Source organism: Bos taurus, chromosome 26, assembly GCF_002263795.3.
Source record: "Bos taurus isolate L1 Dominette 01449 registration number 42190680 breed Hereford chromosome 26, ARS-UCD2.0, whole genome shotgun sequence".
Lineage (NCBI taxonomy): Eukaryota > Metazoa > Chordata > Mammalia > Artiodactyla > Bovidae > Bos > Bos taurus.
This window is the reverse complement of record NC_037353.1, coordinates 34,196,274-34,252,413: the sequence shown is the minus strand read 5'-3', so window position 1 is coordinate 34,252,413 and position 56,140 is coordinate 34,196,274. Positions and strand designations below refer to the sequence as shown.

The window sequence follows — 56,140 nt, the reverse complement described above, 5'->3', positions numbered from 1 at the left end:
TAACATTTGGCACTCTTAAATGAAATTAAAAGAAATTTGGACTACAAAGATCTCAAAGAACTATTTCCTCCTAGAGAACCCTTGGGAAATGTGTCTCTGTAAAGAGTTTCATCTGGTTACCATCTATCAGATGGAATTAAAGAAAGAAATCTGCTTATTCATTGCCAACCTCTCCCTGTTGTTTTTCGACATGGGATAATAGACCAGTTATTAAGTAAAAAAGTTACTAGATATTAATTTTGAAAAGAGGAAGAAAGGTTAATTTTCAAAAGGGAAGAAAAGTAGGTAACAGAAACCACCTTGATTTTATAATGACATCAGAATATAACAAACAAAAACGAAATCTATTGACATGACAAAAATACAATGATGCAATGAATATCCAGAAAAGTCCAAATCAAATAAGTTGAGTTTGTTGGTTCATCAAAGGGTAGGACAAATTACAGGAATTAGGGAAGATATCTTTAGGGTGTCACAGTTCTTAATATTTTGTGGGGAAAATTAATCCACATAGACTGATAATCTCAGTGACTACAGAAACCATATGATATTCCAGACGCTTCTGAATAACTTCTCTTTAACACATTGTCATCTTGCCTGGTTAGTCAAGAGCATGGAATCAGAATTCTGGTTCTACCACTTAGAAACTGTGTCACCCTGGGAAAATCACTTCACCTCTCTGATCCTTAGTTTTCCATCAGTAAAATGGGGTTTCTCAAACAGCTAACCTCACAAGATTAGCGTGAGGATTAAATAAAGTAATGCTTACAAATTGCTTGGCGCACTTCTTGTTATATATCAATAATAAACACACAGTAAATGGAAGTTTTCTTTATCATAATGTGGAATGCTCTTTTCCTTAACATGCTCATTTCAAATTCATTTTTCTTCCTTTGTTCAATCTGCTCTCTCCTTTGTCTTTCCAAATCTCATTCATCCTTTTAGTTCCAGTTTATTGCACGTCTCTTCCAAGCGGCCTTCTCAGAGATCATTAGCTTACATGCACGTGATCTTCCTGTGAATTCCTGCATTACTCCTTGTGTGGATGGTAGATTTTAGCACTTTGAAACATTCTTTCTTGTGTTACACAATGCTTGTTTCATGATAGTCACATGTCCTCTAATGGATTTAGTATGACAGGCCTGATAGGGTTACAAGCGTTTCTTACAATGTTAGGCTGTCGTTTGTCCACAAAGGTTGTATCATTCCCATTTTACAGATGGAGTAATTGAGGCCTGGGAGATGAATTGAATGTTCCAGGCCCAAGGTCAAATGGCACTTAGGTGATAGATCAGTGGGACCCCAAAGCCTTATAAGGAAGTGCATGGGTTTTCAAGCCACGCCACCTAGGTTTAAATCTGTGACCTTGAGACAATTACTTAACCTCTCTGAGCTTCATTTTTCCTCATCTGTAAAATGAGGTTGGTAGTAATTACCTTGGAAAGTTGTCGAGAAGTTGAAAAGGAATAATGCACAGAAAACAGTGCCTAGTGTTATTGAATAGATGCTAAAAAAAAAAAAAAAGACCACTTTTCATTCCTTTCTACATCTTAAAGAGCATCTTCTATAATTTCTAAGCTCCACTTACTCCACTAAGTCTTACTAAGCACCACTGAATAAATACTCTTATTGACTTAAGATAAAAGTAGAGTTTTGCTGATGACAAATGTTAGAACTCTATCATCCTAGCATCTCTGAAGTATACAGCTTTAAGAACTTATCTTCATTATTAAAACCAAGTGGAGACTTGGTGTGCAATGGGCATTGTAGCTGCACTTTGAGGAAGGCTCCATATTGTGAGATTGTAACCTCACATTTCACTTTAATTCATCATGCATTTGTTATTCTGAACATTCTTACAGATCCTAATAATATAAAAGTGACAAAGATATAGCCTTGCTTGCAAAGAATCCACAGACTTGTATGGAATAACAGACATATTAACAAAAAAAATGAATCGATCTACATACTACAGAGGAAATGAATACAAATTGATGTGGAAACATGGATGGGCAATTCATTCTACTTGAGAAAGAGAGGCAAAGAGATAAAGAAGGATGACATTTGAGATGGACCTTAGGGGTCAAGTTTGCTTTTAAATATGAGCATTTAAAAATGTTCACAGTGCTGTGATTAGCATTTAACTTTTTGTTTAACTCCTGCCTCGTAGAGAGTTAACCAGGCAATCCTGATATGGTTTAAATGATCTGAATTGTCACCTGTATTCTCAAATTCAGCAAGTTAGGAGAGAAAGATGGCAAGGCGGAAGGGAGGGTGGAAGATACTTTGAAGATAATGAATAATGTGCAGATATCTTACAGCCAACATGTGAAGAGGAGCATCTTTCCTAAACTGAGGATGGCACTCGTATCGAGCCTATTTATACAGCTCAGTAAATAAACACTGCATTAACAATGTTCACAGCAGCGCCTAATAAACCCACAGCCCAGCTCAAGTTGGGCTTATGTAAGCTGAGAGGAATCTTGGCACAGCACTTGTGATCTCACCCACTTTGTTTGGAAGTGTGAGATATTAATTAAAGAAAAGCTGGATTATAGCATCCAGGCTGAGCTGAGCTGGCAGCATCTTGCTAGCCATCTGTAATTGGTTAAGACCAATTTCTTCCTAAATCTCCCTCTTCTTGAACTAAGTCCTACTCTTCCTCCTCTAGCTCGTTGCTAGAGCTTCTGACCTCCTAGCTGGATCCTCTTGATTTGGGCTTTGAGAAGGCCTTTCTTTTACAGTGTTAAATTCTGGGGGGCTTTGGGAAGACTTTTTTTTTTTACTACAGTGTTAAATTTTGTGTGTGTGTGGTTTTTTTTTTTTTTTTGGTGGCAAGAAAGTAATTGCAAAGCAGTTTATGAGATAGTGGGACTGGATTTGCATAGAAGGCAGAAAACATTTGATCAAGGAGCACTTTCTTTGGAGCACAAGAAAATCCTGCCAGTATATATGACTCTGAACTAAAAATAACAATTATGTTTACTCAGCAATTCCTAGAAGAAGGCTTCAGAGGAAGGAATATAATTTCTGGCCACTTTAGCCAGTGTCGATAGCTACTTTGACAAGTTAATAATGTTATTTGTTCTGGATCTTATTTGTCTTGGTATGTTTATTGGTATATTTCATCTTTTTTTTTTTTTGTCGTCTAGCTCTGCACATCCTGCCCTTCGAGGCACTGAGTACATTCTCGTCCTCTCTCACCATCCTCTGCCCTAAGATTTGTAGTCATTTATACCTTAGTCTAAATGAGATTTTAAATGGGATCCCATGTCCTTGAGGTACTTCTATCTTAAGATTTGATGGTAATAAGAATTACCCCTATAAAAGAGTTATTGTTGTTAATCAGGTGATCAACTGTTTCTTACAATGGGATATTCTTATCATCTTCACACGAAGAAATGTTTTAGAAAAGACGGCTTCATCAGCCACAGGAAAGGCTGCTCCTGCCTTTTTGCTTCATCAACTGTAAATGAACCCAAGGTTCAAGTTTGGGGAGATAACTTTGATATCCAGTTTTCCTACCCCAGGTTAGAGTCTGTGAGGGAAATTTTTATCTTATATTTTAAAAATTGACATATAACTTACACACCATAAATTCAGCTTTTTAAAGCGTACAGTTCAGTGTGTTTTAGGATATCCACAGAGTTGTACAACAGTCACCACTATCTAATTTCACAACATTCTCACCTCATACCCATTAGCAGTCACTCCCCATTATCCCCTCCTCCCATCTGTTGGCAACCATTAATCTACTTTCTGTCTATGGATTTGTACATTGTAGACAATTCATTTAAATAGAATCATATAATATGTGACTTTTTGTTCTTCACTTAGCATCTTTGCAAGGATCATCTATGTTGTTGCAAATCTCAGTACTTCATTTCTTTTTATGACTAGATAATATTCCATTCTGGAGAAGGGCATGGCTACCCACTCCAGTATTCTTGCCTGGACAGAGGAGCCTGGCGGGCTACAGTCCACGGGGTCACAATGAGTCGGACATGACCGAGAGACTAGCACTTTCACTTTCTATATTGTATGGATATATCACATTTTATTTATTCATACATCAACTGATGGACATTTTCACTTTTTGACTATTAGGGATAATGCTGCTATGAACATTCATGTGCAAGTTTTTGTGTGAACATATATATTTAATTCTATCTGCAAAAATTTTATGCCTAAGCAATTTTTATACCCATATCCTTAATTAGGCTATCACATCCCTAAGAGAAAGTATTTTATTTCTGTTGATGTCACCAGTGTTTGGTATCATTTTCTGAACCCAAGATGTGCTTAAAAGGTGCATAAGGTGACAATTCAAAGGGCTTGGGTGGTTTAAGGGCCTAGAGGATTTCTTTGGTCCTTCCAGTCAGGTTCTGACGTCAGTGCACTGGTGGTTTGGCCTGTTCTAGAAAATACACTAAATGTTATGCATTCTTCCATAGGTAAAATTTCACCCCTCAAAATAGATGAATAATATAAAAATGAATAAATAAAAATCACCCTTCCGATGAGGCTCTCCCCAAACCAACCAAATATGATTAATCCTTAAGACTTTTACTCATTTAACGCTGAATTTAATTTAATAAGGATTCAGAGCTATTGGATTTGTCTTGCAGTTATCTATGCATGCTTTTCTGTTTCCCCCACTTGATGAAAAGGTTTACAGAGTCAAAGATGCTTTATCGCTCTTCTCCTGCCCACAGTTCTAGCCTCATGCCTTTGTGCCACTGAGATGTGCATTGCTTATTAACTTGTCCTGTGGAGGCAGATGGCCATCTAAAAGGAGGGGTGTAAAACATGCTAACCAGTCATAACAGGAGCCTCCGTAGAATCCCCCTGGTTCCTGGAACAGAAGGTGTCGACTTTTATGGTTCTCCTGGGCAAGAGGCCCAGTCAATGAGTGGATATCATTGCAATCAGAGATGTATGAAAAATCTGAGTCATTCCACGCAGCTCTTGCTGCACTTGGAAAGTATGCGCTGTGCTCGCTTCTGTCTGTGCCGCTGTTGCCTGTGGACTACTTGCCGAGCTCGAGTCCTCTCCTTCTCCAAGAAGCTTTCAGTGTGATGTAGAGTTAGACTTGTGGCCTCCAAAGTCAACCGGTCTGATATACATTCTGGCTCTGTCATGGATAGGGGCTCCCCTGGTGGCTCAGATGGTAAAGAATCTGCCTGCAATGCAGGAGACCTGGGTTCAATCCCTGGGTCAGGAAAATCCCCTGGAGAAGGGAATGGTTACCCACTCCAGTATGTTTGCCTGGGAAATGCTATGGACAGAGGAACCTGGTGGGCTACAGTCTCTGGGGCTGCAAAGAGTTGGACACAACTGAGCGACTATCACTCTCGCTTTCTGGCATGTATCAGCCATCAAGTTCAGTTCGGTTCAGTCGCTCAGTCTTGTCCGACTCATTGCAACCCATGGACTGTAGCAGCCATAGCCTTGAGCAGATTATTTAGCGCTGATGTGCTTTGGTTTCCCATCCAAAACGTGGGGGTAGTGACAGTCCTGGTTTTACAAAGCTGTTGTTGGTTCACTAGTGTGTGTGAGCTCACTGAACATTAGTCATGATTGGCACTCCCTTCCACCACCACCTCTTCCTCTATCACATACAGTTTGGTATGTGATAATTGTCCTCTAACTTTTATTATAATTTTACTTAGTCCCTCAGTCTTTTTCCCAGAACACACTTGAGAGCCAAGAGGCAGGCAAATAACAATAGCTCCGCTACCACCATCAAGATAACTGTGCACCCCAAATTAATGTCACAGAACCCCTATACTAAAAATGAATGGGCTCCTTTGCTGCTCACCTGAAACGGCTAAGCATTGTTAATTGGCTATACCCCAACGCAGAATAAAAAGTTTAAAGCTTGAAAATAATATAAAATAAAATAAAAATGAATGGGCTCTACTCATGGAACATCTTATACCCACACTCATAGCCTGTTAACTCTTACTGTATATATAGTGAGAACACGAGGCACCATCTGCCTCCCCAGCCTACAGCATAAACAAAAGCAGTCCAAGATCATTTGGTATAAGAAAAAAAAAGGCTTCCATGTCCCAGTACTTATTAGAAAATACTTAAGAGTGTGGTAAAATAAAGCCCATTACCATGGTTCTGAGTAAGAGGAGTTTAAGATGGTGAGAGAACATTATCAAATTTCAGAAAGATTGTGACGAGCATAATTTAAAATTTAAACTATAGATGAGTGACTTTGCAAATGACATCAGGTAAACAGGAGATCACAGTCTGGTCACCTTCCTCTTTTATACCATGTCATAAACTCTTTTTTAAAGAATTTTAGATCTTGTATATTGTTTGTGTCCTCACGAACGCTCCCAAGATAACACTGAGTAGTCCATAGAAACCTGTGAATTGTTGAGAAAATAGCTTATATTAAAAAGGTCTGCAGGTGGGCTTTTAAGTTAATTGGATCTGACCCCACACCAAAAAAAAAAAAAAGGTTATAAAAATCATTAAGAATATTTTATTTGAAAGCATTATCAAAAGAGAATAATGCTAAAGAAAAGGTATATAACCCCCTATTTAGTGATTCCTTCTGTCAACATATTTTTATAACATCATTTATTTGTGCTAAATTTTTATTTGGCTGGGTCAGGTCTCAGTTGCGGCGTGCGGGCTCCAGGGCTAGGGGCCCAATGGTTGCAGCCTGTGACTTAGTTGCCCCAGAATGTGGGATCTTAGTTCCCTGACTAGGGATTGAACCTGCATCTTCTGCACTGGAAGCATAGTCTTAACGACTGGACCACCAGGGAAGTCCCTTAATATAAATGTATTAACACTGGTTGTGCACAGTGCACTGTATTTATGTGCTAGAAATATGGTACTGAGCAAGGCAAATATGTTTGTTCCCCCCTGAGGGGTTTAACATACATTCTAGATCAGGGCTGTCCACTAGAACTTTCTGCAGTGATGGAAATACTCTGTATCTGTTTGTAGCCACTTGCCACACAGAGCTACTGAATAATTCCAGTGTAGCGAGTACAACTGAAAAACCAAATTTTAAATTTTATTTCGCTTTGCTGCTGCTGCTGCTAAGTCGCTTCAGTCGTGTCCGACTCTGTGCGACCCCATGGACTGCAGCCTACCAGGCTCCCCCGTCCCTGGGATTCTCCAGGCAAGAACACTGGAGTGGGTTGCCATTTCCTTCTCCAATGCATGAAAGTGAAAAGTGAAAGTGAAGTCACTCAGTCGTGTCCGACTCTTAGCCACCCCATGGACTGCAGCCCACCAGGCTCCTCCGTCCATGGGATTTTCCAGGCAAAAGTACTGGAGTGGGGTGCCATTGCCTTTTCCGTTATTTCGCTTTAGTTAGTTTAAAAATTTAAAGTCACACGTGGCTAGCAGCTACTGAATCGGGCAGCCTAGCTCCAAGTTCAGTACTGTGAGTGCAAAATTCACTTAAACCCTTAGATTTCCAGAACCATCTAGCCAGAGTTGATATTGAGAATGGCTCCCAAGGTCTTTCCAGATCTTTGCTCATTAGACAAATACTTCATCAACAAAAACATGCTATCTGTAAATTCAGCTTCACCAAAGAACCCTGAGTTAATCCAGCTTCTGAATCTGAAAGCCCTCTCCCTTGGGCCTGTTTATGATACTTTAAATTCTCTTTATTATCCCAATTAAAGTATTTGACACAAGTCTTGAAGAGATAGAGGAGGGGTGGGGCTATTGTAGTGCTTTAGCTTCTCAGCTGATTAAAGAATTATTATTGTCCTCTCCTTGTCGACTCCATCCCTGCCATCTACCTGCACACACACACACACACACACGTACACACACACACGCACATCTATTGAAGAGCAAACCGGTTCACTCTCTACGTAACGATGAACGCCTTTCTGGAATCCATGCTCACGTGTCAGCAGCTTTGTGTCGGAATGGATGCCTTTGACCCTGTACGCTCATTGCATATCTTACCAGCTGCTGTTTAGATTTCACTCTGAATAGTTTGTGTCCTCAGCAGAAAGAACAAAGTGGAAAGAGACAGGCGTCCTCTGGGGCTTGTTCTAGAGACATGAGGCAACCATTAGCAAAATGGAGTGGCCAAGAGATGGCAGCTCCAAATGCCCTGCTGGAAAGTTGAACAAGCACAGAAAAGATGTTGCCCTGGGAGCTGGAGGCACTGCACAGAGCTTGGGAGCTCAGGTAAGTCTCTTTGCATGGCCAGGTCTGGTTTCTTCCCCAGCAAGACTGCACCAGATTTGGGCCTAGATTGTATGATGGCCAGGACTAACTTTACACACACACACACACACACACACACACACACACACAGTTGCACCAAGCCTTAGTTTTGGCATCTGGGATCTAGTTCCCTGCCCAGGGATCAAACCCATGCCCCCTGCATTGGCAGTGGAGAGTCTTAGTCACTGGACCACCAGCAAAGTCTCCAAGGCTAGCTTATAATCCATTCTTGTTACCACCTCTCCTCCAGAAACACACCCAGAACAGGGCTCTCCCTTGCAGGGACAGTTGGCTCCATCACTTTGCAGCCCTCCGCTCCACCTTCACTCTGGTCTTCCACCTGAATCGGGTGGCATGAACACCACCTGGAATCGGGTGGCAGGTCTGGAAGGGGAAGGTAGCAGAGGGCTCTGTGTACCCAGGATGGCTGTGGACGTGGCTGGGGACGCACAGCGGGAGGAGGGTCTGTCCCACCCTCTCTGCTCTCATGAATTATATTTCTCGGAGGCACGTGTCCTTTCAGCCTTGGCCTCAGACCTGCCCCCCACCCATCCGCAAGCTGTCGTACAGCTCTTTGTTGAGTCACAGAAGGCTCCAAAAGCTGGGCGCTGGGACAAAAGCCTCAATTAGCAGACTTTTGGGTCAGTTCAGCCACCAGCTTTCCTTGGGACCACTACCACTGTTAGGAGGAAGAAGACCTATGTTTGGACCTAGATTAAGTCCTGGGAAAGAGTAGCTGGCTTCCCACACTGGGAAGGAATGAGACTGGATGAGGAGCAGCCTGCAGCCCCGTGCCACATTCCTCTCCATCCTAAAGCTTCCGCACCTCACCCTCCTCCCAGTGGCGTACAGGGACCCAGAGTCAGGACAGGCTGCTTCTTCCAGGCCTTGGCTGACACTCCCCAGTGGCAGAGAGCCAAGAGTGGAAACCAGGCTTCTCTGCTCGGGAACAGGTTCTTTTCTGGAGGGGAAGAGATGGGGGATTATCAGCAGCCTCTTCCAGAGCTATCGAAAGTGAAGGACTTTTTCCCTTTAATGTCGTTCATGTGCAGGTTCCGTGTTCTGCAGCCTCTCAGAAGAAACACGGGCCTCTCCCTGTGACCCAGGGGAGCGATGCTCCCTCAACATGCTCCCCCTGGCCCACCGGCCATCTGGTCACCCGAGAATGGCAGATTCCAGGACCCCACACCAGAACTGCTGCATCAGAATCTTTGGGTTGGGGGACACCTTGAAATCTGCCCTGAGACTTCCTTTGGGGGAACAAACCCATTCATGTGGGAGAAGCCCCTAGAGCAGAATCTTCATGACAAGTACCCCAGCTGGGTCAGCTTCAGGTGGAATGTTTTGGGAGGAAGAGAGGGCTGGGAGTAGGCTCGCCTCCTTCATGGTACAGGGAAGAGCGTGGACCGGGAGCCAGGAGTGCTGTGATCTCCAGCACTTCTGGGAGCCATATAGACGCTTTAGTGTCTAAGTCTTCAGGCTCTTCTTCCCCCCAGTGCGGGGAGGCTGAAGGGCCTGTGAGCTAACGCTTGACCATCCATCCCATCTTAGTTTAAATGTCTGGGCAAAACAGAAGAAGGACTTCTGGGCTTCAAAGCAGTGTGTACACCCCTACTGTTGATTCCCAGACAGTTTCACCTTGATGGCTTTTTAATTCCTTCAATAAGATGGCTTGATTTCTACTTATAAAGGTTTAATACATAAATATATTTAAATACACATATTATTTATTTACTACACCTGTATTTATTTTTCATTATAAACATGACATATGCTCACAGTAAAAAAGAGAGCAATTCAAACATTACAGAAATGCCTCCCCCCGAAGGCCAACTGTGATCATACTTCTCGGAGATGATTCTTATTGACAATTAGATGTATGTTCTTCTAAGAAGACCAAAAAAAAAAACAAAAGATTGAGCAGCAGTGGCAGGGCTAATCCTTACTAAGTGCTCACTCCCCGTCAGGCAATGTGTCAGGTGATGTATGCAGACCGTCCATTTCAACCTCACAGCAACCCCCACGAGGCAAGAATTTCTTTCCCTAATTAGGGTTGGGGAAATTTTATACACACCAACCCCAGCCATTTTTGTAAAAGTGTGATGACGCTCCACTTACTGTACTGCAACCTGCTCCTTTCTTTCTTAAGGCATCGTGAGCATCTTTCCTAATCATGAATGTGAAGCTTCGAACATCCACAGAGTGATCACTTACATGAAGTCATTATAATTAAGCAATTCCCAAAGGATTTCTGTTGTGTTGTAACAAACAATGCTACTGTGAACAACTTTTTAACGGATATCTTTGTGTATTTGTGTGACTATTTCCATAGGATAAATTTCTAGAAGTGGAAACAGTAGGTCAATATACACATATCAAATTATTATACAGTACACCTTAAACCAATACAATGTTATATGTCCACTACATCTCAGTAAAACTAGAAAAAATGTAGAGTCTTAATTCCAATAGAGCTTTACAAAAATAGAGAAAGAAACAGATCCAATAGGGCATATGAATAAAAATTTTAATACTTTTCTGTACAATCTAGATGACAGAAAATAAACTGTCTTTGAGTGTCTCATCTATATGCTGGAAGTGCTAGTTGCTCAGTTGTGTCTGACTCTTTGGGACCTCATGGACAGCAGCCCACCAGGCTCCTCTTCCATGGGATTCTCCAGGCAAGAATACTGGAATGGGTTGCCATTCCCTTCTCCAGGGGATCCTCCCAACCCAGGAATCAAACCCGGGTCTCCCGAATTGCAGGCAGATTCTTTACTGTCTGAGCCACCAGCGCTTTCTATCCATACGCAGAAGGCCTTTTCAAATCTAAATCCCAATCCAAAGAGAGGATCAGGACATCTGCCATATCTGCTTTTAGATTCTTGCTTCTGCCCCTAAATAGCTATGAAACCAGGAGCCACAAAAAAATACATCAGTAAACATCAGAGGCCTTATTTCTTCCTGTGTAAAATGGCAACCCAGTACCATCTATTTTCCAAAGCCCTCTTTTGCTCTACCATTCCTTGCTTTGATTCATCCTTTTTAGTCCTCTGAATTTGTTTTCTTATTTATGAGAAAAAATACTTCCCACCTTTCAGGATCAGTGAGTTTAATGCATCAATTACTTGCGTGTGTGCTAAGTCACTTCAGTCATGTCTGACTCTTTGAGACCCTATAAACTGTACCCCGCTAGGCTCCTCTGTCCATGAGATTCTCCACGCAAGAATACTGGAGTGAGTTGCCATGCCCTCCTCTAGGGAATCTTCCTGACCCAGGGATTGAACTCGAGTCTCTTATGTCTCCTGCATTGGCAGGTGGGTTCTTGACCACTAGCACCACCTAGGAAGCCCATCAATTAGTTTAGACTCTTCAAACTTTCAAGTGCTACGCAGTTCTCTTGGTACTGGTAGAACAAGCAAACTTGCTGGATATAACCTTCAAACTGCTTTGACTTCTAAAATTCTTCCTGAGTCTTTAAGGAAACAAGAGGATCATGGAATCCAAGAGGCCACTGATGTCTCAACATTCTGGACATGATGAGTAACAGGAGGTGTTTGGGAAGGCCGATACGGTATCACATCTCCCTGGGGAATCTTGGCTTCCCGGAATGAGTATTTCCAACTGTCCATTCCCTAACAAAGAAGAGATTGTGTGGACCATGACCTCACAGAACACACAGCGCATTTTAGATGAGAAACTTACCCACTCTCTGTCCGTGGTGTTTGGGACAAAGTCTAAGATAATAAGGCCTCGCATGCTCACTGGGTTCCATAGACGTTATTCCCTTTGGACCTCTCCAGCATCCCTGATGCTAAAGCCAGGGAGGGGAGGGTTGTTCCATTGTTACGATGCAGATGGAGAAATTCAGAGAGGTGTGCTGGCTGCCTGGTGTCACACAGAGATGAGGGCCAGAGACCAGCACAGAGTCCAAAGCCCGTCCTGGCTTGGTGGAGGTGGGCCCCAGCACGCTACTCTCCAGATCTTTTCCGCTGACCCCTTTTAATGGCTCGAGTCCTTTTCAGCGTACTCTCCAGTACAGATGTAACCAGTTGAGAAGGTTTAACACCTTGGTCTTGTAAGGAGCACGTACAGGCTATTGTGTGAAATTTCTCTGAATTTGGGATACGACCGATGGTGAGTTTTACTTTCTAAAACACAAGAGAGAAGAACATTAAATGGCTAAAGATTATCCTTAGGACTGTTGATTCTCAATTTCAGTCTGTCCTCATTCACACCCTGTGAAGCTGGTTTTGAAGAAAATCTGGGCAGGAAAAAGCCAGGATGACCTTATATATTCAGGGGGAAGATGGGTTTTTATTCTCTGGCCTCCACTGGCCTGAGACTTCAGGGCAGATTCCAGAGTACACTGGGGTTTCCTGGGTGGTGCTAGTGGTAAAGAATCTGCCTGCCAATGCAGGAGATGCAAGAGATGCGTGTTCGATCCCTGGGTCGGGAAGATGCCCTGGAGGAGGAAAATGGCAACCCATTACAGTATTATTGCCTGAAAAATTCCATCCACAAGAGGAGCCTGGTGGCTACAGTCCATGGGCTCGCAAAGGGTCAGACATGACTGAGCAACTGAACACGCACACACAATCAGAATACATTAATCCTGTCCAGAAAGGCCTATTTGTACCAAGAATTAAAAAGCCTCTTGAAACCGGAGCACTAGACAGGACCAGACTCTGACAAAATTGAGAGGAAACTTAAGCTCTCTCTGTTTTTCCTGCAATCTAGCATCTCCTCCCCTTCTACACTCACATTCTCTCCCCTCCCCAACCCCAGCCCCTGCTCACCCCAAATTCCTATTTCCATCAACTTCATGTCTCAAGGATGGAATATGCGTCTGCTTGGTTCAACTATTCTAAGACATTATCAGTCTTTGACTACCCTCTCTAGGCTCCCCTTGTGGTCCAGAGGGTAAAGAATCTGCCTGCCAATGGAGGAGACCCAGATTTGATCCCTGTTGAGAAGATCCCCTGGAGAAGGGAATGGCTACCCACTCCAGTATTTTTGCCTGGAGATTTCCAAGGACAGAGGAGCCTGGTGGGCTACAGTCCATGGGGCTCCAAAGAGTTAGACACTACTGAGAGACTAACACACACACACACACACACACACACACACTTTTGGTTCCACATTTCCCCTCTTCCAACATTATTTTCCTTCCAGGGACCAGCTATTTGAATTTTTAAAAGGACCAGGTATTCATTTTTAACATAAAGGAATAGATCAAGAATGGTGGGGTAAGCAAGTTGGGGGATTTTTTGACCTTCCAATAATCATGTCAGTGAACACCCCGTATTTCTCAATAGCACACAGGAGAAAGTGAAGAGGCAGAAAGGGCCCAAAACAAACGTTGTCCGCCACTCTCTGCAAGTGAGTGCACAGTGTAGAAGGCAGTCTTGATAAACTGCAGTCAGCGATGCCCAGGTGGAGTTCCTGGATCTGCTCCCAGGAAAAAACCCTTTTCTTGGCTTCAGAGTTGATGCCTGGGTCTCTGGATCAGAGTGTTGTTTGGTAACTTTCAGAAGATTATATTAAACATGTGGCCTCAGTGTGGGTTTTTGGCAGAGGAAATATATCACAGTTACTAGATTGTTGAGCTGGACTCCTGAAAGCTCCCTCTTTTTCCACCACACAAACTCCTATCCTAGGCTTCAAAACCCAAGCCAAGCATCCTTTTCTCTGAGACACCTTTCTGGCCTCCCTCAAATAGATTAACTTCATTTTTCCTCTGTGATCCCATGGCCCTCTGCTCATATCTCAAGGCACACACTGTACCTGTAACATATTTGTTTTATCCACTAATCTGCAAGCTCTTTAAACTCAAAGATCATTTTTGTAGCTCTAGGACCTAGCAGAGAATCCAGCATACAATAGATGTTTGATAAATGGCGAGTGAGCAAATGAATAAAGGAATGAATGAGTCCTTGCTCTAAAACTATTTATGTATCATAAACAACTCACTCATTCTTCCTAAGTTTCCCCATTTAGACAGTAGGGGCAGAACAATTTGTCTAACCAACCAGGTTATTGTGTGATGTAGATGAGATAAGACATATTTAATCATAAACTCTCAGAGCTGGAAGAAATTTGAGAGATCTTCCAATAGAGCAGTTTTTAGAAATTTTAAGCCAAGTCACTATTTCCTCAAGGTAAGATAACAGGAAATTCAAACGTGAAAAAATAATGAAAAATATACCCTACTCTCTATAGTTGAGGCCCTGAACACTGTCCCTTTCCTCTCCTCTCCTCCTGTCTTTGTCTCAGGGGTCCAAGAAGTACAGTTTGAAAATCAACCCTCTCTCACTTTAGAGAGAAGAAACTCAAATTCACTTGTCAGAGAAGGAAGTGACCTTCCCAAGGTCATGTGGCTCATCAGAAATAAAATAAGACCAGGAAAGGGATAACGACTCTGGGACTTACAAACAGGCAGAAACATGACGAGCCTTTTAAGGGCATGTGTACATGTGACCCCATGGACTGTAGTCCGCCAGGCTCTTCTATCCCATGGTATTTTCCAGACAAGAACACTGGAGAGGGTTGTCATTTCCTACTCCAGGGGATCATCCCGATCCAGGGCTTGAACCTGCGTTTCCTGCATCTCCTGCATTGGCAGGTGGGTTCTTTACCACTAGCGCCACCTGGGAAGCCCAATTAGTCATTATCCCTAATTTCACAGAAGAGAAAATTGAAGCACCATTTGGTTCAAGGAGGTGGGATGTAAAGCCTGTCTGATATCTCTGCAAGCTCTTTTTTGCCAGGTCATGCTGAGTCTGAGGTCTTGAACCCAGCTGTTTCAGTCTCCTAGCCCAGGGCTCCCTCCAAATAGTACTTTATACAAAACAATTTTAAAAGGGTTCTAAAATAACATTCTTGTTATTTAGATGTATAGTATGAAGTGTTATTTACACTTCTGATTCTCTTATTTACATTCGGCGGCTGAGGACTGAAACATCTCATTTGTCTTCGGAGTATTGTTCAGATGCCAACCAAGGCCTTGCTCTTGTTCTTTCTTGCCCTGTCCAGAGCCAATCAGCAACACTCACCTCCCTCCGGATGGACCGGCTGAGAAACAAGGAGACCTCCTCCAGGCTCTGGGGCTTCAGGTCATTCACGGCCAAAAGGTGATCTCCATGGAAAAATAAGCATCCCAGGCGTGGGGGGGCATCCCACTGAGCCACACTGCAACGAGGGTACAGCATCCAACACAAGTGTGAGACGGCGCCCGCTGGGAATGCCAGGCACAGATGGGGGCACAGATTGGGCTCCTCACTCTAGTCTATTCTACCACTACTGTTACTAATTTCTTTAGCTGCGTTTCACCATATCTGAAACAATCAAACTCCTTTTACTATTTGGAATATTTTTTCCTCTGTCATTACTCTACCAGCCTGAACCTTCTTCCAAAGTCCTATTCCAAAGTGTGCTACCTCTGCAAAGCCCTTGTCACACTTCCTTTAGCTTAATTAATCTCTCCTGCCTCTGGATTTGGAGAAGGCAATGGCACCCCACTCCAGTACTCTTGCCTGGAAAACCCCATGGATGGCGGAGCCTGGTGGGCTGCAGTCCATGGGGTTGCTAGAGTCGGACACGACTGAGTGACTTCACTTTCACTTGTCACTTTCATGCATTGGAGAAGGAAATGGCAATCCACTCCAGTGTTCTTGCCTGGGGAATCCCAGGGACAGGGGAGCCGGGTGGGCTGCCGTCTATGGGGTCGCACAGAGTCGGACACGACTGAAGCGACTTAGCAGCAGCAGCAGCCTCTGGGTTTCTATTGTATTGTGTGGGCCCCTCACTTATTGTATATTTAAATAAAATGCGATTTTATATTTACTTGTTTATGTAGCTGTCTTTTCCACCAGGCTTTGAGACCCTAGGCATGTGGTACCACCGTTAAAATATTTTTATAATCCTATAAACAGAAGATGCTAAGTATTTATTGAAAGTGGGTACATAATGATTACACAATGAATGGCCAATGAACACATAAATGAATTAACAGATGAGCAAGCTCAGACACAGAGAAGTCTATAGTTCCTGTCAAATACTGTGTTGAGCCCTGGATTGTGGGAAGTCTGGAAAAATGGCAAGCTATGGTGGTTCCTTCCCTCTAATAAAATTGTAAGACAGTTGACACGTGATGTTTACATTAGCAAGCTTTTTTCTCTTATAAAACTCATCTTCCGTCAAAATGAGTTACAAAGTCTTAAAAAGAATATAGAGTCAAATAAACAGTGGTCATTCTAAGGAAATTCTCTGCCACACAGGCTTCTGTGTCTGAGTTTCCTGACCAGCAGGTGTTTAGCTGATGTCTGGACATCTTCTACCCGGGCATGCTGTTTTCTTTTAGATCTTAGATTCTTGTTGACCTCAGTAACTTCATTCATTCATAAAATAATCACTGATCATTGATTGGCAATGATTTCCTTGGACCATACATATCCCTGCCGACTTCAAAACAGCAGAAATTTACTGTTTCCTGGAACTTTGGGTCCTTCTATACCCACCTACCCTCAGCTGACTCTCCTATACAGCGATATTCTCAAAGACCCTTTGTGACAACAGCATGGAGGAAGGCATGGCAACCCACTCCAGTATTTTTGCCTGGAGAACCCCATGGACGGACGAGCCTGGCAGGCAATAGTCCATAGGTTTGCACAGAGTTGGGCATGACTGAAGGGAATCTGCATGCTTGCATGACAACAACGACACAAGTCCAAGTTCTCCAGTCAGTTTTGCCACATACAGTACTTCAAGATATAATTCTTGCTTTCATATCATCCAACCCCATTTATAATCAATAACCCTCAAATCTCCTACCTACCATATCCGTCCTGCAGCTTCTTTGAGAACAAGATAAGTTTTGATGTCAGGAAGAGAAAGGAACACGTTCAGTTTCTGCACTTGGCTTTCATCTGGGATATTACTGTAAAATAAGATGTTTGCAAAAATCAGGCAGCTATCACAGGCTCTGATCTACACTTTCCGAGTGGACTTTGGGCTCTGACACCTGAGAGGGTATTGTCCAGTTAAAGATTATCTAAAACATTTGGAGAAGAACATAGATTTAAGTTCCGCATCAATGCCTTCCCTCATCCCTCCTGGAATGGGTTCATGACGGTAGACAATGAAAAAGAAGTAAAAATTGGACTAAATTCATTATGTATCACATCAGATTGCACATTTCTCCACTGAAGGAGACACCAGAAAGAGTTAAAATTGAGAGCAATCTCATCAAATTGTTCTTGGCATCATTTAAAACCTAACTGATCTCCCCTTCTAGTCTATAACCAAACCTGACATGGCTTGCATGCCCATAATTTTAATAGTAAAATCTGGGTGATGTGCTAACCTGATCAGAATGATCCAAAATTCCAGAATCTGAAAAACCAGCTAACAGAGAATTTTTAAAAAGTATTTGAAATCACCACCCACAGCCCAGGGACCACTGTATTCCCAGCTCTGGTATGTACTGTCCTTAGCCACCACTTCAGTGACAAGGCCAAGGTCAGATTCTTGGCCAAGTTGGAGATTTTTAGGAACTGCTTGAAAATGTGAATTCTGAGTACAAAAGGAAGTTTGCCTTGCTCTATGGGCCCATAAAGTTTTAGAAATGAAGACTTTACTTGATTAATATGGACAATTGCACAACAGTTAGTGAGGCCGACTGCGTTGCGTCATTCGTGGTCTGTGCTTCGGAATTGTCAGGTGGAAGATAAAAGTGAGTTCCTGAGGCTTGTTCTTGCTGATGAAGCTCCCCATTCTGGATCTCTGCCAGGGGCTGAAATTCCTCTTTGCCATCAACAGACTCAAGGGACAGCTCTTTGAGAAGACTACAGCATAAGAAGTTAACACAAAAGTTTTCTCAGCATGTCTGTCTACAACTTTCCACGGTGTGCGAATCAGATTTAAGTAGCTAAAGCCGTGTAAAAATTAACAGTGTTTGAAGTATATCCAACCAGCAGAATCCCAACCACAGTCAGAATTAAATCCAATAGAATTCCCTTCTAAAAATGGATATGGAATCAAAATAGCTCTTTACATTGGGACAGTTTGGAGACAGAAGTCAGAGTGTGAGAGATGTGAATGCAAAATAGGAAAGAACTGCCCCACAAGACAGAAAATGTCCCAAGGATGTCACTAAGCATGTTTTCTATAGGTAGGGAAACCATTCTCACTTTTTCTTGTTTTGAGATGAATAATATGCTGAATTTGGTCTATAGTAACGCATCTGTATTATTATATCAGCCCTTGAAATGAACTGACAGCAATTGTCATTGAATAGTACATTAGCTAAGAGCAAATTTTAGAGTATGGCAGTTTTACTTACCAGGATTTCATTGACAAGTAATGACACTCAGCTGTCTTGGAGACCTTGTCTGGACTATGAGGTCCAATGGGGTCCGTGAGTTCACCAGAATCATTGGGAGCAATATTACCCAACTATAGAAAAGAGGCAGAGATGTAAGGACGCAAGTCTACCAATAAGCCTGGTACCTTGTGCTGCCTCCTGATGGCTTTGGTCCCTGAAACTGTAAGTACGTCTACCATCGAATGAACAGTGGTGCTTGTTCTGGGAGAACAAACCAGTAAAGTTTCTGCAGACTCAGAGTTCGTTTTCTTCTCTTGGGTTCCCCACGCTCCTGATACAGGTGCATACTGGACTCAATTGCTATTTATTTTTTCGTTTCATCATTAGGCAGTTAATGACATGAACTCTTTTTCTCCCAACCAGTGCTATTATAGAATAATATCACCTGGGCCAAAGGCTCTGACACACGCAGGGCTGGCCTCTCTCTGTAGAGAGCAGGCTACTGTGCTCACAGGCAGGCAAATTGCTTCAAGGGGCTGTGAAGGTCCTAGAAAATACTGCCCTCTGGGGGCTCCCCACCAAGGTGGTCAGAACTGAGTCATTTGGGACAATGGTTTCTCAAAATTCCCTGAGGGCTTTCGATGGCCTACCTAAAAAATCATCAACCATTATTACAACACTTCATTCCAGACAAGCCAGTCTTCCCGCTGTGCCCCTTATCCATTTCATGCCATTTTCTTTGCCTGGAATGCCCCCTTTCCCCTCTGTCTGTGTGCATGCTAATTGCTTCCATCTCTTTGAGACCCTGTGGACCTCAGCCTGCCAGGCTCCTCTGTCCATGGGATTCTATGGGCAAGAAAACTGGCTTCCAGGGGATCCTCCCAACCCAGGAATCAAACCCGAGTCTCTTATATCTCCTGTATTAGCAGGCAGATTCTTTACCACTAGCTCTACCTGGGAAGCCCTCCCTTCTGTCTAATGATGCTGTATTCAGGCCTGGCCTGAGGTCTTTCTGATCACATTAGCCACTGCCAACCTTTCCCTTCTCTGAACTTCTTTAGCACAGTTGTTACACTTAATTTTTGTAACCGTCTTCCAGTTTTTTTTTTTTTTTTAAGATTGTTTTTTTGAGATGGACTATTTTTAAAGTCTTCAGTGAATTTGTTACAATATTGTTTCTGTTTTATGTTTTGGTTTTTTGGGCGCAAGGCACATGCGATCCTAGCTCCCGATCAGGGCTAGAACCCACACTCCCTTCACTGGAAGGCGAAGTCTTAACCACTGGACTGCCAGGGAAGTCACCAGCTTAGTTTTATTTGCCTTACTAGACTTTGCATCTCATAAAGTACCTAGAAAATGCCAGACATTATAGCTTAGTGTTCATATCACCTGACCGGTTGGTTCGACTGTCATGAAAAGACTGGTTGTCGTCACTGTGTCCCAAAGAGCTCAGCTGTGAAAAAACCTGGGGTAAAGCAGGGTCCTGGGGTCACATGCTGTGCGCTGTGTTCTGGTTGGCTGTTGATAATGCACCAGTGCATGCTAAAGGCACAGAGAATTCTACACGAAAGAAGCTTGTGTAAATTACTTTGATTTACTGTTTCTAGAACGTACTTGACCTCAGAATGCTTCCTTCATATGAACACATGTCATCATCTTGCAGAAACACCACTCCCCCTGGTTTGAGAACTGCTGCCCCCTCCCCCCAATTCTGTCTTCCTACCTTCCATTTCCATTCTCTTCTCTCCACTGTCCACCTTAAATGTAGCTCTTAGGTTAATAGTGAGTGCTCAGTCGTGTCTGACTCTTTACGACCCCAGGGACTGTAGCCTTCCAGCCTCCTCTATCCATGGAATTTTCCAGGCAAGAATACTGGAGTGGGTTGCCATTTCCTACTCCAGGGGATCATCCGAACCCAGGGGTTGAACCTGTGTCTCCTGCATTGGCAGGTGGATTCTTTACCACTGAGCCACCTGTGAAGCCCAGGGTTAGCAGTCCTAGAAGATAATTTGGTTTTGCTCTTTCCTGATTGAGAAGCTGCTACTGCCCCCTGTGTTGCCTGTAGCATGAAGTCAACTTGGCATTCATAATCCGTCATGGTCTGACTGAGTCTTTTTACTGCTTTTTGTGTGTTTTCCCCCAATAGGTCACTTGTTAGTGTTAGGTTAGGGCTAAGCTAAACTATTCATCACACCCATATCAAATGCTATTTTGTATCTTGAAGCTTTCCCTGACTCCAGTGGAGACAGAAAACCTATTTTTTTTTTCCTAGTGCCTCCAGGGCTCTTTTTTTTAAAAAAATAATATTGACATATATTTATGTCAGCTTTATTGACATATAGCTGATTTGCAATGTTATGTTAATTTCTACTGCACAGCAAAGTGATTCAGTTATATATTATATAAATACATTCTTTTTCATATTCTTTACCTTTATGGCTTATCACGGGTTATTGAATACTGTCTCCTGTGCTATACTACAGGGCCTTGCTGTTTGCTTCCAGAGCTCTTTGACCACACCTCTGCTGGAGCATCGACCTGTAAGACTGGTAAGACTGTGAGCTCGGCGGGGGAAGGGGGGCAGGCATGATGTCAGGTCCTTCCTGGCAGCCACCACGCCTAGCACAGGCCAGGATTAACACACAGAAGGCTCTCAGTAGGGGCTTCCGAATGATCAATATGCTGATTGGCACATACCGCACAGTTTCTCACCCAAGAATATTGGGTCTGTTCATATTTATTGTTTCTATCCAGAAATACTCCTCAGGTCAACCCCTCAAGTCTAAATTTCGCCTGGCATATAAGGCCAAATGTCATCTCCATGGAACCTTCCCTGGCCTCTGTCTGAAAGTCAGCTCCCCCTGCCTCCCACGCCTCAGGCCCTCTGAGCATTTTATAAGCATCTCTCTTCAGCATGGAGACTTTTCTGTCGTGTGTCCTGGTTAGCTTCTATCAAAGTGTCAACACTGTGAGCGCGTCACCTGTGTCTGCTTCGGAACCTAGTCTGAGTGCCTGGTAGGGGCTCAGTAAATATTTGTAGAAGGAATAAATGACTGATGGGTGGGAGAGGTTACCTCTAAAAGAATGCTCCGAGGACTAATATAATGGCTGTCTTCTTCTGAATCTTCAGAGATTTCTGATGAAAAGTCATGCGATAGGCGAGCTTCTCTGAGTCCTGGAGACTGTTCTTTCACTAAACGCTGAATCAAGAGATCAAGACAGAATGAATGCTTTTACTTTTTCTTTGCAAGAGACAGAATTAAGCCACATATTTTCTGGAAAAGGCATAATAGAGTAACTGGGTTGGGAACACCTGAGGATCTTCCAGGGTTATATCCAGAAGTCCATATGACTTAAACCTGCTTCTTGAGTCCGGGTCACCACTGATAGAAAATTATAAGCGCATCTTTCAGGCTTTTCTCTACTATTGGGTCCTGGAACTCAGAACAAGTGATTCTCTCTGGTGCGTGGTGTTCTAAGTCACTAAGCTCTGCCGCAGAATCCTCACTCTCATCTTTTCCTGCTTTTCAGTGCCATCTGAGAAGGTAAGCAGCCTAGAGGCAAGACACTGCGTCTTTTCACTTTCTGCCCAATATTCCTCTTCTGTGTTCGGCTTCTATACCTCTATTGTTTCCAATGCAATTTTTTAGCTTTGATCTTGTGATAGTATGAATTATAAGCCTTCAAGGTGATCTAGGTTCCACCAATTATTGCTTCCCTCCCTCATAGATACAGAACATTCTGCAAAGTAGCTGCTTTGCCTGGCAGAAAAATTGTTGTAATTCAGTTCTTTCAAGAACAATGCCTTAGAGCAAGAGCGGGGGAGGTGGGTTTGAAAAAAAACCCTGAATGTTCTCTAGGAAGTCCTTGAAAGAAAGTGACTTTTTTTTAAAAGATGTATTTAAGTTGTGTCCATTTTTCTAGCTCCAAGCTCATGGAGCCAGGCCATGCTGAATTGAGGATGAGGAAGGGTTCCCATTCTATTTTGGAAACAACAACCACAACAGCTCCCAACAATGTAGGTGGTACCCTTAACGGGAACTGATTGGAACACACCGCAAGAACAGACAAAATGACCAATAACATTATCTTTAGAGAGAAGGGTATGGACGTTGAAAAGCAGGAGGGCAAGAGGCATTTATAGAAAAGAGTTATCCTTCTCAGTCTTTATTCCTATCACCCTTATGACAAATCCCAAGTGAAGTATTTGGCTTGGTGCATTTGATATGCTACAAAAAGCTTTTAAAATAGTTGGAGAGCTTCCAACTAGATAAAACAGGAGGCTAGGTCCTGTTGAGATGTGCCTGGTACCCAGGGGAAAAAAAGGGGAAAAAAAAGAGAATGCCAATGGTAACATCTCTAAGGCACAAAATAGCATCCATGGCAGAAGAAAAAAACACTCAGCCTGTTTGTTAATAATATCCAAAACTAGGAAGCCTGCAAATCTAAGAAAGCTGAGGCATAATTACAAATCACTTTCAAGGGGCTGATGTAGTATAATTTTTTCCTCAAGTGGATTTCATTAGAAATGAAGTTGAAGTCACACACACACACATACACACACACACACACACACAGAAGTAAGACTGATTTGGGTGAATACACGAAATTAATAAGAATCTGATTTTGCCTCAAGAGTACAAATGGTCAAGTGGTGTTTGGGGAATTTTTTTTTAGAAGTAATCTTTGCCCTGTGGGTGAAAGGAAAGAGGAGGTTGCCAGCCAGGCTTTTGTTTAGCTGAAGGATCTCCATCCAATGTGGATACGTACCTGGATGTGTATCAAGGAGCATCCAAAATGAAAGAATACATTTAGAGGTAGGCAGGGCATGCAGTGAGGCTTATCATGGTAGGTGGAACAGACTAAATATAGGATAGATCCTAGGACCAAAAATCATTCATGATGGGTTAGGCTTTGAGGAAGATGTCAAATACAATTGACTTCTGAATCAGCTAGCTCCAGGCATGGTGTCCTAACAAAGAGAGGTAAGTCTGATTACCATGTCTGGAAGACTGTTTCTTGCTATGGTGGCGCTGACAGCCTCTGGCATGCGGAAAGGTCCAAGGAGAGGGTCTGAAGAGGGCCTTTTATCACCTGATGAGAGTTTCTCCTGCTTATGAAAAAGGAATATTGGAATCAGGGCACAATTGATCCCTGGTCTAGAATGAAGCAACCGCCTGGTCTTGGGGTCTTTGCTCCCAGTCTTTGACCGCTAGCATTTATACTGCTGGTCAGCCTGCTCCCATTAAGATTAAAGCTGATCTTGTCCCTCTCCTGTTTCCAAACCCTTGAGGACTTCCAGCCTGGCCTTCAGAGATGCTCTGAGTTTCCCTGTCTTTTCAACCCTATATCCCTCTGTACCCTTCTCTCTAATCATCTGAGTTCTTACAGACACACCCTTGCTTTCCTTTTCTCCTTGGCCTCTGCTTTTATTGTAAGCATAGGACAACCTAGAAACCATGTCAAAATGGTACCTAGAGGCCAGTTTCATTAATAAAGGTCTGTCTTAAGAAAAGCGAAGTGAGAAGTGAAAGTCGCTCAGTCGTGTCCAACTCTTTGAGACCCCATGGACTGTATAGTCCAGGCCAGAATACTGGAGTGAGTAGCCTTTCCCTTCTTCAGGAGATCTTCCCCACCCAGGGATTGAACCCAGGTCTCCCACATTGCAGGTGTATTCTTTACCAGCTGAGCCACAAGGGAAGCCTATCTTAAGAAAGGACTTAGGTAAATTTAGCAAAGGTTCTTATGAAGCAAGTAAGCAACTTAAAATTACTAGCATTTACATCAGAGAAACATTCTATTGAAAATACAAGACAGGTGAAATGCATTTCTATAGAAACCACCCTGAACTTAGTCATTCCAAAGGTAGCTGTTATGTACTTTGAATAACAATGATGAAAAATACTGTAGTTTCAGCTACTATTAAAAAAAATGCCACAGCTAAAATTTACCCCTCCTACTCCAGTAATGAAAATCTGAAGGGTCTATATTTTAGCTTTCTTGTAAAACACAAAAGAATTTTTTTCTATTGCTAATCATAAAAATTACAAGGATGTACATTCTCTCACTTATTTATTCCTTGTGAATGCCAGTTGCCAAGCGGGGGGAAAAAAGCTTGCATTGTTCCCTTGGGAAAGAGGGCTGTGTTCAGGGGCTCTGCGATTTTATTAGTGATATGGAGTCACCTCTGTATTCTGGTGCGCTGCTTTTATATCCTGGCAGAGTGATGACAAGAAGGAGACCCAGTCTTTAATCTTCTCCCTGTTGAAAGAAATAAACTTTCAGCTGGCATGTGGCACCAGTGGTGCCTGCACTCCCTCTGAACCAAAGAATGAGTCTTTCATGAACACCGGAACAGGCAGTGGGGGTAGGTACCAGGCAGATAAGGACTTTTCCCCCTCCCCGAGGAGTTTAAATGCCCATCCCCAGCTCCTCACCACTTCCACACTCACACACTAGAATTAACCCTCATGCCGCCTCTGTGAGGAAAGCTCAGAGAAATGGGAAGAAAAGTGGGAGGTAACAGTATAATCACAGGTTTTGGAGCTTTTGGCTTTGACATGTATTTCTTTTGTGTTCTTAAGCGGCCCCTTAATCTGTCAGTGCCATTTTCTGGAGCTCTCCAGGTGTGCCTCCCGTGAGGGAGTGTGTGTGTTTATGAAGGGCGTGTTTGAACGAATGTGTATCAATCACACCTCCTTTTCTGTTGACTCTCAGGACGGTTGAAAAGAAAGCTTTTCGCCTTGGGGTTGATCTACAGCAGCTCAAGTTTCTTCATACTCTGGCTTGAGCGTTCGCTGCCTCCTCCGTACTTCTTTCTCCCCCAACATTAGCCTCTCTGTCAAGCAGATAATCATCTACAAAGGATCCATTAGGCATCTTTGCCAGCACCAGAAGCCCCTCTTAAAAACTGAAGACTCCTTCAGGGATGAGCACAGCCCCTCCCTAATATATGTAGCTTGCACAGACATTTGTATATTGGGTTCGTGCACATAAAGTGCTTCTGAGGTGATGGTGATTATCATGGGCTGAATTGTGCCCCCTAAATTCATGTGCTGAAATCCCAATCCTCAGTACCTCAGAATGTGACCTTATTTGGAAATCAGGTCGGGTTGCTGTAGATGTAATTAGTGAAGATGAGGTCAGACTGGAGTAGGGCGTCCTAATCCAAGATGACTAGTGTTCTTATAAAAAGGAGAAATTTGGACCCAGAGATGTGCACATAGGGAGAACACCATGTAAAAGCTGGAGGTTTGCTGCAGCAAGGCCAAGAAACTACCAGAAGTTAGGAAAGAGGCCTGGAACAGATCTTCTCTAGAACCTCTAGAACTGTCGTGGCCCGTGACACCTCAATTTCAGGCTCCTAGCCTCTAGAACAGTGAGATAACAAATTTCTGTTGTTTTAAGCCACCAGGTTTATGGCACATTGTTACGGCAGCCCTAGGAAATGAATACTGTGATGTGTCAAGGGGCATAATAAAGACTAAAGTCATAATAAAGAATGCCAAGGGGCTTGACTGGTAAAGAGTCTGCCTCCCAATACAGGAGACAGGTTTGATTCCTGGTCTGGGAATATCCCACATGCCACGAAGCAACTAAGCCCATGTGCCAGAACTATGAGTCTGTGCTCTAGAGCCCAGGAACTGCAACTCCTGAAGCCCACGCACCCTAGAGCCCATGCTGTACATGAGAAGCCACTTCGATGAGAAGCCTGCAGACCGAAACTAGAGAAAACTCTGTGCAGCAACGAAGACCCAGCACAGCCTAAACAAGCTGCAATAAAAAGAAAGACCGCCAAGATGGGGTTTAAGGTTGTGGTCATAGGTTTCTTTCTTTTTTTTTTCTTTTTTTTTTTTTTTTTTAAAATTTATTCCTTGATTTCTCATGTGTTCCCCATCCTGAACCCTCCTCCCTCCTCCCTCCCCATACCATCCCTCTGGGTCGTCCCAGTGCACCAGCCCCAAGCATCCAGCATCGTGCATTGAACCTGGACTGGCATCTCGTTTCATACATGACATTTCACATGTTTCAATGCCATTCTCCCAAATCTTCCCACCCTCTCCCTCTCCCACAGAGTCCATAAGCCTGTTCTATACATCAGTGTCTCTTTTGCTGTCTCGTATACAGGGTTATCGTTACCATCTTTCTAAATTCCATATATATGCGTTAGTATACTATATTGGTGTTTTTCCTTCTGGCTTACTTCACTCTGTATAATAGGCTCCAGTTTCATCCACCTCATTAGAACTGATTCAAATGTATTCTTTTTAATGGCTGAGTAATACTCCATTGTGTATATGTACCACAGCTTTCTTATCCATTCATCTGCTGATGGACATCTAGGTTGCTTCCATGTCCTGGCTATTATAAACAGTGCTTCGATGAACATTGGGGTACACGTGTCTCTTTCCCTTCTGGTTTCCTCAGTGTGTATGCCCAGCAGTGGGATTGCTGGATCATAAGGCAGTTCTATTTCCAGTTTTTTAAGGAATCTCCACACTGTTCTCCATAGTGGCTGTGCTAGTTTGCATTCCCACCAACAGTGTAAGAGGGTTCCCTTTTCTCCACACCCTCTCCAGCATTTATTATTTGTATTTTGTATTTTATTTTGTATTCCCAGGTGGCACTCGAGGTAAAGAACATCCCTGCCAATGCAGGAGATGAAAGAGACATGGATTAGATCCCTCCTGGGTTGGGAAGATCCCCTGAAGGAGGACATGGCAACCCACTCCAGTATTCTTACCTGGAGAATCCCATGGACAGAGGAGCCTGGCAGGCTACAGTCCGTACCATCGCACAGTGTCAGACACCACTGAGGCCACTTAGTGTGCATGCATGCATAGCTGATTATAAGGCTGTGGCCGCTGGTTTCTATTCAAGGCATATTTATTGTTTTAAAATACAGGAGACACTCCACGTTATCTTACTACTTACCTGTCACTGCCAATGAGGAAGTATTCCCTGTTAGTGGTCTTGATGGACATCACTTCATCAGGGTGACATTTAAACATCTTCTGTACAGACTGCATTTTTTCATGGTTCCTGATGCCAACTTCTACACTGGAATTTCTATTAGATATAAAGTATTAAAACAGATGCAAATACAAAATTAGGAAGAAAACTGACTAATATTTTTCAATTGTTAAGATCCCAACTGAATAAAACTTTAGATCTGTTTGACCAATGCTTTGAAAAGTATCCAATAGTTTTAGAAAATAAGTTTAGATCTGGTTTATCACTGATTAAAAATACTTTGTTCAGCCTAAAACTTAACTGAAAAATTCATATTTCAGTTAGAGTCTTGGTTCCACAAATTAATGTTTGCTAATTCTTTGTCTAATTTGCATGCAACATGTTAGTATTTGTTGTTATCAACATTTTCTTGATTGGATACACACCGGTCAATTTCAATAGAACCTCGATGATGATGGTCTTTGTAATATGAAAGACTAAAGTCCTTTTCTCCACTCTTTGACAGAATGAAAAACCGCTTTTTCCAAGAGGTCTGAAAAATGAAAACACTTTGCATCTCAGTTAAATCTCAGAGGAAGAGAAAGGATTTAAAAAATGCTCATGAGGCTGGTGGGAGGCCTGTTAAATCTTTGTGAATACTTACCGCAGAGAAGAAAAGCTGAGGAGGTGGTGATTTAATAAAGTAATCTTGTTTGCAGACTTCTTTTTCATAATAGAATGTAAATTGTTTGCCTAGTAAAAGAAAGTGAACAGGACTCAGTCTGTTCTCTAAAAATTTCTGAGAAGAACTGATTCAATTGAAAAACACTGTTTACCTCTGGAAAGGTCTTCAAATTATTCAGTTATGGAAAAGAACATCTACCATAGGCCAAGAGAACAAAAACCTCAGGACCACGTGTGTGATTCTTATTCATCCACTGTTAGGACCTTCATTCAGATGACATTTAGAAGCTCTTTAATTCAGCTCACACCTGTCTGGCTCCCCGTCTCTGGAGGAGGCTATTGGCTCTCTGCTGCTGCTGCTGCTAAATCGCTTCAGTCGTGTCCGACTCTGTGCGACCCCATAGAAAGCAGACCACGAGGCTCCCCCGTCCCTGGGATTCTCCAGGCAAGAGCACTGGAGTGGGTTGCCATTTCCTTCTCCAATGCAGGAAAGTGAAAAGTGAAAGTGAAGTCTCTCAGTCGTGTCCGACTCTTAGCGACCCCATGGACTGCAGCCTACCAGGCTCCTCCGTCCATGGAATTTACCAGGCAAGAGTACTAGAGTGGGTTGCCATTGCCTTCTCCGATTGGCTCTCTAGATGTGAACAAAGATTTGTCTCCATTTCTGTTGAAGCACCAGCCACAGCCAGATAATTCTGCCTTGCCCTTTGACTTACCAAACAAAAGCAAAATGACCTGTTATTGAAAATAAGGTGGCAAAGTCGTTAAATAAGAGGTTTCCAAATTGTTAACTACTTCTCGGTAAGGATTGAAATGTAGAGGCAGTTTCGATTTTTCCTATGTTTTTTGAGAATGTCTGCAAGAAATATGAACTACTTTCATTATTTAGAAAAAAATTAATGTTGCTAAAATAGAATTTATTTTGAAAAGAAGACTTTGACTTTGCTTTTACATCCAGGCTAAAATTCTATTTCGTCCATGGGTTTGGTAAAAAATAGCCTTTACTAACGAATCTGTTTGTGCTTGCCCTCAGTCATGTTCAATTCTTTGCGACCCCATGGACTATAACCCACCAGGCTCCTCTGTCCACGGGATTTTCCATGCATGAATACTGGAGTGGGTTGCCATTTCCTACTTTAGGGGGTCTTTCCAACCCAGGGATCAAATCCATGCCAAATCTGACCAAATTTACACTTTGGACAAAGATGTAGTGATAGGATTTACTCTCCTGTTTAAAATAAGCAAAATATATAAAATAGTGGTTTTCAAGACACTGGTCATAGGCAATAAAAGTCAGTGGACCTTTAAGAGACAGGAAACAAACTAGGTGAGCCCCACAATTTCCTTGATGGAGTTTCCAGCCCACAGCACAGAAAAGGGGAACTGAGGTGGGACCAGGTGGACCCCTGAACTGGGGGAAGAAAGATGAGGGTTCAGGGAGATCAAGGCAGCTAGAGCTCACAAGACAGAGGAAAAAGCTGCATGAGAGAGAATCCCAGAGACATTAATAAGGTCCCCCTCAAGTATTCATAGGACTTGCCTGGTGGCTCAGATGGTAAAGTGTCTGCCTACAACATAGGAGACCTGGGTTTGATCCCTGGGTCGGGAATATTCCCTGCAGAAGGAAATGGCAACCCACTCCAGTACTCTTGCCTAGAAAATCCCATGGACAGAGGAGCCTGGTGCAGGCTACTGTCCGTGGGGTTGCAAAGAGTTGGACAGACTAAGCGACTTCACTTTCAAGTATTCAAGAATATTTATCAGTATACGTGTGTGGGAAAATTACCCAAGGCCAGATAAAGAACCATTAGAAAAAATTAGAGGAAATAGTGCCTAGTGTTCTGGTGGGTCAGAGAAAGTGCTTGTTCGCTCCAGCTAAACTAGCAAAACTGATCATTTATGGAGTTTTGGGAAGAGTACTCAAGAAAGTCGTTCCTCAGTAGTGAGGACTGCTCCAGATCTAGCAAATCAGCAAAGCAAGTCTTAAAAGGATTGAATTGTTTGCAAGAAACTTAACTGCATCCCAGAAAAAATGCTCAAGGTTTATTTTTTGTTTGTTTAGTTGCTCAGTTGTGTCTAATATTTTGTGACCCTATGGACTGCAGCACGCCAAGCTTCTCTGTCCTTCACCACCTCCTGGAGCTTGCTCAAACTCATGTCCATTGAGTCAGTGATGCCATTCAACCATCTCATCCTCTGTTGTCCCCTTCTCCTCCTGCCTTCAATCTTTTCAGCAGCAGAGTCTTTAATAATGAGTCCGCTCTTCACATCAGGTGGCCAAAGTATTGGCACTTCAGCTTCAGCATCAGTCCTTGCAATGAATATTTAGGACTGATTACCTTTAGGATTGATTGATTTGATCTCCTTGCAGTCCAAGGGACTCTCAAGAGTCTTCTCCAATACCACAGTTCAAAAACATCAGGTCTTCAGCGCTCAGCTTTTTTTATGCTCCAACGCTCACATCTATAAATGTCTACCAGAAAAACCACAGCTTTGAGTATATGGACCTTTGCTGGCAAAGTCATGACTCTGCTTTTTTAATACATTGTCTAGGTTTGCCATAGCTTTTCTTCCAAGGAGCAAGCGTCTTTTAATTTCATGGCTGCAGTCTCCATCTGCAATGATTTCAAAGTCCAAGAAAATAAAATCTCTCACTGTTTCCATTGTTTCCCCATCTACTTGCCATGAAGTAATGGGACCAGAGGCCATGATCTTGGTTTTTGAATGTTGAGTTTTAAGCCAACTTTTTCACTCTCCTCTTTCACTGTCATCAAGAGGCTTTTGAGTTCCTCTTCACTTTCTGCCATAAGGGTGGTGTCATCTGCATATCTGAGGTTATTGATATTTCTCCCGGCAATCTTGATTCCAGCTTGTGTTTCTTCCAGCCCAGCATTTCTCATGATGTACTCTGCATAGAAGTTAAATAAGCAAGGTGACAATATACAGCCTTGACGTACTCCTTTTCCTATTTGGAACCAGTCTGTTGTTCCATGTCCAGTTCTAATTGTTGCTTCCTGACCTGCATACAAATCTCTCAAGAGGCAGGTCAGGTGGTCTGGTATTCCCATCTCTTGAAGAATTTTCCACAGTTTATTGTGATCCACACAGTCAAAGGCTTTGGCATAGTCAATAAAGCAGAAATAGATGTTTTTCTGGAACTTTCTTGCTTTTTCCATGATCCAGTAGATGTTGGCAATTTGGTCTCTGGTTCCTCTGCCTTTTCTAAAACCAGCTTGAACAACTGGAAGTTCACGGTTCACGTACTGCTGAAACCTGGCTTGGAGAATTTTGAGCATTACTTTACTAGCGTGTGAGATGAGTGCAATTGTGCTGTAGTTTGAGCATTCTTTGGCATTGCCTTTCTTTGGGATTGGAAGGAAAACTGACCTTGTCCAGTCCTGTGGCCACTGCTGAGTTTTCCAAATTTGCTGGCACATTGAGTGCAGCACTTTAACAGCATCATCTTTTAGGATTTGAAATAGCTCAGCTGGAATTCCTTCACCTTCACTAGCTTTGTTTGCAGTGATGGTTCCTAAGGCCTACTTGAATTCTCATTCCAGGATGTTTGGCTCTAGCTGAGTGATCACATCATCACATTTATCTGGGTCATTAAGATCTTTTTTTTTTGTCCCATAGAAATACAAAAATATCCAGTACCCAAAAAGGTAAAATTTGCAAGATCTGGCAACCAATCAAAAGTTACCGGCTATGCAAAGAGGAAGGAAAGCATTATCCATAATGTGGATAATCATCAAGCCATCAAACCAGGCCTAGAACTGACACAGATATGAGAATTAATAGAGGAGTTCATTAAAACCAGCATTATTAATTGCATTTTGCACATTCAAGAAATTAGATATACAGAAGATATAGAAAAGATCCAAAATGAGCTAGAGATGAAAACTACAATGTCTCAGAGAAACAGCAATACCAGATGGGATTAACAGGACTACCAAAACAAACGCAGAGTGAAAAGCAGAAGAAAAAAAAAAAAAAAAACCCAAACATTAAAAAAGCACCAGTGCATTGTGGGACAATTTCAAGTGACCTGACTCAATGGACATAATTTGAGCAAACTTCAGGAGAGTGTGGAGGACCGGGAAACCTGGTGTGCTGTAGTCCATGAGGCTGAAAAGAATCAGACTCAATTTAGCAACTGAATAACAACAACAATTTAAAGTAATTGGAGTCCCTGAAGTAGGGGAGAGAGACAGAAAAAAATATTTGAAGAAATAATGCTGAAAATTTCACAAATTTAAAGAAAACTGTCTCAGAAATCTAAGCAGCTCAGGAACGCCAAACACAAAATATATGAAGAAAACTGATAAGGAACATCATATCAAATTGCTCAAAATCAGTGATAAAGAAAAATCTTAAAAACCATCAGAGGAGGAGAAAAGACATTCATGCATAGAGAAGAAAAAATACAGATATCATTAGATTTCTCATCAGAAACAATGCAAGCAAACAACAATAATAACAAAAACCAGTGGAACAAGATGCTTGAACTATTGAAAGAAAAATAGGTCATTTTAGAATTTTATATGCAGCAAACATATCTTTCAGAAATGAAGGCAGTTTCAAGACATATTCAGACATGCAAAAGTTGAAAGAATTAGGAGGACTGCTTTATATGTTAAAGGAAATCCTTCAGGTGAAAAAATGACGCCAGATGGAAATATGAATTTATACAAGTGAATGATGAACGCTGAAGTGGTAACGGCAAGGATAAATATGTGGAATATTTTCCTTACTATTTAAAAGATAAAAATTCAATTGACTGTCTAGACAAAAAACTTGATATATGTAACAGTAAAGGTGAATCTCAAAAGAATTAAGTTGAATGAAAGAAACCAAAGAATTCATTCAGTAAAATTCCATTTGTGTAAAGCTCTAGTAAGTGACTTCCCTTTCACTTTCATGCATTGGAGAAGGAAATGGCAACCCACTCCAGTGTTCTTCCCTGGAGAATCCGAGGGACGGCAGAGCCTGGTGGGCTGCCGTCTATGGGGCGGACACGACTGAAGCGACTTGCTGCTGCTAAATCGCTTCAGTCGTGTCCGACTCTGTGCGACACCATAGACGGCAGCCCACTAGGCTCTTCTGTTCCTGGGATTCTCCAGGCAAGAACACTGGAGTAAGTACAAATGAACTTAGAACGACAGAAAGCGGAACTGCGGGGAGCAGGATTGGTTCCTGGAGGAAGGATTATAAAGAGGCACAAGGAGATTACTGGGAGTGATGCAGGTGATTACTCTCTTGCTGTGGTGATTATTTCCAAGTCATATACACACAAACCATTTAAAATATGTGCAGTTGATTGTATGTCAAGTATACTACAATAAAGCTATTTTTCTCAAAATATGAGCAATCCCCAAAGCATATTTGATGATACCTTTTCTGGGCTTGAAATTCTTCAAGGGTTGCCAGGGTCCTACGAGGTCAATTCCTGGCACCAGTCTATTCTCTCCCGTCCTATTTTATAGCCATATTCTCCTTGAACACAACCTGCCTCTAACCTACTTCATTGCTTTTGGTCATACCATCCCTTTCTGCTGAGATGTGCTCTCTTTCCCAATCTCTTTTGAAACTTTGATTGGATCGTTTCGGATCCAGTTCAAATCCCTTTTCATACAACCTCTCTGGATTGCCACAACTATGAGTGTGGCTTTTTTTTTTTTCTTTTTCTTCAAGCTTTACAGCATTTTGCTCTTATCTTTCATAACCTGATCCTGATTGTATGTGCTTATCTTAACTTCCGAATGAAATTACAAGCTCATTGAGAGCAAAGACTCTTACTAATTAGGCTGTGCATCCTTCTGCAATAGGAAGTACTGTAACTTACTAATAATAGGTGCTTTGAATAATTATTCATTAACATTTATTTTTGAATTGAATTGGATAGTTTGATTTCTAAGTTATTTCATCCTAAATCTGACTCTTCTGGCATATGAGCATGAAGCAAGAACATCTGAATGATGCCCCTTAATCTATTGGTAACAGTTTAGGCAGTTTCTGTCCAAATGAGAGTTTCCTGTAAAATTAAGGAAATATTTTCCAGTCTTCTCAGGGATATAGTGTGCTGTTAATATCAATACCATCTCCATAAAATATTTGATCCATAAAAGTTGGAAAATGCCAAAGTTCTAGATAAGTGAACTCTTACAAAATAATTAACCGAATCTAACAGTCTTTGCTACATTCTCCACATCAACAATCATTACCCTAGAATGCCACCCATTATCCTTACTAAAACCATCTTCTGTATCCTGGCTACTTTTATGGTAATTGATCATTATTTCCAATAAAAAATATGGGAGTATGCCCTTCTGAGAATATGCCCCTTGGGTACCTGAACTCTTCTGGGGTTTGCGCTCCATTATGGCTGTCTGTTCTTACCTGCAAAATAGAAGGACTAAGTGTTAGTCCCCAAACAACAGTATGCTTCACTGATAGCCACTCAGTCACCAAGTGGCAGAATGGTGCTCTCGAATGTTGGTGAGATGGGTCATCAGCCCCGCTTCCCATTCTGCCCTTGAGGCTGATAGCAGTCATGGTAACAAGGACCATCCCAGCAGCCTGTGCTCACCACGTGGCAGTTCTGTGGAAGTGTTGCTGGATGACTGAAGGAGCATCTTCCCTGGACTTTCTCCGTTTCTGCCTCTTAAGTGGCTCTGACAAGAGAGCCCCTGGAGACAGAAACACCAAACAATGGAGACAAGAATAGGGCAGAGGGCAGGATGCTATGGACCAAATGCAGCAGATAAAGCATTCCTGGCCAAAAGGAAGCCCAAGATAAGCTCTTCTCTGTGCCAGGAACTCATTTTCTCTAGAGGGAAACCTGAGAGCAAGGACCAGGGCACACCCCTGTCCTTAAACTGCCCCTGCCACCCAAGAGGCCTGTTCCCATGGCTGCCCAACCCTAGGAGCTCAGGCTGATATGATCAAACTGACTCTAGAGGTCAAGTCCTTTCCTGCACACATCTGCTGGCAATCCTGTAACTGACTTGAGGCCCTGCAAGTAGAGGGGTCCCACAGGATGAAAGCCCAAGGGGCAGGTGTGATCTTTAAATCAAGAATCAAATTTTCACCTTGAATTCATAGGACTCTCAAATAGGAGGAAGCACCGAACAGGGCAGTGCCAGGGTCATCCCAGTAAATAGGAGGAGGCAAAGGGTCCTTTACTATTGGTTGGCATGAGCTCATTCCTCCTCTCCTGAGTGCTCCCTTTCTCCAGCATAAACACTCATTCCTCCCAGGATATAAATGATATAAATGACTCACAGAAATGCTGGAAAGATATATATTCATATCACACACACAATTATTCATTAAATAACTCATGGGTGAAGGATGAAAGTATTTGAAAAGCACTTTGTCCCTTACCATCTCTGTGTGCTGCTTGCTGCATGCGTGTGTTCTCAGTCATGTCTGACTCTTTTGCGACCCCATGGACTGTAACCAATCAGGCTCCTCTGTCCATGGAATTTTCCAGGCAAGAATATTGGAGTGGGGTGCCATTTCCTCCTCCAGCGGATCTTCCTGACCCAGGGATCAGACCCACGTCTCTTTCGTATCCTCCATTGGCAGGCTGATTCTTTACCAGCTGAACAACCGGGGAATCCTATATACTATGTACTATATACTATACTCTCCATATATACATACAAACGTAGTATACTATATGTATGTATGTATATTATATGTGTGTAATATGTACATGTTAACCTCTCTACACCTCTGTTTCTTCACCTATAAAATGGAAGTGATAATATCACCACCCTCATAGGATTTGTCAGCATTACTTGAGATAATCTGGCAAGGAGCAGTCAGTAATTTGTAGGTGCTTAACAAGTGCTGCTTGTTAGGTCATGTCCAGGTCAGAGAGTCTATGATTGCTTCATAATGACTGGCATGTATTATGTGTTTAATACATTCCAAGCACTTTTAAGCAAAACCTGTAAAATAGATTTTATATGTTTATCAATGGATTTCATATATATGTATACATATCTGGATTTCATGTAACATATATTGCATATTATATATGCAATTTAATTTCTATTATATCAAATTCAAATTATTTTTATGAAATCCAGTATATGTATACATATATATGAAATCTACTATTACATGCACATGAAAACAAAATCTATTATATAAACTCTGCTTATATAATATAAGCAAAACTTTAATATTATCTATCACATATATGAAATCTAATGAGATTCAACATAACATAATAATGAGATACAACAATACTATAAAGTTTTCATTATTCTTACAGGGATACAATATCCATTTTACAGACTAGGAAACTGTTACCAGAGAGATTAAGTAATTTGCTTTTGATCACATAAATAAGAAAAAGCAGAGTCAGAATCATAACTTGAGAGCTGGTGTCCGAACCACTTTTCTCTTCCTTTTATCTGAGAAAAAAAGAATTAAATCTGTTCATAGTTCGGCTTTTATTTCTTGTCATTGCCCCCAAATAAAAAATCTTTTCAGATTTAGCTCTTTGATCTTATTCAGGAGACTTGACCCAGTCTTGTTGCCTAACCTGTTCATTATAATGAAATCTGATGAGTGTAATCCCAAGAGGTCCTATTTCCCTCTGATGGTACAGCCCAAGAAGGTTATAAAGAAAAAGTCACAACAGCCCAGATTGGCGCAGCCTTGAGAACCCAAACTCATCATGTCAAGCAAGCCGTACTTACTAGAAGCCAGGTGGTCGCTAGTGTGTTTCTCAGCAGAGTGCACTGTTCCTGTGTCTCTTGAACTCACCCCTGCTCACTCTGAGCTCTGAGGATTAAGTACAAGCTTTGTTTGAAATGTGAGCCAACGGGAAATTCCCAAACTTCTACCTTTGGGCAGATTTTACTCTTGCCCCAAGCTGAAGGAAGCTGGTGACCCGAGGGAAGTCCTGGGCTTTCATTCTTCTTGTGGTTTGGCAGAGAACTGCCCTTGGCATTCCAGGTATCTAACAACAAAATGAAAGCAAACATGTAAAAATTTCCTGCCAGACTTTGGACCATGATCACAATGGCTGTTATTGAAAACAGTGCCAGCCCAGTCTTGACCTCCTGAGGCGACCACCAGTGAAACAATTCCTTTGCTACCCACCCATCCAAACCCTCCCCAAGCCTCATGGGGAAGTTAGGAAGGGTTCTTTTATGCCAGATAAAGAAACAAAAGTCTGGCTTCTCCAACACACTTGCACATGCCAAGGGTCTTCCTGAAGATTTGCTTATATATCCATAATGGAGTGGTCATCAACAGCGTAGCACTGGGCAAGCTGTCTTGAACATCCTGCACAGCCACCAACAACTCTTAAAAATAATGGAGATGCAGAAATAGAGACCAGACTTGTGGCCACCATGGGCAAAGCAGAGAGTGGGATGACTTGAGAGAGTAGCATGGAAACATGTATGTTACCATATGTAAAACAGACAGCAAAAGAATTTGCTGTGTGAAACAGGGAGCTCAACCCAGTGTTCTGTGACAGTCTAGAGGCGTAGGATGGGGTGGGAGATGGGAGTGGGGTTCAGGAGGGAGGAGACCTATATATACCTGTGGCTGATCCGTGTTGATGTGTGGCAGAGGCCAACACAATATTGTAGAGCAACTGTTCCCCAATAATTGTATTTAGTTCTATACTTCTCCATATTGTACAATTATAATATTCAATAATTATTACTCAAAAAAAAAAAAGCAGGCTACCATGACTGGTCATTCTCAGTTATATCTGGTCACCAAAGGGCCCTAGATATATTTTCATTTCTATTAAATTGTTTTAAGGGGAAAGAGGAAATGGCAAATGACTTTAACTTCTTATATCACCTTCAGAAGTAAAAGTACATAATTTTAATCTTTGTCTTCACTAGTGTAGCTGAATTTGAACCAGCTCTACCAGATATTCACTGAATGGTTTTGGCCAGTTACTCAAGTTCTCTGAGTCTGCTTCCTCATTTGAAAAATGAGGTGGATAATGCTAACCTCACAGGATCTTTTAAAAATGAAGATTTCACCATAAAAACCCTATAGCTCAGTGCTTGATTCATGGTAACCACTCAACAATGGTTATTTCTCTGCTTTCCCTTTTGGTATCTTATGGAGGGTGCAGGTAATACTTCATTTAGCAAACAGATGAATTTCAGAAATGCAGAAGTGAATATTTTATAGCTTACTTCCTTCATGGGACAGGTTTTGCTTGAGTGAGAAGAAATAATTTCTTGGAATGTATTTCTCTAGATGTTTCCTTAGGCCAGGTTTTGACTACTCTAAAAATAGTTTTTAGTATCTTTACATTTGATTTTTAACCAGATATCATTAGTTTTTGCTCTAAGTAGCTCTTGAAAATCTTGTGCTTCTCTCTACTTACTCAGAACTATAAAGCTACAGACAGACAGTACCTCATAATCCAGGGACTTAACCAAAAAGCAGAGGAGAGAAAATTACTTTAAGACTGCATCCCTTTGGAAAGGCTATAAACCAGTTAAACAGACAAAGGAACTCCCCTTCCATCCATTCATCCATCTGTGTATCCATTCAAATATCTACCCACCCAGTTCACCTTGTTCTAGGTTTTTATGGTCAAATTTTCCTAACAATATTATAAAGCTCTTCAAAGAAAAGGCTTAATATATCTTACAGGTGCCTATGAGAGTTATTTGTACTGTAGATGCCATCTAGAAAATTAAAAAAAAATGGCAAGTAGACACCAAATACTAAGATTGTAAAAACTGACCATACCTATGAAAAGCAAGTATAGTTTCCTCGATTCTCTTCAGTGACCTGTAAACAAGAGATCAGTGAAATACCTGTTGCAAAAGGCCACTCACTTGTTCATTTGAAATATCAGGTAAATTATTTTCTGATTTTTCCAGTTGTGCTTTTCTATCATGAAAGAGGTGCTTATTAGCTCTGCTGCCTTTTAAGCAAAACACAACTGAACAGTTCATATTATATGACCTAACACTTGGGAATTTTTCTTTTACATATAATATCTTATTTAATCCCAACAATTTTGTAGGATAAGTGCCTTACTTTTGAAAAGAGGAAATTGAAATTTAGAGAGAAAAAAACAACTTGCTCAAAGTCATACAACTAACATGTAGACCACAAGAAATCAGACTGTCTTGACTATTAAGCTTATACATGTCCTTTGCACCCTCTACTGTGTTGAATCCTAGGCTGGGATCTGTCAGCCTGGGCTCTTGACCTGTTCTGCCACCAACTGTGTGACCCTACATAGCTTGATACTTTCTGGGCCTCCTAACCCCATTGCTGTCCCTTCGTTAAGGAGCTCCAAGTACCCACTGAGTTCTGATTATGATGATGCCCTTGAGGCAATGCCAATGATTCATCAACATACAGGCTGTCTCGTTGCATGTTGCATGCTTGTTCTCCAAGTGGATAGTATATATGCCTTTGCGGATGTCACCAGTGAAGGAGCAACACCAATCGCATCACTTCAGGATATTCTTGCTGTACCTCTTCTTTTGAACAGGGACTCCAAGGGAAGCAAGGGGAAAGCTGTACACAGGAAAAAAGAACAACTCGAGTGCCTTTTAGATTGGGTTAAAATGATAATAGATGAAAATCTACTTTTAACAGCCTATTTGGTGGCAATCTAAATCATCTTAAATTTGTAAAGAGGACAGGATCGATAATATAAAATGTTTTCTATCATTCTCTTCTATGACTGAGAATTGCCACACAGTTAGGATTGCTTTTGGCTGCAAGTGGAAAAAAAGTACTCAATGGTAGTGGCTTATAATTTGCTTATCGTACATCATGTAAGATGCCTGAAGTGCACCAGACTCAGAGCTGGTTTGATGATTCAGTGATGTTAGAAGGTTGATTTCACGTCCCTGATTTTCTTGATTTTTTTCTATACGGCCACACATCTGCTGTCACAAGCATCACAGTTTCACAAGACAGCATGTCAAGCAGCAAAGAAGGGTTGAGGGAAAAGGAAGATTCTTTTTATGTACCTTCCACTTTAGGAGGAAAAAAGTTTCTTACAAGACCTGCAGAAGACTTCTCCTTACATCAAATTGTACAAAATAGGTCTTGTGTCACCTCAAGGTCTATTGTTGACCAAGAGGAAATACGATTTCCTGGGTTGGCTTGGACCAATCATGATCCTTTTCCTTAGCATCTGAACAAAACTGAGGAACAGTTATCAGGAAGATAGAGGATGCAGAATGTCTGTTGATGACATCATCACCTGGTCCCTGACTCCTTCTCCAAGATCACCTCTGAGAATTCCCACTTGTGCTCCCTGCCTTCTAGGCATCTTTACCTGTGTACTTACTGTTCCCTCTCTCTGATTCATTCTTCTTTCATCTCTTCACCTGGATAACTTCTCCACTTCCCAGGGATTCCCTCTTTCCCCTAGATAAGGCCAGATTCTCTTGGAACATTATCATGGTGCTGTGTTAACTTCAGAACACATTTTCCCATTTGTGATTCTATCTTCATTTGTCTCATTATTTGATTAATGTCTGTCTCTACCTCCACAAGGCTGAAAAATCCATGAGAATTATTAGTATCATGTTGGCTTCTGCTGACCACTGCATCCCCAGTAGCTAGATTAAATGCTTCTCCCATTCTTCGTTTACTGTGGGCCTACTACATGCAAGGTGTTATTTTATGGGTTAAAAGATGAATGTCTTTTGAGAGCTCTTAATATGGCCATGGAGACCAGAGACAATGAACTCTAATACTCCAATGATACTTCTGCTCTACTTCCATACCCTATTCCCATGGCCACACTTGGAACTTTGTAATTACCCATACCTGTCTGGCCTTTGATCACATTAAAATTCTGGTATCCCATCTTCTGACTGCAACTTCCCGTCCTTCTACCATTTCTTACTTCAACCAAGCCTGTTATCCAGCCTCTCCAAACCCTCAAGATTCTTGACCCTTCCTCATACCTTCACATGTCTGTTGTGACCAGTGACCTTTTCTAGCTGAAACTGACATTCCTCAACTTCCTGTCAAAGGAGATGCGCCAACCTGGGCTTTGGGTCAGGTGAGCAGGTGACCCTAGAGCCACCCCTCTGTTGGGTTGGCTAGTGGCTGGTGACACAAAGAGATTTGCTCAAAAGAGAAAATGGCAGTTAGTGAAGCCTTGTTGAAAATCTCTTTCCAAGCTACTTTTTTATCTAGTGTTCATCTCTGCGGATCTATCTTCTTTGTCTCTTTTGTTCACTTCTCTCCCTGCGCGCAATCCTTACATTTCAGAATCCCCAGCATTCCTTCCCTAGAAATTTATCCACTTTTCAAGCATTTTTTGATGCTAGAACTGTTGAGGGTTCATTGAGGTTGGTGACCATAAATCCGGCAAGATTCCTATCTGCCCAGTGTGTGATTTTCCACAGCAGCACCCAGCTGTTTAGTAGCAGGCGTGGGGAAGCCAGGTGGTGAGGTTCATTCTGGGTTAGCATTTTTGCTGGGGAGATGCCACGGAAAGACAGAAGAGCAGGGCAGCTTAGGTTACTTGCAAAAGGGTGCCCAAAATGATGAACCACAGAATCATAGAGGCATACGGAGGCAAGAGAAGATAGGAGGGGCTCCTGGAGAGGAAGTAAAGGTGAGACTGAAGACAGGTAGAATCAGCTGGCTGGAAGGGTAGGAGGTGATCCTTGGAGAGAGTATGATTGACTGATGATCTTAAAAGGTGAACAGTTGCAGGGAGGGAATGGCTGAGTTACAGTGTATAAGAAGGTCATTGGCAATGAGGAGGTCAAAGAACTTAGTGGCTAAGATGGTTGATTATCCACATGGATGTCTAGTTAATGGAACAAAATCCTTTTGAAATTATCTAATTTTTTTTGAAATTAAAAACAGAATGAAGTTAATCATCTCTGCCCACTTCCCCTAACACACACATACAATAGTGTCCATTTTAATAGTTGAATTCATTTGTCAAAGCAAAAGTAGACATAAATGTAACATGTGTTACAAGGAGGACCCTTGGATCCATAGATGATTGAAGTCAGAAGCCTCTTTGTTTCACAAGAACATTTGGGTCCAGTTTCTAGGGATTGGGGAATGTGTATAGGTGATAGAAGATTACCTTAAGGTTGTAGGCTGGGGAGAGCCAAAAAGACCACCTCTGGGGCCAGTGGGAAGATGAGGAGAGCTGCTTCTGTTTTCTTCCTTTACTTTCCTTTTGTTGCACTGAATCCTTATATTGCCCACTTGGTTGGCACTGAGGCAGTGGGATCAGAGTTGGTAGGGAAGGAGTGGCAGTGCAGTTTACAACAGTGAAGAGGGAAGGACAAGCAGAGTAGAAAGGAGACCGCCCCCCCCCCCCACAAAGTGGGGACCCCCTGCATAGCCAGTTTCTCAAAGCCCATCACATGAATAGGATGTAGTGTAATTACTGACACCCTAGGTGAGCTCCCTCTGCTGGTCCTCTGCTGGCTTCCTTGCCCCTCTGGATTTCATCAGCTGCCCAGTTTATTTGTACTTCAATTCTATTGCAATAGAAGTAACCATCTTTCATTTATGGACTTGGAGAAGATAGAGCATGTTCCACATGAATTTTGTATGAACTGTGAACTTGAGGAATCAGGCAAAGCCCATAAAATCAGCAACTAACATTCTTTCATCCTTCTGCCTTTTGTCTTGGGGGTTGTATAAACATTTTAAATGCATTTATCTCTTTCACTTCCTATTTAAGTTGAAGGCAGTTAATATGAAAGAATATTTTGTTTTGACATTTATTGGTACCAATTGTATAACAATCATTACTAGGAATAAAGGGAGAACTAAGTCCTTGCGCTTAGGACCTTACAAGCTAATATGGGAGATGCTGCTGCTGCTGCTAAGTCACTTCAGTCATGTCAGACTCTGTGCGACCCCATAGACGGCAGCCCACCAAATTTCCCCATCCCTGGGATTCTCCAGGCAAGAACACTGGAGTGAGTTGCCATTTCCTTCTCCAATGCATGAAAGTGAAAAGTGAAAGTGAAGTCGCTCAGTCATGTCCGACTCTAGTGACCCCATGGACTGCAGCCTACCAGGCTCCTCCGTCCACGAGATTCTCCAGGCAAAAGTACTGGAGTGAGCAACATACAAAAGCAAGCAGGGTGTCCATCAGGGTCCCAGCGGGGAACAGGACACTCAAAGGATTTATGGAAGAGAGTTACCAAGGAGACTATTTACAGAGGTGTAGCTGGCTTAAGGGCCTTCCCAGGTTGGCACCAGTGGTAAAGGACCCACCTGCAAATGCAGGAGATTCGAGATGGAGGTTTGATCCCTGGGTCAGGAAGAGTCTCTGGAGGAGGGCATGGCAATCCACTCCAGCATTCTTGCCTGGAGAATCCCATGGACAGAGGAACCTGGTAAGCTATAGTCCATGGGGTCACAAAGAGTCAGATAGGACTGAAGTGACTTAGCATGCATGCAGTTGGATTAAGAGAGCCCAAAGAGTTGGTGAAGCAGACAGGGTCTAGCAGTAACTTTTACCACTTCTAGCCCTGCTGGGATATGAGGAGGGAGCAGTGTTAGCGGATTCTCCTCCAGGTTGTAGCTACAGGAGAAACACCATGGTACAGGAGCAATGGCTGTAGGATGGGGAAGGAGCATGGCCACAGTCATAACCAAGGTTCTGCATGCAGAGAACAGGGATGGATAGGGGTGGATGGAGAGAAGCCGGTGAAGGAGATCAACAGGGAGCAGTCAGAGGAGCAAGTGAAAATCCGGGAACATGTGGTGTCTAGAAGTGGCAGTGAGTGTTTCTGGAGGGAGGAGGCATCAGCCACACCCAACACTGCCAGGAGAAGGAGGAGGAGGATGAAGACTGAGAATTGACCACCAGACTGGGCAACACGGAGGTCATCATGGCCTTGCCAAGAGCTATCTTGGGAGAGTGGTGTAGAGTGGAAAGTCTGATGGCATCTTAGTTTTCTGTTTTGTTTTGTTTTTTTAATTCCTAATAGGAACCCTTATGCAACTGGTAGTAATAAATGCTAAAATAAAATATTCTTTTTTATTAACTGCCTTCAACTTCAATAGGAATGGAAAGGGATAAAAGCATTTTAAATGTTTATGCATCCTCCAGGACAAAAGACAGAAGAATGAAATGCTGTTCAATGCTGATTTTATGGGCTTCACCTGATTCCTCAAACTCACTATTCATACAAAATCCATGTGGAACATGCTTTTTCTTCTCCAGGTCCATAAATAAAAGATGGTTACTTCTATTACTATAGAAGATCCAGTACAAATAAAGTGGGCAGCTGTGAGATCCAGAGCGGCAGGGAAGCCCCACTGCAGACCAATGGAGAAACCTAAGGCATCAGTAATTACTGCTGCTGCCACTGCTAAGTCGCTTCAGTCGTGTCCAACTCTGTGTGACCCCACGGACTACAGCCTACCAGGCTTCTCTGTCCATGGGATTCTCCAGGCAAGAACACCGGAGTGGGTTGCCATTTCCCTCTCCAATGCATGAAAGTGAAAAGTGAAAGTGAAGTCGCTCCGTCATGTCTGACTCTCAGCGATCCCATGGACTGCAGCCCACCAGGCTCCTCCATCCACGGGATTCTCCAGGCAAGAGTACTGGAGTGGGGTGCCATTGCCCTCTCCACAGTAATTACACCCTGTCCTATACATTTGGAGAAGGGCATGGCAACCCACTCCAGTACCCTTGCCTGGAGAATCCCATGGACAGAAGAGCCTGGCGGGCTACAGTCCATGGGGTCACAAAGAGTTGGACACGACTGAAGCGACTTAGCACACTCGCACTGTGCACGTGACAGGCTTTGGGAAAGTGACTCCTGCAGGGGGTCCCCAGTTTGGGAGTCTCCTTTCTACTCTGCTTGTCCCTTCCTCTTCACTATTGTGAGACAGGGAGAAAGGGCTCATTTGGCTGGGCTCAGAGCAGGGCTGAGAAGAACAGAATAGTGGAGAGTGGCCTGGAGGGGCAAACGAAGATGCGCCAGGAGGATTCCAGTGAGGATTATGCAGAGTGATGGCTGCAGATCAAGAGTCACAGGAATTCAGAGGAAACAGCTGTTCTTCCAGAGAGGGAAGAGGAGGAAACCAAAGGAGGCTTAGTGGAGGAGGTGATACTTCAGCTGGGTCTTAAAATCTCCCCCATCTCCCACTTTCCAGTGGTCTCTGGGACCCATGTGACTCTTGGATAATGGACTCACTGGACTCCAGCATTGGCCTCAGCTGCTGGTTCAGAGGCCGAGGGAATCTCAAGGCTTGTGAGTGGGATTCTGGGCCAAAGGCTCCTTCTCTTTCTCTGGGCAGCACAGTGTGTCGACAGGAAAGCATTTTGCTTCCTCAAGGGGAAGCCAACCTGATAATGCAGATGACTCAGGGAAAGGGCAGAGCTGAAAGGATCACAGAGATAGAGCCACTGTCTTGATGGCTTGGTAAACTTTGGATTAAACTGTGCTTGAATTTCATCCTTCCTCTGGACTTTCCTGTTAGAAGAAACGGAAATTCCCTTGACTGTTGAAATCAGGTTGCATTAAATTGTTTGTTTTGTGCAAATGGAAGTCATTTTGATTGAGGGGTGTTACGATTTGAACATGAGGTACTGACCTGGGGATAGAGATAGGGAGAGAGAGTTTATAGGAGAAAAAGGATCAAAAAGGCAGGGTGAAAAAGAAGATGACTGAGCACAGCATAGTATTTTCTTTCTTTCTTTTTTTTTAAGTTAATATTTATTTTTTAAAACTATTTGATTTTTGGCTGCACTGGGTCCTCAGTGCGGTGCTTGGGCTTCTCACTGTGGTGGCTTCTCTTGCTGCAGAGCACAGGTTCTAGGTGTGTGGTCTCAGTAGCTGTGGCGTGTGGGCTTACTCGCCTTGAGCCATATGAGATCTTCTCTGACCAGAGATCAAACCTGTGTCTCCAGCACTGACAGGCAGCCTCCCAACCACTGGACCACCAGGACAGTCCTAGCATAGTATTTTCAAGCCTAGAGTCAGAGTTCTAGACTTCCAAGAGTTCATTACTAACGCTCTGTACTCTTGGAGAAATCACTTAGCTTTTCTGTGCCTTAGTTTTCTTATCTTTAAATGAGAACAATAATAGCACCAACTTGATAGAGTTGTTACAAGAATGAAATGAGCAGATATTTATTTGCAAAGTGCTTGGCGCACAGTAAGCACTTTATGTGTTTGTCAAATAAGTCAGGGGCATCGTGCGTGGAATTTAACTTATAAATGAGTTTGTGTAGGAGTCACACCTCTAATGGGAGGGGCTAGAAATACCAATCACCTCAGATATGCAGATGACACCACACTTATGGCAGAAAGCAAAGAAAAACTAAAGAGTCTCTTGTTGACAGTGAAAGAGGAGAATGAAAAAATTGGCTTAAAACTCAACATTCAGAAAACTAAGATCATGGCATTTGGTCCCATCACTTCATGCAAATAGATGGGGCAACAGTGGAAACAGTGTCAGACTTTATTTTTTGGGGGTTCCAAAATCACTGCTGATGGTGACTGCAGCCATGAAAGTAAAAGACACTTGCTCCTTGGAAGAAAAGTTATGACCAACCTAGAAAGCATATTAAAAAGCAGAGACATTACTTTGCCGACAAAGGTCCGTCTAGTCAAGGCTATGGTTTTTCCATTGGTCATGTATGGATATGAGAGTTGGACTATGAAGAAGGCTGAGCACCAAAGAATTGATGCTTTTGAACTGTGGTGCTGGAGAAGACTCTTGAGAGTCCTTTGGACTGCAAGGAGATCCAACCAGTCCATCCTAAAGGAAATCAGTCCTAAATATTCATTGAAAGGACCAATGCTGAAGCTGAAACTCCAATCCTTTGGCCACCTGATGCAAAGAACTGACTCACTTGAAAAGACCCTGATGCTGGGAAAGATTGAAGGCAGGAGGAGAAGGGGATGCCAGAGGATGAGATTGTTGGATGGCATCACTGACTCAATGGACATGAGTTTGAGTAAACTCCAGGAGTTGGTGATGGACAGGGAGGCCTGGTGTGCTGCAGTCCATGGGGTTGCAAAGAGTCAGACACGACTGAGCAACTGAACTGAACTGAACTGAAGCCTCCCCTCTGGATTTAAAGACTCTCCAAAGCACTTTACAGTGGCACTGGGGGTGTGATGTCATTCTTTCCATATTTCACATCAGTAAATAGAGGCCACAGGAGGCTCAGCAATCATCTAAGAGTCATCTGGTAATAAACATCATGACAGAGTTGAAACCTGCCAGACCTAGAATCAGGATACCAAGTTTATGCTTCTGGTCTGCTTCAATTTACTGGAAGACCTTGGGTTTGTCCCCTTTTTCCCTCTGGAGAAGGGGGTTATGTACCAGTTAAGCTGATAGCAGCTTAACTGATTCTGCAGTTTACCAGTTACAAAACACTTATGCAGTCTCCTTCTGCTTGCATAAAAATCTTGCGAGGGAAGCAGGGCAGGTATTATTCCCAAGAAGGGAAGGCAGCTGATAAAAAATGTTTGATATCAGGTAAGTTACATTGGTCCCAAATTGGGAAAGGAGTACGTCAAGGCTGAATATTGTCACCTCTCTTATTTAACTTACATGCAGAGTATACATCATGTGAAATGCTGGGCCGGATGAAGCACAAGCTGGAATCAAGATTGCTGGGAGAAAGATCAATAACCTCAGATGTGCAGATGACACCACCCTTATGCCAGAAAGTAAAAAACTAAACAGCCTCTTGATGAAAGTGAAAGAGGAGAGTGAAAAGTAGCAAGTGAAAATCCAAGAGGGTGTGGTGTCTGGAGGTGGCAGTAAGTGTTTCTTGGGGGGTGGGGGTGGGCGCCAGGGGCCAAGGAATATAAAGCCTCTAGCAGCTGGAAACAGCAAGGAAATAGATTCTCCCTGAAACCTCCAGGTGGAACACAGCCCTGCTGATGCCTCAGTTTTCTATTTCTGAACTTCATAACTGCAAGAGAATAAATTATATTGTTTTAAGCCATGACATTCAGAGTAATTTGTTACAGCAATAATCAGAAACTAATGCAGAGAGACTGGATACTGGATGGGTTAACCCTGGGGTCTAGCACAGAAGTTCAGCAGGTAGCTCAAACAACTTGTGAGAAACAGAACCCTTGATTTTCACATTCTGCCCCGCTCCCACCTCCTCTTTCCAGACCCAGGAAGCGGCACCAATTCATTACCTGCTTAGCCTATAAACCTGAATCAACCTGGTTTCGTCTTTTTGCACATCCCTGCTCCAAACCCGCCAGCCAATCCTTCTGCCTCTGCCTTCAAGATAAAGCCCATGTCTGACCATGATGTCCCTGGCCATGCCAGGCTGCCATCATCTCTCACCTCGGCCACTTTTGAAACACCTGGGCTCCCTGCTTCTACTCTTCAGTCTAATCTCTAGAGTATCTTTGACAATAAATAGTTCATCAGATCCCATCACTTCCCCACTCAAATCCTTTGAAGGGCTTCCCATTTGTTATATTAGAATGAAATCCACGTGCTCACCATGGTTGGGGGCCCTACACAGTCAGGCCCTGCCCGTTTTTCATCCTTATTTCCCAGCATCCTGCTCTGCAACACTGGCTTTCTTGTTTCTCAACTAGGCCCAGGTGGTAGCTGCCTCAGGGTCTTTGCACTCGCTGCTTGCTCTGCCTAAAAAAATTCCTTCTTTGCATGTCCACAGGGCCTACCCCATCACTCTACTCAGATATAGGCCTGGGAGAGGTCTCTCCCAGTCATTCTACCTAAAGTAACCATCTTCTCACCTACCTCACCATTCCTGAGCTGCTTTAAAAAAATTGTTGTTAATTTATTAATTTATTTTTGGCTGCACTGGCTCTTTGCTGCTGCACGTGGGCTTTCTCTAGTTGCGGTGCACAGGCTTCTCACTGCAGCGGCTTCTCTTGTCGTGGAGCACAAGGCTTTAGAGTGCACAGGCTCAGCAGTTGTGGTGCATGGGCTTAGTTGCCCCACAGCACGTGGAGCCTGCTCAGACCAAGGAGAGAACCCACATTCCCTGCATTGGCAAGCAGGGACCACTGGACCACCACGGAAGTCCCACCTGAGCTTCTTATCCTGCTCAATTTCTTCATTCTTTTCACTGCATGAAATCATATTAACCATCTCTCTTCTGCCCTAAAATGTAAATTCTATGAGGCCAAAGACTGTTTTGTTGACTGTTCTTTGCCCAATTCTAAGAAGAGTGCTTAGCACAGATCAGTAAATATCAGTTGATTGAGGAAAAAAAAAGTATACAAAAGGTTATTTCCTTTTTGGTACCCATCATGATTAGTCAAAGACAAGTGGTGGCTCCCTATGTAGCTGCAGTTTACCCAGAACACAAAGTCGTGCGTTTTTACATATCCACCCACACCTTCCAGATCTCTATGCCTGAAAAAGAAATCGGTCTTCAGTTCCCACAAGTCCTAAGTTGGAAGAAAAATTGTGAACTAGCTGTGACTTCACTGAAAATACAAATCCTCCAACTGCCCTCTTCAGTCACAAATGGACCGTCTTGCCCTCTCAACTGAGAGGGACCGCTGTTCACATCAGCTATGTGGCTTTTAGGCACTGGTTGATTAATTACTGAAAATCTTGCTTGGTATTCTTACCTAATCCCCGCTTCCAGCACACATCCAAATCTTCTGGTTTTAAAATTAGCTATATGCATTTGCTCTTGGTACTTATATTATTTTTTAACAGTTTAGCAGATAGAATATATCTATCTTTATAATTCCTTCCTGTCTTCTTTTTTTGTTTTTCCTCCTCACCTTCTTACACTCAGTCTCACTGAAGAGCGTAGCTATGCCTTAGAACCCTCTCTGGGCTCCGAAATTTCTAAACTGTTCAACTGTTACCTCTTCCTAGGGTGCATTCTACCACTGGTTTAAAGTTTGGCTGCAAACTGAAATCAGTGTTTAACAGCACTGATTCCTGGTTCCACCCTCAGAGATCCTGACCGAGCTGGTCTGGGATGCTGCCCAGGCTCTGGGACTGGAAAAGATCTCCAGGTGATTCTAGGGTGTAGCCACGACTGAGGACCATCACATCTAGTGCCTCTCATTAGGGTCTTTAGAACTCTCCCCCACCCACTTGCTTCTACATAAACTCCCTGGAATTTTACATTTATCTCTTTAAATTCCCAAAGACCTAGCTTTTGCTTGATGATTCATAACAACACCCACCAAAGGAAATGTCTTCTTACTTGATTTTATAGTTCTTTGGAGCTTGCAAAACCCTGTCCACACATTTTTACTCTAACTCTTCCCAACATCCATGTGAAGTGGGTACTCAGGGCCAAGAGGAGGTGACGGCAGCTGTAACGAGGGTCTGCAGAGTTAGGGCTGGGGCAGCCAGACTGAACAAAACATAAACAAATACAATAAAAAATGACCCCATAAAAACAGGATACCCAGTTAAACTGGAAGTCTAGATCAGCCACAAATGATTTTTCAGGATAAGTTTATTTCATGGAATATTTGGGGCATACTTACACTAAAAAAAAATTGTTTTGAAATTCCAATGTAACTGACACCTTGTTTTCTATTGGGCATCTCTACACTCAGTGCCCATTCCTCTCCTGAAGCTCAGACTATCGGCTCCGCCATTCTTTTGCTTTCCTATATTGTCCCAGGACCTTGACAGCCAGCTCCTGCCTTCGTCCTTCCTCTCCTCTGCATTCAGTTCAGTTCAGTTCAGTTCAGTCGCTCAGTCATGTCCGACTCTTTGCGACCCCATGAATCACAGCACGCCAGGCCTCCCTGTCCATCACCAACTCCCGGAGTTCACTCAGACTCACATCCATCGAGTCAGTGATGCCATCCAGCCATCTCATCCTCTGTTGTCCCCTTCTCCTCCTGCCCCCAATCCCTCCCAGCATCAGAGTCTTTTCCAATGAGTCAACTCTTCGCATGAGGTGGCCAAAATACTGGAGTTTCAGCTTTACCATCATTCCCTCCAAAGCATGGGTAGCCATAATTCTCAGAAAGCCTCTTCTGTAGCTTAGAGTCCACTTGCTCTTCCTTTTCTCCCCATTCTTAATCTCCTTTCTGTGTCCTAAATTATTAATAAGGTCAGGTTGGGTTGTTTGCTTGTTTGTTTTATTTTTTGGCCACACTGCACAGCATGTGGCATCTTAGTTCCTGCATTGGAAGCTCAGAGTCTTAACCACTGCAATGCCAGGGAAGTCCCACGGTTTAAAAACATAGTTAAATATTCACTGAGTACTTTCTGTGTGTCAGGCATTGTGTTAAGGGCTTTATACTCATTATTCCATTTATTTATCACAAGACTCTTCAAGGTAGATATCATTTCCTAGGAACCTGTGTGCGTGCATGCATGGTGTCTCTTCAGTTGTGTCCAACTCTTTGAGATCCTATGGACTGTAGCCTACCAGGCTCCTCTGTCCATGGGATTCTCCAGGCAAGAATACCGGAGTGGGTTGCCATGCCCTTCTCCTACACAGCCTAGGTACCTACACATGGCTATTTCCATTTTAAGATGCAGAAACTGAGGTTTAGAGAGCTTGAAAGATTCCTCAAGGTTATGCAACTTGGATAGATGGGGAATAGGGCTCTTCCTCCAGAGTCTTTGTTCTCAACTAGCACACTAGGAAACGGAGAAGGTACAGAGAGCCTTGTGGCTTCGCTGTTCCAATTTTCCAGCTTGTTCAATTTAGCTTTCTGAAGCTCCTGGGATTTGGAACAACCACTGGATAAACCTCTTCCACGCCACATGGGTGGCCTAGGAGATGAAAAGTGTTGACAGCGTAGCAATCCATAAGATGCATACATATTTTTGGAAACTTTATTTTTAACTCTAGAAAAAAAAAGTGTCACCCACAAGGCTCTTGAAGAAGGCTTCAGCATCCATTGCCAGCAAAGTAAACAGTCAACCCGGGACACCGCTCTTTAAACACATTTGCTGAGGCTAAGGGGCAAATAGTTTGTGCTGATTCTGGGTAATGGGCTGCAAATATAATGTGTCAGAGAGATTTTTTTTTTTTTCAAGTGTTCCATATCTTTTTTGGTATAAGCTGCCCCTATGCTTTAGTCTGTAAATATTTGTGCAGTTAATGTATGCTGGCAAATGTCTCAGGAGACATGCAGGCTTCATAACGCCAAGCGAAATCGTAATTAGCAACACAAAAGCAAAAGAATTTGTCTCTTTCATCTCAGTGCTTAAAAACTGTCAGCACTTAATACAGCTGGAAGCTTCAGAAGAGATAATTTGCAAAAGCTGATTTTCCTAAGTTTTTTAAGAGTTGGTCCTACACTCTGGTATAAAAAAACATTCACTTGAGAATTAATTTTTCCTCTTCTTACTTAACATTAACCTGGTTAACATTAATTATGAAAGATGTAGGAGAGAAAAGTTCCTTTTAAACTGTCAGTAATGTTGTTAAAGGCAGTATTTTTCACTGTGTACCTACGAGAAGTGAGAGGATAGGGAAAACATGAGTGGCCCCTCTTGCCTAGAAATGACTGCCTAAGTGATTTGAGAGGAAGAGGAAAGAGGTGTGCCTGCAGATACCAGCTGGAGAAGCCTATGCATCTGGACCCACTCACTGCAAACTCCCTCACACTTACCAAGCTTCCTCCAAAAGTTACCCTGGGCTTGAAGTTCCTGTTCAGCCTCAGGAAGTACCTGGGCTTCAAGTATTCTCTAGTTCTGAGCACATTTGGTATTGGGATAGGATGGCTAGCTGGGTGTTATGGACTGAATATTTGTGCCCCTCCCCTAAATTCATATATTGAAATGTTAACCCCCTGAAACGTGACAGTGTTAGGAAGGGGGGCTTTTTTAAAAAGTTTATTCATTTTTTATTGAAGCATAATGGCTTTACAAAATGTTGTTTTCTGTCAAACCGAAACATGAATCAGCCATAGGTGTATATATATCCCCTCCCTTGTGAACCTCCCTCCCATTTCCCTCCCCATCCCATCCCTCTAGGTTGATACAGAGCCCGTGTTTGAGTTTCCTGAGCCATACAGCAAATTCCTGCTGGCTATCTATTTTACAGAAGGCAATGGCACCCCACTCCAGTACTCTTGCCTGGAAAATCCCATGGACAGAGGAGCCTGAAAGGCTGCAGTCCATGGGGTCACTGAGGGTCGGACACTACTGAGCGACTTCACTTTCACTTTTCACTTTCATGCACTGGGGAAGGAAATGGCAACCCGCTCCAATGTTCTTGCCTGGAGAATCCCAGGGACGGGGGAGCCTGGTAGGCTGCCATCTATGGGGTCGCACAGAGTCGGACAAGGCATATGGTAATGTAAGTTTCCAAGTTCCTCTTCCATCCATCGCACCCTCTCCTCCCCTCTCCCCATGTCCATAAGTCTGTTCTCTATGTCTGTTTCTCCATTGCTGCCCTGTAAATAAATTCTTCAGTACCACTTTTCTAGATTCCATATATATGCGTTAGAATACGATATTTATCTTTCTCTTTCTGACTTAACTTCACTCTGTATAATAAGTTCTAGGTTCATCCACCTCAGAACTGACTCAAATGCATTCCTTTTTATGGCTGAGTAATATTCCACCGTGTATATGTACCACAACTTCTTTATCCGTACATCTGTCAATGGACATCTAGGTTGCTTCCATGCTCTAACTATTGCAAATAGTGCTGCAGTGAACAATGGGATACATGTATCTTTTTCAATTTTTGTTTCCTCAGGGCATATGCCTAGGAGTGGGATTACTGGGTCAAATGGTGCTTTTATTCCTAGTTTTTAAAGGAATCTCCGTACCGTCTTCCATAGTGGCTGTATCAATTTACATTTCCAACAACAGTGCAAAAGCGTTCCCTTTTCTCCACACCCTCTCCAGCGTTTATTGTTTGTAGACTTTTTGATGATAGCCATTCTGACCGGTATGAAGTGGTATCTCGTTGTACTTTTGATTTGCATTTCTCTAATAATGAGCAATGTTGAGCATCTTTTCATGTGTTTGTTAACCATCTGCATGCCTTCTTTGGAGAAATGCCTGTTTAGGTCTTATTCCCACTTTTTGATTGGGTTGTTTGTTTTTCTGGTATTGAGTTGTATAAGCTGCTTGTATATTTTGGAAATTAATCCTTTGTCAGCTGTTTCATTTCTATTATTTTCTTCCATTCTGAGGGTTGCCTTTTCACCTTGCTTATAGTTTCCTTTGGTGTGCAAAAGTTTTTAAGCTTAATCAGGTCCCACTTGTTTACTTTTATTTTTATTTCCACTACTCTAGGAGGTGGGTCATAGAGGATCTTGCTTTGATTTGTCATTGAGTGTTCTGCCTATGTTTTCCTCTAAGAGTTTTATAGTTTCTGATTTTACATTTAGGTCTTTAATCCATTTTGAGTTTATCTCCATGTTCAAGGTCAGGAGGGGTGGCTGTGAGGAGATACCCCTCATCCAAGGTAAGGAGCAGCAGCTGTGCTTTGCTGGAGCAGCAGCGAAGAGATACCCCACGTCTAAGGTAAGAGAAACCCAAGTAAGACTATAGGTGTTGCGAGAGGGCATCAGAGGGTAGACACACTGAAACCATAATCACAGAAAACTAGTCAATCTGACCACATGGACCACAGCCTTGTCTAACTCAATGAAACTAAGCCATGCCGTGGACAGCCAACTCAGATGGGCAAGTCATGGTGGAGAGGTCTGACAGAATGTGATCCACTGGAGAAGGAAATGGCAAACCACTTCAGTATTCTTGCCTTGAGAACCCCATGAACAGTATGAAATGGCAAAATGATAGGATACTGAAAGAGGAACTCCCCAGGTTGGTAGGTACCCAATATGCTACTGGAGATCAGTGGAGAAATAACTCCAGAAGGAATGAAGGGATGGAGCCAAAGAAAAAAGAATACCCAGCTGTGCATGTGACTGGTGACAGAAGCAAGGTCCAATGCTGTAAAGAGAAATATTGCATAGGAACCTGGAATGTTAGGTCCACGAACCAAGGCAAATTGGAAGTGGTCAAACAGGAGATGGCAAGAGTGAACATTGACATTCTAGAAATCAGCCAACTAAAATGGACTGGAATGGGTGAATTTAACTCAGATGACCATTATATCTACTACTGCAGACAGGAATCCCTAAGAAGAAATGGAGTGGCCATCATAGTCAACAAAAAAAAAGAGTCTGAAAGCAGTACTTGGATGCAATTTCAAAAAAGACAGAATGATCTCTGTTCATTTCCAAGGCAAACCATTCAATATCACAGTAATCCAAGCCTATGCACCAACCAGTAATGCTGAAGAAGCTGAAGTTGAATGATTGTATGAAGATCTACAAGACCTTTTAGAACTAACACCCCAAAAAGATGTCCTTTTCAATATAGGGGACTGGAATGCAAAAGTAGGAAGTCAAGAAACACCTAGGGTAACAGGCAAATTTGGGCTTGGAATACGGAATGAAGCAGGGAAAAGACTAATAGAGTTTTGCCAAGAGAACGCACTGGTCATAGCAAACACCCTCTTCCAACAACACAAGAGAAGACTCTACACATGGACATCACCAGATGGTCAACATCAAAATCAGATTGATTATATTCTTTGCAGCCAAAGATGGAGAAGCTCTATACAGTCAGCAAAAACAAGACCAGGAGCTGACTGTGGCTCAGATCATGAACTCCTTATTGCCAAATTCAGACTTAAATTGAAGAAAGTGGGGAAAACCACTAGACCATTCAGGTATGACCTAAATCAAACCCCTTATGATTATACAGTGGAAGTGAGATATAGATTTAAGGGACTAGATCTGATAGATAGAGTGCCTGATGAACTATGGACAGAGGTTTGTGACATTGTACAGGAGACAGGGATCAAGACCATCCCCATGGAAAAGAAATGCAAAAAAGCAAAATGGCTGTCTAGGGAGGCCTTACAAATAGCTGTGAAAACGAGAGAAGCGAAAAGCAAAGGTGAAAAGGAAAGATATAAGCATCTGAATGCAGAGTTCAAGGAAGCCTTCCTCAGTGATTACTGCAAAGAAATAGAGGAAAACAACAGAA

At 42.7% G+C, this 56,140-nt stretch overlaps 1 protein-coding gene across 3 annotated transcripts; it reads right to left on the bottom strand.

Annotated features, from left to right (window-relative positions):
* Positions 1–9,952: 9,952 nt before the first annotated feature.
* Positions 9,953–36,977, bottom strand: PLEKHS1 (pleckstrin homology domain containing S1). Of its 3 annotated transcripts, none has more exons than XM_024985659.2 (13): positions 36,904–36,977; positions 34,539–34,585; positions 28,167–28,255; positions 27,949–28,055; positions 27,485–27,619; positions 24,736–24,811; positions 23,550–23,663; positions 21,625–21,750; positions 18,569–18,681; positions 17,865–18,071; positions 17,063–17,164; positions 15,282–15,417; positions 9,953–12,377 (listed from the first exon to the last, which is right to left on the bottom strand). In XM_024985659.2, the coding sequence occupies exons 2-13, from the start codon at positions 34,564–34,566 to the stop codon at positions 12,198–12,200; spliced, it is 1,413 nt and encodes a 470-aa protein (XP_024841427.1). In that variant the 5' UTR covers positions 34,567–34,585; positions 36,904–36,977; the 3' UTR covers positions 9,953–12,197.
* Between the last annotated feature and the right edge of the window lie 19,163 nt (positions 36,978–56,140).

Bases quoted from the DNA above. Each gene is read 5' to 3' on its own strand.
- PLEKHS1 (XM_024985659.2), bottom strand. From the start codon at position 34,566: ATGGAGCGCAAACCCCAGAAGAGTTCAG. The intron at 17,165-17,864 runs GTAAAGTCTTCA...CTTATTTTACAG, and splicing joins CAATTGTCCATATTAATCAA to TAATATCCCAGATGAAAGCC. The intron at 12,378-15,281 runs GTGAGTGTTGCT...CTTGTGTTTTAG, and splicing joins GCCGGTCCATCCGGAGGGAG to AAAGTAAAACTCACCATCGG.